We start from the raw sequence: 72,089 nt of genomic DNA on the forward strand, positions 1-72,089 counted from the left end.
GAAATGTAATATGTCTTTGGAAACACTAAGGTACATATGTTCATGGAAAATTCATATGTTTATACATGGCAATCCTGTTGAATGACAGTGTTATTTTGACAGCGACGGTGACTCAAAGGCGTTTGATAAACAGATGATAGAAGAACTATGATCAAATTCTGACATAATAACAAAGATTCTCATGTTTACAGTGCTGTTTGATCATATTCTGAAAATCTTCAGACATCTTCTTACTTTTCTAGCAGAGACCAACAACCAAAAGCCAATGATTACCTCTCATAAATCAGCCTTGCAAGTGCCTTATGATATTGAACATTTTAATAAAGATGTTTGATATGTGTATTTTAGAGCACAAAACCATCCAAAACATAATGTATCATGACACAGATGTGTAAATATGATGGATTGCTTTTAAAGATGTTATTTTATGTCAATGTTTATTTTTTGAGATGTTGTATGGGACAATTTCATAAAGCGAAAAAATGCACTTTTTTCAAGATTTTGATGTGAGCAGAAGCGTGACCCGCCACAATTTTTAGGTGTGCATTCTAATTTACTCTCTTCATATGTGGTGAAAAAATTGGGATGGGTCACGCTTTTGCTGACACTTTTCTATCACTCTGAAAATCAGAAAATGTAGGTTTCTAGAATATATTGTAAAATATGAGGTCTTCAAAGAGGAAAACCAACAACACTAAAAACATAAAAATGCAATTGGAGGCAACTTCAACAGTTACTACAGTCCTTTTTAGTAAAAAAATTAACGTGTTGTAAAATTTTGATAATCATGACATGCTGTGGGCCAATAAGGGCCTCTATCATACCTTGTCCTTTGGCCACATCTAGAATATTTTCATCCACCAGGTATTGTATCACTAGATTTTGAATATGGGATTTCCGAGACAATGGGTCAGTGTCAACCTGATAATATGATTACACGATGCCATTTGAAAAAGTGGTCAAAGCAACATATGCAATATTTGGGATTTCACTTTCTTAATAAATTACAAATTCTAGTACTTTTTTGGTTGAGTCCCATCCGGGATTCGAACCAACACCCTAAGAGTCAGGCACCTAATCGCCAACACACAAAGCCATCGCTCAGCCACCGCGACTTCTACAAAATGAAAGTCGGACAGCTGCTAGTCTAGACTTCGTACTTTGTGCACCCCTCTGATAAGTATTAGAATATAGTATTATATATAATTTCTATTAAAAGTGGATGTTTACAGGATGCGCCACTGCGCCACAGTCCTTGGATCCATCTGTAAAGAATGATTTGTAAGTGCTATACTTACATTTATATTGATTATATTCCTGTGTATACTGTAATTCAGTAGTTTCTGATTTTTAAAATGTGATCAAAGGTCACGTCGGGGCCTAACCAACTGCCAATGGGGAGGAGAAAGAGGTCGGGAAGGAGATATATCGCCAGCTCAATGAAAGCAGCGGAAATGAAAGGTTTAATTCTGAGCCCAAGAGACAGAACAAGAGAAGGTTTCTTATTGTAGAAATCCTCATACAGGGGATGAAAGACACAGTTATATGCAGGGTTCGATTGACTAGAATATGATTTAGTGATATACTGCAAAGATAATTTTATACGGCGTTGGTTAAGAGAAGGCTCATCATTTTCTACGTAAATACTGTTAATAGGAGAAGTTCTAGATGACCCAATACAAAGTCCTTTACCTTGATCATGGACAGAACCTAATAGTTTTAGGCTGCTTGTGCAGGTTCCACAATATACAATGGAGCTATAATCTATATGTGATCTATATAAGTGAAGGAGGGTAGTTTGATCCCCTCCCCATTTTGTATTAGAAACAACCATTTTTATTAATCAAGTGCCTTCAGGCATTTTGCTTGAAGAGATTTAATATGCGGCAAAAAGGTCAGATGTGAATCGAAAATAAGTCCCAAGAACTTAGCCTCCTTGACAGCTTTGTTTGAGGTGCCACTTTGGTTTTTGATTTTGAAAGTTTAAAGCCGTTTATCTAATTTGTTGAAACATAACTGTAGTTGCCGTTCAATAGTATGCATATTTTTTCCACGATAAAAAAAGTTAAAATCATCCACAAATATTGATCCGTCGACCGAATCAGTTACAACCTTTGATAAACTGTTAATCTTGATACTATATAGAGCGACAGACAAAATACTTCCTTGTGGAACATCCTGATGCTGATTGTAATAATCAGACAGGGTAGATCCCACACGGACTTGAAATTATCTGTCATTTGAAAAGTTGGCTATACATTGAGGCAAACGGCCTCGCAATCTGAGGCCATGTACATCTTTTGAAATGCCATATTTCCAAGTAGTGTCTTATGCTCTTTCAAGATAAAAAAAAAGATACACACAGGGTATTGTTTATTAATTAAAGAATTTTTAACAAATGATTCAAAACGCACTCGGTGATCAACAGTACTTCTGTTTTTACGGAAACCACATTGTACATCTGTTATGAGGTTATTTGTTTCCAAGTACCAACCAATTCCATTATTTATCATGCGTTCCATGGTTATGCAAATACAGCTAGTAAGAGAGATCGGTCGATAATTGGAAGGATCTGTATGATCACGTCCAGGTTTAGGAATAGGGACAATGATAGCATCACGCCACGAAGTATGAAATATTCCAGATGTCCAAATGTCATCATAAATATGTAAACGAATCTCTAGACATGATTCTGGTAAATGCTTCAGGAGTTGATGATGTATATTATCGGATCCTGTAGCAGTATCGTGAGCCTGGTCAAGAGCAGTATAGAGCTCATGAATAGAAAATATCTCATTTTAATCTTCCCCATTATCTGATCCAGAACCAGCAAGTGTAGTGTACAACATTGAATGTGACTGTGGTGACAACCATGTCGGTGAGACGTCCAGACCCCTCATCCTGACTCCAAACCTCAGTTAGAAAACAGGACTCCAAATCACCAATTTCCGACCACATCAAAATCCTAGAAAAGATCCAATCAGACTACAAAATCCGGAAGCTACTCGAGGCACTCCACATCATGAAGATTGAACCAGTAATCCACAGAGATGAGGGCTCCCAAATTCCACTCGCATATCATCACTTGTTAAAATAATTCTTTGCTTCTATCTACTTTGTTATAACAACAATCTACTGGCTTCCTGTCTCCTATACTATGCTCCTTAAAATAAAAGCATTAATTTCCCTTAATGAAGTCTCCTGTAAACATGTAGCCGATGGTGTAAAATCCTGCACTAATAGCTGTAAATCATTAAAATTGACCCTTACTATTTAGGTTGTATTTTAGTCATTTAATGGGCAGTAACTGGTAACAGCGCTCACCCTTTCTTCTTGGGCGAGTGACCACTGGCATTGTCATTACTTTTCACATGGTGGGATACCTCTGTATCCGTATCCTCGAGAAACCCATACTTGTTTTACTGCTGCACGGGGTTTTTGAGAGCCTTTGACACTCGATCAGTTTGATTTTTCTTTTAAGAAGTTTCATTATTTTATGTTTTTCGACAACTTTCGCAGAGGTTTCAGATGTTGAGGTAGATACTAATCTGGATTGTTTAACCGAAACTGTGCTTTCTGGATTAGAAACTGGTTTTGGTGCTTCACCATTTGTCCATGTGAGATCCGTTTGACAGTGTACAGATGTCGTGCTGACAGTTCGTACGGTTTTAGTGACTGACGCATACGATTTCCATGCTGTGTTGGCAGAAGTAACTGATTTTCCCGTTTCATGGCATCCAAGTAACTGATTTTCTGCTCACATTTATTTTTTTTGTACAGGGGATTGATAGTGGAATTCACTACAATCACTCGAAGAGGACCTACGGTTCATTTCACAGTTAGAGCATTTTAGAGGACGAGTACACGTATATACATCATGATCAATTTCACCACATCTGAAACAAGTGATTCTGCCTTTACATGAATTCTGACCATGTCCGAATTTCTGACACTTAAACCAACGAGAAGGTCGTGAGATCTAGAGTTCTACAGGATAAACGGCCAGCTTTGATAGAAGTGGGTAGAACCGTTCTATCAAAAGTCAAGAGATATGTATTGGGTGGATACACACGACCATTTTTGCGGTATGTAAATCGTGTGGCTTCAATCACACCTCCTGGCACAATTGGATTCATCAGCAAGACTGCGATCACGGTCTCTTATGATACCTCTACTGAAGTTAAGTGTCTTGTGTGCCGAACCGGTTACGGAGATATCTGCTAATTTTGTTGATGTCATCAAATTTATAGCCTGTGCTTTTCCAGCACATTCTATAACAAGAGCTCCATAACGCACTTTTTTAACATTCTTTTAACTCACCAGCTTTCCTTTTAAGTCCCTTTTCTAAAAGAAATGGTGAATAGGAAGCTAAAGAACGTTCGCCTTCAGCTTCCATGACGAGGTATGGAGGCCAAGTATCTCTTTCAGAATATAGAAGTTTCGTGACAATTTCATCTAATTCATTCTGATTCTGAAAGTTGCTGTTTTGTTTTTCTGTTTTTTGTTTCCCCATATTGAAATGTAATGTGGTTCAGCAAACCTCCAGCAGATCTAGATCAACCAAACTGAGCCACTGTTTCCGGTGTATACACTCTTGGTAAGTATCTCATATACTATTTGAAACTTTGTGAACAGAGATCATTCCACAAGTAAAGTAAAGAGTCGTGCATTATAAAAAATCAAACACAGGGCATGGCGGGACCAGCCAATTGATTGAATCGGGCCCATTCAACCACCCGTCTAGGTGAAGTAAGTGCCGAAGTCCTTTGTTGAGCAAAGTAACGCTGTTCCAAGCTCCAAGTGCCCTCAACCCCCAGACTCCCGTCCTCCACCAACACAGGGCCGCAACCCACGGCAAACAGGTTAGTGGACCAAATATGCCCCGGGTCCACAACGGCGAGCACTTGGCGTTACCCAGCACCCACCACGAGGAGGTGGCTCGCCCCGGGTGCCTGTGACATCTGTAAACAACGTCACTAGTTATCTGGAATATCTGCCGTTGTTGTCTTCTTCGTATTTTCACTTGCTGACTTTGTGAACACAACAGAATGATCTATTTCCTTTAACAGCAGAATTTATTCCGTTAAGCGTGGATTCAGGGAATAGAATGCATGGACCGTTGAAAACATGTATCCAGCCTCATGTGAGAATGTCGAGTTTTGTTTGGTTCATGCGACTCTGACGAAATACCATGTAAACCTTGCACGAGCAGGGAGTACACAAGTCATATTATCCCGTCACGCCTCGGTGACCATGCGAAGTGAAAAAACATGCCAAGCCTTTGTATAACGTGCGCTGTATTGAGGTCAATCGATCAGCTGGTGTCAGCATGACAGCAAGGACACATTTTGCCACCAAAAAATATTCGATACGTATTGTTTTCTTTTGATTTAATTAAAAAACATTCGGCTAGATAAATGCGTTATCACACTGTGTCTTGGGAAATACGGGATTTTATCAATGCAACCTTACGAGGGACTGATGAAACCCCGTTTTTCCCTCGACACGATGGTGATAACTTATAATGACAATACCACGGGAATCACAAGCTAGTGATAAGCTAGTTTGAATACTAATATGTTGAATTGTATCCATGGAATGTATTTTCAGGCAAGTGGAACCAAAGTCTTGATAAATAGTACCTTGAATGAAGATATGCATTACAGTTCTATATCTCCATTTTCCATTTGTTCATAATATCTGTATTAAAGCTAAACCTCTTCGACAATACAGTGGTTACGTTTGTTATCAAATCATTTATTATATCCATTTCCTGTTTAGAATAGAAGAAACGTATGGGTATCCCTGAGGGACGTCTATGAAACCTCCCTTCCGAGTTCCGTAAAGCACAGAGTGGTCTTCCTTCAACGCCCGCCGTCCTCAGAAAGGATGCTATCCTAGTGAGTTCCTGCTTTAAGTTGGCTTTCAGATTGTCGTAGAAAACTGGAAGTATATCTTGGTGATGAACCCAGTGACTGTGAACGTTTCTGTATTTCCTGATGAATCTTGGGAGAGTACTATTCCACTCTGAAAATGAATCGTATATCAATGTCAAGCACGCTCAGTCAGTTTGCGTCAAATGTAGGTTTGAAGCACTAGAATAAGGTATTCAGTGGCCTCGAGCTGAAACAGATGATACGTGTCTCTCGACTAGGCAGGTGATCTAGCTCTGTGACCTGACCTGACTCTTGCAGCTTAAAGCATGGAGATATAACGCTCCACCTTCGTTAGTTATTTGAGAGTAATGACCCAGTCTTGTTTATTCATGGATCATCATATAAGTTCACTCAAATTAATACCTAGATTTATTTTTCACCTTTGATAACACATTAGGGGGCATAAAACACTCACCTTTACGAATGAGTGAGTGAGTGAGTTAATATTTAACGTCACATCGGCAATATTGCAGCCATATCGTGACGAGAACATTCCTGGAAAAAGGAAATTTATGCATATGGTGAAAATCTGTCAACGAAGGACAGTAAAACAGCTAGAGTATCACAATAAGAATTAAAACTAGCATGAAAAGTTAAAACCAATATCACCATTCGGACAGTACAATGTAAAAACAGGCTATAGATCACCAACAACTGAAGGTAGGTCACAATACTAGAGGTCATGGGGACTTACAGTGCTTCTGCTACCTGCATGGTCCCTAGCTGGATTTACACCATCCCTTCAGCTGCTGCTGATTGTATGCAAGATTAGCCACAAATTGAAATGACAGAAATACTACGACTAAACAGATGGAGGACTAAATTTGACTTCAAATGTTTTGGGACTTACGTACCCTCTCAGGACAATAATTTTACGGTACTTCAACCCCCCTCGAGGATACAGCCACTAACAATCTCAGTTACTAATTTATCTTCCAATCATAAAATACTTATTTATTTACATGTCAGTCAATAAATTCAATTCTTTTAAAAATGCAATAATTAAATGAGAAGTTATGTCACTAAAAAGGTCCTTCATAGTTCCTGATTTAAAATAAGTGTCCCTTGTGATAGAATATTCAACACAGTCAAGCAAGACATGCTTGACCGTGATTATTTCATCACAAGGGATGCAAAACGGAGGATCCTCACCCTTCAAAAGATATTCATGCGTATACCTGGTGTGGCCAATACGACATCGTCGTATAATGACCTCTTCAAATCTGGACCGACATCCCAAGTAGGTGTAACCAACATACGGTTTTATCTCATGTAATTTATTGATACCTAATTGGGTGTCCCACTTCTTCTGCATCAGATCACGGATGTAAGATCTAATGGTAGCTTTATAATCAGTATAGGGAATATGAAGTGGGGTCACAAATTTGTTTAGCGCTGCCTTAGCAGCAAGGTCTGCCAAAGTGTTACCAGAGATACCAGCATGGCTGGGTAACCAGCAGAAGACAATGTCGTATTGGCCAGTCGCAAGATAGTTATAAAGTTCAATAATTTCTATTAAAAGTGGATGTTTACATGCTAGGTTTTTAATAGCCTGAAGGCATGAAAGAGATTCAGAAAAGATTATGTATTGGTTATGCTTAGGATGTCTTTGAATATATTTAGGAGCTGTTAAGATGGCGTTAGCTTCTGCTGTAAAAATAGAACACTTATCTGGTAATCTAGAAGATATTGTTCTGGATCCAATGACAGTGGCACAAGCCACTGCGCCACCGTCCTTGGACCCATCTGTAAATAAGGATTTATAATTGCTATATTTATGTTTACATTGATTATATTCTTGTTTATATTGTAATTCATTTGTTTCTGATTTTTTAAATGTAGTTAATGTTAGGTCGATTTGCGGCCTAACCAGCTGCCAAGGAGGAGAAGAAAGAAGACGGGAAGGAGCTATGGTTTCCAGCTCAATGCCGGCCGAAGAAAGAAAACTTGGCCTCCTTAACATCTTTAATAGGTGTGCCCTTTAGATACAGTTTAGGGTCCTTATGTGGTTTGTATTTACGGTAGAAATGTATACAGTTAGTTTTAGACTTAGAAAATTTAAAGCCGTTTTCCAAACACCATTTATTTATCTTGTTCAGGCACAACTGCATTTGCCGTTCAATAGTATGCATGTTTTTACCTCGACATGAAATGTCGATGATGTGAAATCATCCACAAAAAGTGATCCATCAATTGAATCGTTTAAACCTTTGATAAACTGTTTATCGTGATGCTAAAAAGTGTGACAGACAAAATACTGCCTTGTGGTACACACTGATCCTGACGAACTTGAAATTGTCTATCATTTAAAAAATTGGCTATAAATTGAGGCAATCGGCCTCGCAATCCGAAGTCATGTAAATCCTTTAAAATCCCATGTTTCCAAGTGGTGTCATATGCTTTTTCTAGATAAAAAAAGATCGACACTGCGTGCTGTTTATTAATTATGGCATTCTTAACAAAAGATTCTAAAGGCTCTAAATGATCGACTGTACTTCTGTTTTTGCGGAAACCACACTGTATATCTGTTATTAGGTTATTTGTTTCCAAGTACCAGAAACGTCGAGTATTTATCATGCGTTCCATGGTCTTGCAAACACAGCTAGTAAGTGAAATTGGCCTATAATAGGAAGGATCAGTCGGATCACGTCCAGGTTTAGGAAGTGGAACAACGATAGCATCACGCCACGACGAAGGAAATTGTCCAGATGTCCAAATATTATCAAAAATATGTAACAGCGTCTCTAAGCATGTATCTGGCAAGTGCTTCAGGAGTTGATAATGTGTGTTATCAACTCCTGAAGCAGTATCATGAGTCTGATCAAGAGCAGTATGAAGCTCATGTAGCGAAAAAGTTTCATTATAGTCTTCCCCATTATCTGAATTAAAGTTAATAGTTTTCTTTTCTTGCTGTTTTTGATATGTTTGGAACTTAGGTTCATAATTTGACGACGAAGAATGTTTTGCCAAAGTTTCACCAAGTTTATTAGCAATATCGGTTTCATTAGTTAATAACTGGTTTCCATCTTTAAGGTGGTGAATACTAGATTTGGAACCCTTACCTTTGATTTTTTGGATCATATTCCAAACTTTAGATATTGGTGTACGTGAATTAATGTTTGATACATATCGTTGCCAAGATTGGCGTTTGCTTTGTTTAAAAGTACGCCGTGCTTTAGCATTTACAATCTTAAATTTCTTCAAATTATGCACCATGGGGTGTCGACGGAAATAGTGTTCTGCCTTTTTCCGTTCCTTTCTAGCCTGTTTACATTGACCATTGAACCATGGTTTGTGAATATGTGGAACTGCAGAGGACTTTGGTATACACTCATGAGCAAAAACATTCATTTCATCACAAAAACGTTGAATAGCATCAGGAACATTATTAAAAAGTTCAGGTGTAAGCCTGTCAACGCACAGAGTTTCATATAAACGCCAGTTAGCCTTTTTGAAGTTCCATCTTGATGATGGAGGAATATCAGATGGATTCACAGGTTTTAGTAATGTTGGGAAATGGTCACTCCCACAGAGGTCATCATGAACTGACCATTCAAATTCATTTAGAAGGCTTGAATCACAAACCGATAAATCAAGGGCTGAATATGTTCCTGTGCCAGGATGTAGATATGTGTTCGACCCATCATTGAAAATACATAAATCATTTTCGGAACAGAACTCCTCTAGTATTTTACCTTTAGCATTTGTAGTTGTACAACCCCAGAGTGGGTTGTGGCCATTTACGTCTCCCATAATAACACAGGGTTTCGGGAGTTGGTTATACAAATTTTGAAGTTCGGTCTTCTGAAGTGTTGAAGACAGTGAGATATATAAAGAGCATAGTGTGAGTGCAACGTGTAAAGTAAGTCTCACGTCAACAGCCTGGAGACCAGTATTAAGAATAATAGGGCTCTGAATAATGTTCTGGTTTATAAAGATAGAAGCTCCTCCAGTGGCCCTCTCGCCCGGGGTTGAAAAAGAATGGTAAGCATTGAAATGACGGAGGTCAAAAGTATCCGTCTGCTTTAAATATGTCTCCTGCAGACAGACTGCTGATGGAATAAAGTCCTGGATCAGTAGCTGTAAATCATTGAAATTATTTTTTAACCCTCTGCAGTTCCACTGGATAATATTATAAGAAGAAACTATCGTTTGGGAGGATTTATTGGGGATCTACCCCGCACCTTTTTGGAGGGCGACAGGCTATGTGCCCTAGAATGGACGTTTTCACATACGTCCATGTCCTCCAGAGATCCATATCTGTTGTGTAGCTGTATTTTATTTCCGACCCTTTCGGGGCTCTTACACTTTGTTTTTTTTGAGGCCTCATGCTTCAGTTTACTTTTGCTTGATACAGCTGACGATTTAGATTGTGAAAGTGACTGAGAGGATCGCTTAAGATCAGATGAAGACTCTGACTGCTTTTGTGAATGAATAGGGAATGACTCCGTAGTTTGAGACGATGTGGTAGGATATAACATCTGGGGAGAATCACATTTGACCCAAGTCAAATTTGTTTGACAGCTTGTGGATAAAGTAGATAGTTTATGGCTGGATTCCGTTGATGTTTTGATTACAGAAGCATAACTGTCTGGAAGCTCAGATCTCTTGACAAGTTTTTTGGCATCCGGAAACTGATGTTTTGTGTAAATTTAATCTTGTTAATTTCCATGTGCTCTTTCCAAATCGGGCATTCTTTTGAAAAAGATGAATGGTTTCCTGAACAGTTGGTGCACTTTTTAAAGGTACTTGTACAATCTTCTGTTGTGTGTGACTTCTCACCACAGTGAGCACACACAACGGACAATGTACAAGTATTTGCGCCATGGCAGTACTTCTGGCATTTAAAACATCTGAGTGGATTGGGAATGTACACGTCAACCTTGATGTTGCAGTAACCAGCCTTCAATGATTTTGGAGCTGTCGGAGACAAAAATGAGAAGAGATACGTATTGGTGGGAACAGTTTCATTGTTTTTACGGGTCGAAAAGCGTTTGACATAGAGCACACCTTGATCTTTCATCTCGTATGCAATGTCAATTTCTGACATTTCAGCAAATAGTCGATCGCAGTCCCTGATGATGCCTTTGCTTGTATTTAAGGTCTTATGAGCAGAGACCGTAACTGGAACGCCAACGAATGATTCGGTACTCATAAGGTTGGCTGATTGCTGTCTTTTAGAGCACTCAACTAGCAGCGCACCTGAACGTAACTTTCGTATGTTTTTTACTTCTCCAGCAATACCCTGAATACCCTTAGATATTGCAAAAGGATTCAGCTTGAAAGGTGTCTTGTCAATAGTTTCAATCACTAGAAAACGTGGCCAGAAATCAATTGATTTGGACGGTCGGATGTCATCATCAATGGGATCAGTTTCAAGAGGACGTTTGGTTTTCTTAGTTGGGGTTTCATAAACCATGTTTAAAGTTTATATTTTCATCACCCCAGCTCCCCACCCACCACGGAGTATCACAAGGACAATGCTAAAAACAAGTGGATCTCCAACTTGCAGCACCAAGGATACTCGGATGATATACTCCAGCAGAAGAGTTATAAATAACACATCCACCAGATTGGCCCATGAGCCACCGCCTTCTGGGTATAAGGCTCTAGGCAAAGTTCAAAACATGATAATGAAGATCTTTAACACTTTATATAAACAAATGTGCCAAGTCCAAAAGTAACTCTTTTCCAAATTAAAACCGTGTGATGACATAAGTCCATACACAGGGCTTGGTGTGACCAGCCGATTGATAGAATCGGGCCGATTCTACGACCCGTCTAGGTGAAGTCAGGGCCAAAGTGGTGTGTTGAGCAACAGGAACACTGGTCCTGCTCCCATTGCCCTCAACCACCAGGATCCCCTCCTCCACCGACACAGGGACGCAACCCACGGCAAACGGGTTGGTGGACCAAATATACCCCCGGGTCCACTACGGGGGTGTCGGCGAGCTCAGGACCCACCACGAGGAGGTGACTCGCCACGGGTGCCCACACTTACCAAAGTCTGGTTAGTTATGGTACTTCCACCTTCAATAATTACTGGAAAGGTGTAACATTTCACTTCACTCGCCATTTCCTGCTACATATGATACAACACACATGCTTCAAAATTTAGCAACGCGAGATTGAAATTGGAACTAATGTGATAATTTGGATTTAGAACACACAATAATTTGAATATGGAACATACATGATAAACTGAATTTGGCACATACGCGGTAATTTGCATTTGGAACTAGATGCGATAATTTGAATTTGAAACATTTGAATAAATAATTTGATTTTGATACTGAAACTGTAACGTATGTCATATTTGGCATGTTTGTGGTTGAGTCCCATCCAGGATTCGAACCCGCACCCTCAGAGTGAGGCACCTAATCGCCAGCACGTAAAGTTGACCGCCTTACCCGCTCTGCCACTGCGACTTCCACAAAAACGAAGTCGGACAACTGGTAGTCCAGAATGGTGATAAGGTGCCTAGGTACCTCACTCTGACAGTCCAGACTACAAGTTGTCCGACTTCATTTTTGTGGAAGTCGGACAAATGGTAGTCAAGACTACTTTATAATTGTGTAATCATACTGAAAGTACTCCATAATGTGTAGCATAAGGTTCCAAATGTTACGTTTGGCATGTGGGGCGATATATCTTCTCTTGCCAACTTGATCTAGTTAAACATACATGAGTACAAACTGACATTGTAAGTTACTGTGTGTTTGATATGGAGATTTATCCTGTGTCCAGTTTAAATATCAAACGAGAAGGAAGTTCGAAACGAAACGAGAAATACGTTTGAGTTTTATATTTAACTCGGATACAGGATAAATCAACATATCAGACGCGTGGAAGCAAATTTATCTCGATGCCGAATGTGTTGGCAGAACGTTTTGGTGAATGTTTATGTTTGGATTCACACCACTGCAGCCAGCAGGAAAAGTTTGGTATAGGACCGTGAAACGGATCTAGGCTGAAATAAAAGGGCACACAAAAAATATGCACAACGGTAGCTGAAACGACGATTTCTTCTATTCGTTTGAATGGTCACGTCACTTCGTGCAGACATTCTGTCATGTATTTTCAATGTTATGGGATAGATGGCCCTGGATTCCAAAAGACAACAATACGCCCACCATTCTTCCGCCATGATCTTATTACATCATCATGCTGCTTGATGGCGTCACCTGACTACGTCATCATTTTTGGGATATACTTTTTACCTTACAAATATCACACTCATTCTCCCTATCAGACGCTACTATTATATGACATTGGGAAAGTTCATTTTTCATTAAAACAATTAAAAGTTGTAACCTCAATAGCTGAACTAAAATAATAAAGTTATTCTGCCATAACGGCTAGCACATATGCAGTCTCAGTATTTCTTTGATCGGCTTCAAAGGTAACACACCTGTGGAACAACAGTGCTTAGCAAATGGCGTTCATGAAATATTTGAGATTAACGGTCCAGTTTTTGATTTGGTTCTCTACAAGGAGCACTTTGGCTTTTCAGCCTGTCGTATTTTCCTTGCTACACTTAGTTTGGCGGAAGTATCTGCACATGTCGGTGATGGTGTCTCTCTCCCCGACATTAACAGTGTCAATTGTGGCGGCTCAGCAAGCGGACAGCGTTTAGTAAACACTGATGGTTAGTGATCTGCTCGTCCCTTGGTGATACATCCTCTACATGGCCTAGAGAATATATCATCTGATGGGGGATTTCGTCATACTGCTTCTGTGTCACTGTACGTACGAGTATGTCATCGAGTAGACAATCTACGTGAGAATTTAATCATGACTGACTGAAAAATGGATGGTGCTGTGGTATATACCGAAACATAGTCTCTGGAATTCGTAGAGTCCCTTATGAGTGAAACCTCTAGTTGACCAGTTTCTATATCTTTTTGTTATTTCTCATGGTGTTCCCATCAATACAAGGTTCGAGGATATTGATGCATGTAAGAATATGTGAACATGAAATGTTGAAACATTAAATATTGTTACGAGTGTGTATTTTCTGTATATTTTGTTATTAATTAAGTAATTATTATTGGGTCACAACATCTAGTGTTTTGAATAATAATTATGATGGATCACATTTCGTATAATAGATAGCATTTGTAAGATTTTGGTAGCGGATTTTTGTCCGGAAATTACCTGCCCTTGGTTTTCTATTTGTTACTTCCGAGAGGCTGCTAGAGATTTCTACAGTGTTGGCAATGGTCGTATGTGCCCAAACGTTCGGGAAATGACGGAATATGTGTGTGTGTGTGTGTGTGTGTGTGTGTGTGTGTGTGTGTGTGTGTGTGTGTGTGTGTGTGTGTGTGTGTGTGTGTGTGTGTGTGTGTGTGTGTGTGTGTGTGTGTGTGTGTGTGTGTGTGTGTGTGTGTGTGTATTGGTTGCCGTGTTGAGTGGGGGTATATATAGTATTCCCAGAAATTATTGAGAATCATGTTGCGTCATGTAACTCATTACGTTTATTAACTACTGGCGTTTTACTTACATAAACATGTTAAAACATCATCCTTTTACAGTCTCAGTCTTGTTGTAGTACTTTGTTAGACCTCCTCGCTCAGCAATGCATGCCTGAATACGCCTAGGCACACTACCCATGAAATTTTGTAGGTAATCGTGTGACAGGGTATCCCAATATTGGACCACCTCGGCCTTCATATCTGCAATATTTCTCAGTCCCTTTTGGTTTATTCTGTCCTTCATGACTCCCCACACATTCTCAAATGGGTTTAGGTCTGGGCTGTAACTGGGCCAGTCTAAAACTTGAACATTTTCGCCCGACAACCACTGTTTTGTGTAGCGCGCAGTGTGTTTTGGGTCATTATCATGCTGGAAAATCAAATCATCTTCATACAATGTTTGTGCTGTCGGTAGAAGGTGACCATTTAGAATGTCAACGTATCTTTCTTTTGTTAAGTTTCCCGTGAAAAAACACAATGGCGTCACTCCGTGAGCCGATATGCCACCCCACATGTGAAACTTCGGGCTATGTTTTGGTCGCTGGTAGATAGGTTTGACAGTATCTTTGGTCCAAATTTTCACACAGTTAGGGAAAAGCCAAACAGAACTTTCATCCGAAAAGAAAACATTATCCCAATCTTGATTTTCATGAGCCCGACACCAGTTTAAACGGTTTTGCTTTTGTGCATCTTTCATCAACGGCGAGGGAATTCCACGTTTTTTCACCCAATTAAGTCTCTGTAATTCCTGCCTAACTGTTTCCTTGTATACCTGAGGACTTCCTCTGCTAATCATTTCATTTCTGATGTTCTCAACACTTTTCAATTTGCCCCTACTCACAATCTGCCCAAGTCTTCGGCGATCCACAACACTGAATTTCGTAGGCCGACCTGCCCCTGCTTTGTGCTCTATCCCGGTTCCTGTTTGAATATTCTTCAAAGTTCTGTATACTGTAGACAGAGGAATACCATGTCTACAAGCTAACACTTTAGCATCAGCCTCACCCCTTTCAAAATCATCTAGAATGAGCTTTCTTTTCTCTCTTGCTGTAAATTCTGCTATGTCAACACAGGAAGCCGTCTGCTCAGACAAGGGAGATAACTCTTGACGTAATGAGCTGCCTTCTAAGCCTTCAAGAGTTGTCTCCCTTATTTAGTGTGCCTAGTGCATAGTGAAAGCCCTTTTTCCAATCTTAGCATCATTAGAAAAAAAACCAAAGATTTTCTCAATAATTTCTTGGAACACTGTATATATACATATATATATATATATATATACTTTATATATATAAAGGCTGGTTGCCGTGTTGAGTGGGGGTACATCACTGGAGTAGCATCATAAATCGCTGCCAACGTTGGATCTACATTAATCACTGTCAGTCCGATCGCTGTGTTACATTCTGCATGACTGTTTATCTCTCGCTAAGACTTTGGTGAGTTTGCTATATTATATTTTGTGACCCACTGGCTTAGATTTTGTCTCACTTGTATTGTATTTGAAATCAGTATTGTGAAATTGACTTGAGACCTTGTATCTCTTGCTCTCTTTCTTAGATCTAATAATACAGTATTTGAATGTTTTAGACTTCTCTTTGTTCTGTTTTGCTGGTCTCAATAGGGATTTCTTACATCGTTTGTCACGGCAAATTCCTAACCGTAACAGTATATGTAGGTATATTGCACATGAAAGTTCAGCAGTTTATCATTCCTTAATCTTGGAGAGGGCGTTCCTAAGATGGATAACTTGTGCCCAATCCAATTCATTTTCGAATAAAATATGTGTACAACAACATTCATAATCAAAAAGTAGGAATAGATGAGACCATTTTTGAGAATATATTGAAAACATTGATTCTCTTGGATACAATTATTTTCAACTTGAAGACGTCTTTTAGAAAGTTCATAATGTATTCTTAAGTTGGGTGTGTTTTTTTCAGGATGCAAACATAGATATGTGTTATAGCAGAAAGTATCGCGTGATAAGGTTTTGGGTTAACATTTAGAGTACCAAACCAAACGTGAAACTTTGTCAGTCGTAGGTCTTGTATGTTTTGATTAATCCAAATTGAAGTTCATTACAAATCTGTTTTGTTTCCTCACATTCCCAATATATACTCTCAAAAAATTAAGGTGAATTTCATTTTTATTTACGATTACAAATATTTAGGAGATTTAATCCGAGTCAACCAATGTTGCTATGATATTATTGAATGTTTTGAGAGTGCATCACCATTTGCACTTCCTTACAACCATAGCTATTTGGAATGTAGTCGCTTTTGAAAGATGATTGGTGTATGACATGTAATTTGCATGTGTAAGATTGTTTTTTGAACCAAACGACTAGAAACAAATACTAACAAACGGGTAATGCAAGATGAGTGTCAAAATTAATATTCTAAGTGATTTCTCGACCTTCTTGAAAACCGTCCAAAATCAAGAATGGGACCCCATGCACATGTATGTGGGCTACTGCGTCGCGCACGTGCATAGTATACGTTGTGTTTAGGGGTCGTAATAGAGGGAAACGGTGGTGCGTTCATAAGATGTCTGTCCTTGAAACCTTTGTCAATGTTTACACTTCCGATCCAAATTGAAAGATCAGGTTCCCCTACTTATTTTAAGAGTATATATCACATATGCTTTAATCCGTTTCTTTACAGAAGGTACATTTAAAGTTGTCACCCAATTTCAGCTAGACAAAAAGTTTCTTAGTGTGAATGATTCCCTGCAAAATTTTATATTGAAATTCTAAACGTTTTACATTTTCCTTGATAGATTAAAGATCATGGGCCATTCAAATTCAAAATCTTTGAATATATTTTCCCCTTTAATGTATTTTTCCATGATTCAGGTAAAAGATCCAAATATGTACTCCTTATCCCATATGTATTTCTTAAATCTTCCTAAGAGACCAGACCCTGTTCATCATACAAGTCCTTAATAGCTAAATTTCCTTTGTTGGCCCTGTGTCTGATGAAGTGGTGTGTTTTTTCACAGTTATGACTGAGCCATATTGGTTGGGATAAGATTTCATTTGTGTTTTTATCTTTAATGGTGTTGTTAGGAGAATAGCCATTCCATGCTTTCAATACATCTCTCCAAAATAGATTTTCGATTTCAACAATATTATGATAATTAGCGCCATACTTAAGTATATCTTTAAATGGAAATTTGTATGGGTTACTTAAATTTGCTTTTCTGATAGATAGTCTGAGTAAGGAGCGTTTCATGCCATTGGCAGATGTTTTGATATCAACCATGCGTAACATCTTTACCAAAACGCTCCGTTTGATAATGTCAGTTTTATCTACAGTATGGTTCAAAATTATTGAGAATAGCTAAAGCATTTCATATTATTAAACGAGAACAAATCAGATAAAATTGAATGTATTGTGAAAGTGAACTGACCTTTTCATGTTGTGTAGGTAACAATTTAATATTTTATCAAGTCTCCTTGAGCTTCACGGCACAGTCTAATACGGGTAGGCATACTTCCTATCAGGGAGGTTAGTGTCTCGTGAGTTATGCTGTCCCAGTATCGGACCATTTCTCTCTTCATGTCTTCAATTTTTGTCAACCCCTTTTGATTCACACATTCCTTCATCATCCCCCAAATGTTCTCAATGGGATTTAAGTCAGGACTATATGCAGGAAATGGTAATGCAGTCACATTTTTCTCCTGAAACCACTACTTGTCATGTTTTGCGGTGTGTTTAGGATCATTATCGTGCTGCAAAATCCAGTCATTTCCATAAAACACATGTGCACTTGGAAGGAGAAAATTATCTAATATGTTAGTGTAGCGTTGACTTGTCAGATTTCCCTCAAACACACACAGCGGGGTCGTTCCTAATAAGGATATCCCTCCCCATACATGAAACTTTGGGCTGTATTTAGGTCGTCGATACAACGGTGCTGACGCAGACTTTGTCCATGTTTTCACATTATTGGGATATACCCATATTGAGCTTTCATCAGTAAAAATCACATTTTCCCAGTCAAAGTTTTCATGTGCCAAACACCACTCAACACGCCTGTCTTTATGTTCTTGTTTCATGAGAGGAGAAGGAATTCCAGTCTTTTTCTCCCATCCAAGATCAATCAAATTTCTTCTAACTGTAGATTTTGATACAACTGTTGATCCCCTTTCTATCATTTCATACCTGATGTTGGAGATGCTTGCCCTTTGCTTTTTAAACGCTAAAATTCCCAGCCGGACGCGATCTGAGAAGTCCAATTTTCTGGGTCTCCCTGCTCCTTTCTGGTGCCCCAAATCCTTTCCCTCTTTAAAATTCTTCCTAATCCTATACACAGTAGAAAGAGGAGTTCCTGTTCTCTCTGCCAAAGTATTTATATCATCAATTCCTTGATTACACAACTCAAAAATCAACCTTCTTTTATCTTCAGCAGACATTGTTGACAGTGCTGAGGAAAATGACGTCTGCTACAAATTCAGGGGAGGTAACTCTAATTGTACTATACTCAGTAGGCCAAGATGAGTTACCTCCCTTATACCATTACTTAGTTTTAAGTATCAGTGAATCAGTTGAGGTGTTAGGATAGCTCAAAGTAAGAAGAAAAATTCTCAATAATTATGAACCAGACTATATATTATTATCCCAGATAAATCTGAAAAATGTTCTCTCAAGGGAAGTAATAAATTCATATGGAGGGTTAGGTAAGGTTAGGTAAGGTTCGTATTAAAGATATACACCAACTCTGAAAGAGCTAATGTTTATGTAACAGTAATTTTGCCAAGCAATGTCAGTTTTCGCTTTCGCCATGACGCTAGTAATCTATTAGTTTCTTCTAGTCTTTTTCGTGTGTTGATAACCCACAGATCATTTAAATCAGAAGTAAACTTTAATACCTAAACTTCAGATTCTTGTCTTTGCCATTCTATGTTCAAGTCTTGACAAAGTATGTCTCTGCTTCCAGCTTTAGAGCCAATCCAGATTGCCTATGTCTTATCTATATTTATTCTTGACCTTGGCATATTGTAGAAAGTATCAAATGTATTAATTGCAGCGTATGAACTATCCCCCGAATCATCCAAAAATAATTCTATATCATCAGCATATTGGCCTAGTTTATATTCTTGCTCATCAATTACAATACCCTTTGTTCTATTATTCTGTCGTACCATTTCAGCCACAACAAGAAGCAAATATGGTGATAATGGATCTCCTTGCCTGCAACCTCGTTCATTAGGAAAGAAATGAGAGAGGTGTCCATTCTGAATAACACATGAGGTTACCATAAGTTAGCAGATTAATACAATGTATTATCTCTGGACCAAACCCAAAATTTTAATATGACCGGGTTGATAAAATTCTTAGACGCTGTGTCGAAAGCTTTTTCAAAATCACTTAGAATCAATAAATTTGGTATATCTCGTTTCTTAGTTTCAAACATAATATCATAGTAATCCTGTACTTTCACTACGTGTTCTGCCTGGTATGAATCCAGCCTGGTTAACATGTACTAGAGAGTATAAGGTATTTTTCAATCGGTTAGAGATAAAGGCACTTAGTATTTTATACAGGGCATTTAATAAGGTAATTGGTCTCCAGTTCTTTAGTTGGTTTCTGTTTTCATTACCTTCAGGTGTGCGGGTGATAACTCCTCTCTTCATGGTAAGAGACATCTTATTTCTCTACAGACAGACAGACAGACAAACAAACAGACAGACAAACAGACAGACAGACAGACTCCAGCAGAGAGGCCTTCGCCATAATACAATCAGACTGACATATTCAGCGAGTGCGCAAAGCAATTTTGCAGCTCTATGTCCTGGAGTTAATCAATTTCGCCACATAGGATAAATATAGGCCAACATTGTATATAACAGCATACGTTGCAAAAAATTCACAACAGAGTAATATTGGTTCTTTAGTGAACACTGATATATATTTCGCTCTAAGTGTATCATAGACATTACAAGTGAATGCTAGCATTACATTACATTCATTTTCTACATAATTCAGGCGTTTGCTTTTATAAAAGGGACATAGCCTTTCGGTGCATTCAATGGGTGATCTTTTTGAATTTATCGCCCCGTTACTAATCCGCTAGGTGCGCTGATCCGGACGGTCCAAACCTAAACTGTCAGCGCATGTCGTATGCGCTATGTGAGCCGTACGTGTTACCATTACACTTAGAGATACTTAACCAGTATAGCCTTCACCATCACCGGGAACGTTCACGCCGGTGCATGGACAGAATATCTTTTCCTTTTACGACGACATACGAGTATCAGTTGCTATGTCCAGAAATATTTATTCCATGATTCTATGATACACCTGGAATAGGCATGACCGCTTACATTGCAAGTATGAATCGCGAAATATCATTTCGAAGCGAGGCGGTGGAATCAGCTCATCGTTTTCAGGTCATGTTTTGTTGACGTTTTGTAATCGGTTATTTAAGTCTCGCACGAGATGTCTCAGTATCACACATTTATAACTACAGTGTATTTTCAGTGTATATGTACTCAAAACATTTTAGTATTACGGCCGATATGGTTGCATTCATGGAATTTACAACGGCTGGGAGCTGATGCGGTGCGCGAAATGTGAAACAGTGAAAGTCTTTTCATGTACGTTTCATCGGGTCGTTCATGATGGGATTAAGATTTTGGACAACACAGATATTTAGCAGCTACTGAGGAAAGTGAGGCACACTGGTCAAGTAATTGTGAAATAACAGTAGCGGACGAATTATGCCAATCATCGTCTACAGGTAGCCAACTTTCAAATGCGATAAACATGGGTATAACTAAAATCTACTTTTTTATGTCTGTAACGGTTTGTAATGCATGAAATATAAATTCACTGTATAGGCAAATAATACTTAATGATATTGCGAATTTCTAGAATGACTGCATTTTAAGTATCATCAATTAAGGGTATAAATTAGCATGTTTTGTTTTCCTTAAGTTTTAATAAATGAAATAATATGAAAATATTAATTTATTAAATATGCCATTTCAGACACAGAAGAAGCAAAACTACCATTAGGTTAAGTACATATTCAAGGGCACATTCCAAATTCTATTTTCATTGCACAACTAAACAATACATCTATTCATATTGATAATACATTTCAATCTCTAATATAATAAATAGTACTATTAAGTGTTGTCAGCATCAAATGGTTTGCATTTTCCTGCAATGTTTACATACATCTTGTCTTCACAATGATCAGATTATCATAATAGTCATGAAAAAGCTCACATTTAATATTTAGAGCTCGCTCTTATGTTTTGTTGCATTAAATTTATTTTTCAAATTCTAACACAAATATATCAATAAAGTCAATATCCTTTCCCACTTTACTTTGTATCTGCACTGTGCAATGTTGTAATTCCATTTGATACTTTGTATGCTGGTGCGTGTGTACTTTCATATTACATTACACATGCATGACTTTATTCAGTCATTGTACATTGTACTGTTAAATTTGTAATAATATATATCAATGCATAATCTTCATATAATAATTGTGGGGTTAAATTCGAGTTAAATCATCTAAAACATATATTTGATAATAAACACATTTCTGTGTTAAGCCATAACAAACAGACATAAGCTAAAATTTTCTTTAAGAACTGTTGAATGAAAATCAGAAAGTTAGACAGTGAAAGTTAGATATAGTAAATTGTCTGTCATGGGAAATATTTTGTCAACTTAATGTTACCAAAACAAGAAACATATGAAATATATTTCTATGATACACATCCGCTTGTGAGGTGAGAATTATATGGTGTTCGTTGAGAGAAATCTCTGTAAATGACTATTTATATTAAGAGCTTTAAGTAAACATAAAAGTATACAGTAGTGTCAGAATGTAAATACAAAATGGATTCAGATGAGTGAAGAACTGCTGCTCAAAACGTAATATATATATGTTTCTAAGTAACTATTACATTCTATACAGAATTTCTTCAATTGTCAGGGATGTAATAATCTCAAATTCTCAATAAAGAACTTCCAAGGGATCCTCGTGGAGGTATAGCCTCTATTTTTTTACATGGAGTCGGTGGTTGTATAGGAACTATTTGCAAGATTTTAATGTAGCAATAGTTAAAGAATTATCGTTGGGAACAACATAACGGCTGATAAAATATATAAAAAAAATTTTCATTACTTCACCAATGCTACAACACCAGAGACTTGCTCGCATCGCCACTAACGTAGAGAGCTCCAGAAACAGTCAAAAGTTGTTTTTCAAAGGGAGGTAACTGCTTTAGAGGCGTGCCGCTTACATAATTCTCTGTAGGAAACGTGACCCATAACAACTAACACTAAAACCTTAAATACTGTGACCCAATTACAACTACAGCAATAATAATTAAATTTGATAACAACTCAAATCACGGAAAGTCCTTGATTAAGACCACCAGATAATGAGACATGCTTATTCGGGTGGTCAGAAGTACTGACGAAGAAATAATCTTCTAGTGATGACATGCCATCAGTGTAAGTCTGATTGTATATTGGCGAATTTTCAGGTGATAAATATGTAAACACACGTACAGTGTCTTGGTCCAAACCGAATACAGATGTTCTCAACAACAGGACAACACAGGGTTAAAATTATACATAGAGCTGTTTCATAATATTATCATACATTAGGTAATATTTTTGTGGAGACAGTAATGCCACCGCTATAGCGGCTTAAGCGATGCAGTATCTTCCTGACACAGTTTACAGTATAGTATCCTGGCAGAAAATGACAAAAGTCATCTACAATGATATCATAATTACCACAAAACTGTTTGACATCTCATCAGGGGTTATTATGTTTGCTCAAACATCTAATGTTCCACGATCACAATGTTGTTAACCTCCTCGATGACCATGCAGATCGTGTTGTTCATGAAAGCACGGACATTTTCTTTTAACTGTGGCCATGTCTCACCTGCCGTTTCATCCAAACCGTGAAATATTAAATTATTTCGGCGACTGCGTGATTCAAAATCCTCTAACACGTCCTCTACAGCGTTTAGATTTTTGTGTAGAAAGCCATTATCACGTCTGAAGGTGAGTAGCTGGTCGAGGACCGCGTGGATATTGGACGCCATGTTGTCATCTTTTGATGATGGTGCATAAAAGTTTTCCCCCAAGGCCCGGATATCACTTTTAATGCCATTTATTGCCTTCAATACCTTATTTGTGGGTCTAGGACCCGTCTCTAAACCGGGAACGCCGTTCTTATAGAAACATCTTTAATAAATCTATCAATCCAAACCTTAAGATCGTTCTAAAAAGAAATTTATCGGAAATTCATCTATAGCTCGGTTTTTGGTTATTCTTTATGCTTTTTACAGCCAGCGATGTTTCATTCATGCCACTGTCTTTTTCTGATCTGTCTAATAATTGGTCACTCAATGCTGGGGTTATCACCTTTTTAAAATGAGAGTCTGTTTCATAATTAGGGAAGTTTTCTATAATATTCCATAGGTTCGTTTAAGATTGAATCACTGGCAGTAATTTCATCACCATTATCAGTAATAATCATGTTTATTGATTTACTGACTTCTATTTTCTAAATGGCAGAAATATTTTGTTGGTCTTTCTCCTTTTTCATACCATAAGATTCTGTTTCTGAGTTGGATTCCTTTCATTTCTTTCATCTGCTACGGTTCTGATTTCAGTTTTGCAAGTTCCGAAAGTAAGGTTTCTTCTACATTTTCAAAATTATTTCTAATTGTATCTTCATAGTCTTTAATTTTAACTTCTAATCCTTTGCCCTTATCTTTTGAAAAGAAATTGTTTTTCCTCTAACTTTCATGAAAAATGTTTCCAGAAATAGACCATATTTCCACAAATTAATCATAAGTTTAAAATTCTGAGTCATTTATATTTTTCACTATATGTATAGTCATCTCTATTCTAGCGGCTTCTAGAATGGCACTCAAAGGAAACAATCCCTTGAGTGCGTCGTCAAACTAAATACATCACCCATGTTCCCTACACACCCATACCTTGTCTTTAACAATGTTACTCGGACACATGCTAGAGAACAAACTCAAACACAAACTTTGCAACCGAATGCAAAGTAAGCAAGCACTCCGCGGGTCAGTGCTATTCTGTACGCCATTATCATAACTATACACCTCTAATGCAAAGGACATGATCTCACAGGAGAATATATAGATAAAAGAATGACCCTGATGATGTCACACTCAGACGTTCGTTTAATTGAGTGAAACCTCTACTTGACTAGTTTCTATATCGAATAGTGATTAGATCTCAAAATATGTGATATTCATGTCGTTTAACTCTCTCAAGTTGCTGCAGAATGATCACTTTCAGTAATCACTAACTGATGCATGTTTGCAACATTATTCAAACCGCAGCACAATAATCACTTTTAGCATCACCTAACTGAAGGATGTTCATAACATTTAAGTCCTTCAAACTGCTTCACAATAATCAACCTCTGTATGCAAGGTATTTAAACCTTTTAATCGTATCAAACTGCTGCAGAATGGACACTTTTAGCAACCCTCAACTGAAGGATATTCAACATTCAACTGTCGCACACTGCAGCACAATGATCACTTGTCGAATCACTTATGGATATTCATAACATTCAACTGTCGCACAATGGTGCACAGTGAGCAGTTTCAGCATGCCCAAACAAATGGATATTCATAAGGTTTAACTTACATTGCTACGCAATGATCACTTTTGATCACAACTGACAGATATTCATAACATTCAACTCTAGCATAATGCAGCTCATTGGTGACGTTTATGAGTTAGTAAAACTGGATTTGGTAGTTTCTTTGTTTGAACCACCCAGACCAATGGACAATATCAAGAATAGCGACGGACAGGATAACACGCAATGAATGAGGACTTTTATGCTTGGTATCTTGACCAACGATGTAAGAACCTACATCAAAACGTAGCTCCATGCAATAAATAAGACGCTGCAACCCATGGTTCATTTTTATGAAAGCATCAGTACTTACTTGAGAACTGACTAATGCTGATTTGGCCTGTGTGGTTTTTGCAACTGTTTCGTATGAAGTCACTCAGAAAGGCTTCATATGGATTTCGGATGAGAAGGATAGCTCGCGTGTATCTTTGTAGGTTTTTATTGTGCGTCTTTATAGCAACAACGGAAACGTTTCTAATTCCTTCAGCCGGAAATTCAGATGTATTCAAGCTCTGATCACCGTAAATGGATCCCGTTAAGACACCTGCAACAAAGTATGTGGACCAATGATTAATGACGTAAGCAGAGGCTTGACGTCTGACGTACATGCACGTGTGGAGACACTGGTAAGGACTAATCCGGTTTTGTAGTTCCAACCCATTTAGATGGCATGCTGCAGTTTCCTGTAGATACCCTCAGACACAGCATGGCGCAATCGCCGCAAATCCGAGGCTCAGTCAGGGACATTACGCTGCCAAGGTCCTCTTAACACGTTTCCACTCTATGGATTTACCTCCAACGATTCTCTGCTAAGTCTACCTACATACATGTGTACACTATGCACTATATATCAAGCTGATTGTATATTTATCTAATATCCAGTTACACAAACTGTTTCGTGGTACGAGAATGGTTTAGTTTGGGATTAAAATAAACATTTCAGCCATACCATATGTTGATATGGAGTGAGTGAGTGAGTGAGTTTAGTTTTACGTCGCACTTAGCAATATTCCAGCTATTTGGCGACGGTCTGTAAATAATCGAGTCTGGACCAGACAATCCAGTGATCAACAACATGAGCATCGATCTGCGCAATGGGGAACCGATGACAAGTGTCAACCAAGGCAGCTAGTCTGACCACCCGTTCCCGTTAGTCGCCTCTTACGACAAGCATAATCACCTTTTATGGTAAGCATGGGTTGCTGAAGGCCTATTCTACCCCGGGACCTTCACGGGTATATGTTGATATGGAAGGGAAGCCAGTTAAGCTAGGCTTCACCATTTACCGTTTTCTAAAAGTGACCAACCCCAAACGATCAGGCCGAACATGACAGCACAGCATCGTTGCTGCACTGTTTCCTTCAAGGGTAAATACTTTAGTACATGGTTCGTATTGTATATATTATTGACACGTTACGGTTATGCACTACGGTCATGACTAGTTAACAGTTTGGATTCGGCAAATACCACTACCTGTGAGTTGCTGTAGAAGATGTCGCATCCACGTGTTGCCAGATCCGGGGAAACTAGCCAAAGCTGTCACGGGAAGGGTTCTGTTGGACAGAGAAGGAATCGGGCAAACCAGACCCGCAGATCGGTTGGGAGGAAGACTGACTTTCTTTACACTCACAACTCCCATGTGCAAGGTCACATTTACGCTGATGGCATACAGAAGTACAAGACACGCTGACACATGATAACTATGCTCTTCTTCATCCTATACGTGAACGTATAGCTCTTCAGCAATCCAACCTGTGAGTTTGTGTCCCAACCAAGAAATACAAATGCAGATGTTGCTTACCCCAGATGGATATAAAGATTGCTTATTTCATTGACCGACGTAAAAGCGTTATTTACCTTCTTTATTATGACAGTTTTCATTTTTACCAAGCTTGTCTACATAACCGAGAAAGGGGTGAGTGAGTTCTCTGAGGAGTTCTGCACACACATATTGGTGGATATAAAAAATGTACTGTACGAGTACGTGAAATATGAACTTTGCAATATTCCTTTTATTTTGGGTGATGTACAGAACAGTAAATTGTCAAAATACTTTTAGAGCATAAAGAGCTTTTAGACCCATGGAATGCTGCTGCCGATCGAATCTTACCCATAGTTGTTGTCAACGTGGCTGAAATTAATAAACAGTGTGGTTTCACTGTCTTGGGTGATCCATGATTTTGGCATGGAATTGCGGAGATTTTGATGAGCTGTGGCGCTTCTTTGGCGTTTCAAAACCCGATTGTGACCATTTCATTTCTTATGTTGTAGGGAAATCATCTGGCTTTCTATTTGTAGGCCTCGGCGGGGCTTTAAAATATATTACTTGGTTACCTTTGAATACCCTAATTACCTGATATGTTAGTGATGTTCTCATTGTTCTCTTTGATATTCTGGCATACAAAAGACATCTTTCACTGCGAATAGCGGCACAATTGCTGGTGCAGAGTAAAGCAAGTTTTAGTCACTCCCCTCCAAAGTGTGAATGCGTCACCGTGACTATTGCAGTGCAAAGCACACCCCATGCTTCACTTCGAGGCCCATGCCAAGAACGATGCTGTGCGACACAACAATCCTGAGTGTTCAGATGTGGCATGGGAGAGAGTGAATAAATTTCGGTGTAAACACAGTGACAATCAAACGATAAAGCTTCCAGGCCAGATACTACAGAACCTTTTGTGGAAGCTGTTGCCATGTCAGTGACATTTAACACTTCCAGTGTTGTCTCATCTCCATTTATATGAAAATGCTTGTTGATATTCAAGGTAACATAGTTGTATACATATCGTGGTGAATTACTATATTTAATCTATTCAATGTTTTTCCCCAGTAATGCTAAATTGCTATAGGCAACAACGGTTCCCATTTTGCTTCCATTGTGGATCGGCACCCATGAAGAGCCACCTCCTCGTGATGGGTGCTGGGTAACTCTAAGTGCTTTCCTCCATGTGGACCCGGGACAGAATGTGTAAACACCATACCATGGTTAGTCGTAAGAGGCGACCAGATTGGGCAACCTTATTGCCGTGGGTTGCGCCCCTGTGTCGGGATTCTGATGGATGAGGGCATAGGAGCTATGAACGGCGTTCCTGTGCCCAACACACCACGTTGGCCCTGACTTCACCCAGGTGGGTGGTAGAATCGGCCCAAATGTATCAATCGGCTGGTCATGCCAATCCCTGTTCATTGAATGTATATGATTGCACAAAATTTGATTTGGAATTATTTCATTTGTGGTCTTGGCACCTTTTATCCTGTAACATCTTTCGATTTTTATCATGAACTTTGTCTAGAGTCTTATTCCCAAAAGGGAGTGGTTCATGGACCAATCTGTTGGAAGAATGAATATTTTAGGTTTTCTTCTGGTGTATATCATCCGAGTATCCTTGGTGGTGCAAGTCGGATACCTGCTTGTTTTTAGCATTGTCCTTGTGGGTAGAGACCTTGGATGATGAAACATATACACCACCTATGGAATACCAAACGCTCAAAAACAGAACAAACGTCAACTTGACAACGATGATGACGACCAACGACCTTCAAACTCAATCGACAAGACAAGACTCCACTGAAGCTGAACCCTTTTGCCATTCCCAAGGGTATACATGGCATTGCGTTCAGGCTCTCTGTTGGTTGAAGGCTGCAGAAAGCAGCAAACAACTAACCTGATGTCCGCAGCTGTATCTGAATACTAGTAAAGGTATAATAAGAAACAAAGATGGATTGTTTGCTGATATGGCACAGCTAGGTATTGTTTCTGAGTTGAAAGATCAAGGAGTGATTTATGTTAAATGGTTCACGACCCACAGAAACAATGAAACGATCAAAACAAATACCTGTCTGTTCTCTTTGTCATCTCTGAATCCCCGAAGTCTGTTAAAACAGGTTACTGTAGTATTTCAGTTGACGTGTACATCCTAAATCCTTTGAGATGTTTTAGATGTCAGAAATATGGGCACGGTATACCAATACCTGTTCCAAGTCCATAACATGTGCACACTGTAGTGAAAATACTCATGTTACCGAAGACTGTAACAGAGACCATAAAAAGTGTACACATCGTTCGGGATATCATTCGCGTTTCTCCAAAGAGTGTCCAATCGGGAAAAAAGACCAAATGGAAATCAACAAAATTAAATTCACCAAGAACATCAGCTTTTCTGATACCAAAGCTCTTGTGGAATCTGCATTGTTTGCATCAGTTGTCAGAACTCCTGAATACATCTCAAAAGTAGCTACCTTGTCGATACATTGCCAGACAGGCTTGACGTGGGTTAAAACAAATAATGTTCTGTACCTGGAGAACAATCTTTGTCTTAGTCAACTCACAAATCACGATCTAAAACAAACTCGATGAATATTGTTCAAAGTAAATGGTGGTGGTGAGTTAATATTTAACGTCACGTCGGCAATATTGTGACGAGAACATACGTGACATAAAAAAGAATAGATATGCATATTATGAAGAACCTGTCGACGAAGGACAGTAAAACCACTAGACTATCACAGTTAGGATTTAAAACTAGCGTGGAAACTTAAAAACTAATATATCACTATTTGGACAGTACAATATAAAAACAGGCCATAGATTGCCAACAACAGAGGGTAGATCACCATACTAGGCACCATGGGGACTTACAGTACGTTTGCTACCTGCATGGTCCCTAGCTGGGTTTACACCATCCCCTCAGCTGCTGACGACTGTATGCAAGATTAGCCAAAATTTAAAATGACACATATTCTACGATTAAAAAAAGTGGAAGATTAAATCTGACTTAAACTGTTTTGGGACTTACGTCAGGAGGACAATAATTTTACGGTACTTCAACCCCCTTCGAGGATACAGCCACTAACAATCTTAGTTACTAATTTAAAATTGCAATAATTAAATGACCACTGTTATTGTTAAAAAGATCCTTCATAGTTCTTGATTTAAAATAGTTATCCCTTGTGATGGAATATTCCACACAGTCACGCAAGACATGCTTGACCGTGATTCTTTCATCACAAGGCATACAAAACGGAGGATCTTCACCTTTAAGCAAATATTCATGTGTATATCGTGTGTGGCCAATACGACATCGTCGCATGATGACCTCTTCAAATCTGGACTGACAACCCAAGTAGGTGTAACCAATGTAGGGTTTATTTCATGTAATTTGTTGATACCTACTTGAGTGTCCATCTTCTTCTGCATCAGATCACGGATGTAAGACCTAATGGTAGCTTTGTAACCAGTGTATGGAATAAGAAGTGGTGTCACAGATTTGTTGAGTGCTGCCTTAGCAGTAAGGTCAGTCAATGTGTTCCCAGAAATGCCCACGTGGCTGGGTAACCAACAGAAGACGATGTCGTATTGGCCAGTAGCAAGATCATTATACAATTCAGTTATTTCAGTTAAAAGTGGATGTTTACATGAAAACATTTTAATGACTTGAAGGCAAGAAAGAGAGTCGGAATAGATTATATAGTGTTTATGTTAAGGGTGTCTTTGAATATATTTAAGTGCCGTTAGTATGGCATTAGCTTCAGCTGTAAAAATAGAATTGTTGTCTGGTAATCTAGAAGATATTGTTCTGGATCCAATGACAGTGGCACAAGCCACTGCGCCACCGTCCTTGGACCCATCTGTAAATAAGGATTTATAATTGCTATATTGATGTTTTAATTGATTTTATTCTTGTTTATACTGTAATTCATTAGTTTCTGACTTTATAAACGAAGTTAATGTTAGGTCGACTTGTGGCCTAACTATCTGCCAAGGAGGAGAAGAAATAAGACGGGAGGGAGCTATATTTTCCAGCTCACTGCCGGCCGAAGAAAGAAAGGGTTTAATTCTATGTCCTAGAGGAGGGACAAGCGAAGATATCTTGGTGTATAAATCCCCATAAAGGGGATTGAAAACACAGTTATAGGCAGGATTAGATTCATTATAACTTAGTAATGTACTGTAAAGCTAACTTTATACGGCGCTGCTCAAGAGATGGCTCATCAGCCTCAACGTAGAGACTGTCAATAGCTGAAGTTCTGAAGGACCCAAGACAAAGTCTCAGGCCTTTTTGGTGGACAGAATCAAGAAGTTTAAGGTTGCTTTTGCAGGCTCCACCATATACGATGGAGCCATAATCAAGTTTTGAACGGACGAGTGATCGATATAGGTGTAAGAGGGTTGCTTGATCCCCTCCCCACTTGGAGTTGGAAACAACTTTCAACAAGTCAAGAGCCTTCAGGCATTTAGTTTTAAGGAACTTAACAACTCTGATGGGAGTGCCATCTAAAGATAATTCTGGGTCCTTATGTGGCTTATATTTTCTACAAAAATGTATACAATTAGTTTTGGATTTAGAAAACTTAAAGCCGTTTTCAAGACACCATTGGCACCCATGAAGAGCCACCTCCTCGTGGTGGGTGCTGGATAACGCTAAGTGCTCTTCTCCCGTGTGGACCCGGGACAGAATGTATCCACAGCACCCCATTGCTTGTCGTAAGAGGCGACTAAATTGGGCAACCTGTTTGCCGTGGGTTGCGTCCCGTGTCGGTGGAGGACGGGAACCTGGTGGTTGAGGGCAGTTGGGCTTTTTAACTGCTTTCCATTTGCCCAACACACCACTTTGGCCCTTACTTCACCTAGACGGGTGGTTGAATTGGCCCGATTCAACCAATCGGCTGGTCATGCCAAGCCCTGTGCATGAACTGTGTATGTGTCTTTGGCACAGATTTGATTTGAAATTGTTTTGAATTTCGGCTTTGGCACTACTGGTGATCTGTAAGTTTTGATTGTGAATTCTAATATGAACTTTGCCTAGAGTCTTATGCCAGAAGGCGATGGCTCATGGGCCAATCTGGTAGTTTAATTATTTATAATTCTTCTACTGGAGTATATCATCCGGGTATCCTTGGTGCTGCAAGCTGGAGGCCCGCTTGCTTTAGCATTGTCCTTGTGATACTCCGTGGTGGGTGGGGAGCTCGGATGATGAACAATATAACACCAACCATGGCTTATGAAGTACCCCACAAAAAAACAAAGCGTCCACTTGAAATTGATCCTGTTGATACTGACCATAGACCGTCTTTATCGATTGAGTATTGGCCACGTTTCCTTGTTATTGAGACTCCGGACAAGACCCCATTAAAGCTGAACCCTTTTGCAGTATCTAAAGGCATTCAAGGTATTGCTGGGGATGTTAAGAACATTCGGCGCTTACGTTCGGGTGCGCTACTAGTTGAGTGCAGCAAGAAACAGCAAGCATCCAATCTGATGAGTATTGAATCTTTTGTGGGCATTCCGGTCACGGTCTCTGCTCACAAGACCTTGAACACTAGTAAAGGTATCATCAGAGATCGTGATCGATTGTTTGCTGACATGTCCGAACTTGATATAGCATGTGAAATGAAAGATCAAGGTGTGCTATATGTGAAGCGCTTTTCAACCCGAAAAAACTATGAAACATTTCAAACTAATACCTATCTGTTTACTTTTTCATGTCCAAATGCTCCAAAATCAGTGAAGGCAGGCTATTGTAACATAGAAGTTGATACCTACATCCCCAACCCGCTCAGGTGTTTTAAATGCCAGAAGTATGGACATGGCGTGAATACTTGCACATTGTCTGTTGTGTGTGCTCACTGTGGTGAGAAAACACACACAACAGAAGATTGTGACAGTGATTTTAAAAAATGCACCAACTGTTCAGGCAACCATTTATCTTCTTCGAAACAGTGTCCTATTTGGAAAGAACAAATGGAGATAAACAGAATAAAGTTTACTCAAAATATCTCCTTTTCCGAGGCAAAAAAACTGGTTAAAAGGTCTGATCTTTCAGAAAGTTACGCTACAGTAGCAAAAACATCATCGGAGTCTACCTCAAAAATAACAAAATCATCCACAGGATGCCAAACTACCTTGACTTGGATAAATTGCGATTCTCCACAGCTTTTATACCCTGCTATGTCATCTCAGACTGAGGAATCACTTCCTAGTACATCAAAGTCGTCTTCTGATCACAAATCATCATCATCTCAGTCACACTCGAAATCTCAATCGACAGCTGATAATCAACAAACTGTGAAAGGTAAACCGAAGTCTAAGCCTGATGCTTCAAAACAACAAAGTGGCAGAGCTCCTAAAGGGTCACAAAATAAAATTCAGTTGTTTAATAGATATGGGTCTCTTGAAGACATGGGCGTTTCTGAAAACGTCCATTCTAGGGCACATAGCTTGTCGCCCTCCAAAAGAGTGCGGGGTAGATCCCCAATAAATCCCCCCAAAAGATAGTTTATTCCAATAATGTTGTACAGTGGAACTGCAGAGGACTGAGGACTAATTTACATGAATTACAGCTATTAGTCCAGGAGTTTACACCTTCAGCGATATGTCTCCAAGAGACATATTTAAAACAAACAGATACATTTAACCTTCGTCATTTTAATGCATATCATTGTTTTTCACCCCCGGGTGATAGGGCCACTGGCGGATCATCCATTCTAGTCAAGCATAACGTTATTCAAAGCCCTGTTTCACTTAATACTAATATGCAGGCTGTTGCAGTGAGAATTACTTTACATGTAGCGTTTACGCTATGCTCTCTCTATATTTCACCATCTTCAGCTTTTGCCAAAACTGATCTGCAAGCTCTATATGATCAGCTCCCGAAGCCCTGTATTATAATGGGAGATTTAAATGGACACAACCCACTCTGGGGTAGTGTAAATACAAACACTAGAGGTAAATTGTTGGAGGACTTTTGTTCTGACAATGACTTATGTATTTATAATGATGGTTCCAACACATACTTACACCCTGGTACAGGGACTTATTCTGCTCTCGACTTGTCATTGACAAATTCCGAACTATTAAATGAATTTGAATGGTCAGTCCACAATGACCTGTGTGGAAGTGACCATTTTCCTACTATATTAAAAGCTGTAACTCCATCCGATGTTCCTCCATCATCAAGACGAAATTTTAAAAAGGGTAACTGGGCTTTATATGAAACACTGTGTGCTGAAAAACTTAAACCTGAACGTTTTATTGACGTTCCTGATGCTATTAAATGCGTTTCTGATGAACTGAACTCCATAGCTGATGAGTGTATACCAAAGTCCTCTGTAGCTCCACATATAAGAAAACCATGGTTCAACGATGACTGCAAACAAGCTAGGAAGGCGAGGAAAAAAGCAGAACATTATTTCCGTCGTCATCCTATGGTCCATAATTTCAATAAATTTAAGATTTTAAATGATAAAGCAAGGCGTACTTTTAAACAGAACAAACGCCAATCTTGGCAACATTATGTATCCAAAATAAATTCTCGGACACCCATGTCCAAGGTATGGAACATGGTCCAGAAAATCAAAGGTAAAGGTACTAAATCTACGGTCCATCATCTTAAACACGGAGATCAATTACTTACTGATAAATCAGATATTGCGAATAAACTGGGCGAAACTCTTGCTAAACATTCTTCCTCTTCTAATTATATACCTAAATTTCAGCAATATCAAAAACAACAAGAAAAGAAAACTATTAATTTCAATTCTGATAATGGGGAAGATTATAATGAAACGTTTTCTATTCATGAACTCCATACTGCTCTTGATCAAGCTCATGACACTGCTACTGGAGCTGATAACATACATTATCAACTCCTGAAGCACTTACCAGAATCCTGTTTAGAGACGCTCTTATCAATATTTGATGATATTTGGACTTCCGGGAAATTTCCTTCTTCATGGCGTGATGCCATAGTAGTACCAATACCTAAACCTGGACGTGATCATACGGATCCGTCCAATTATCGACCTGTTTCACTAACTAGCTGTGTTTGCAAGACCATGGAACGCATGATAGATAATCGACTTGTTTGGTACTTGGAAACTAATAATCTTATCACAGATATACAATGTGGTTTCCGTAAAAACAGAAGTACTGTCGATCACTTAGTGCGACTGGAATCATTTGTGAAAAACGCACTGATTAATAAACAACATGCTGTGTCTATCTTTTTTGATCTTGAGAAGGCATATGACACAACCTGGAAATATGGCATACTGAGAGATTTACATGATTTCGGTTTGCGAGGTCGTTTGCCTGAATTCATTGCTAAATTTTTAAATAACAGGCAATTTCAAGTCCGTGTGGGTTCTACCCTGTCTGATCATTATAATCAGGATCAGGGTGTTCCACAAGGCAGTATTTTGTCTGTCACTCTTTTTAGCGTCAAGATCAACAGTTTATCTAAAGTTTTAAACGATTTAATCGATGGATATTTATTTGTGGATGATTTTAATATTTCTTGCCGCGGTAAGAATATGCATACTATTGAACGGCAACTGCAGCTGTGTTTAAACAAAATTGATAAATGGTGTCTTGAAAACAGTTTTAAATTTTCTAAATCAAAAACCAATTGTATACACTTCTGTCGTAAATACAAACCCCATAAAGAACCAGAGTTATTTCTCAGTGGCACCCCCATCAAAGTCGTCAAGGAGGCCAAGTTCTTGGGACTTATTTTCGACTCACATTTGACCTTTTTGCCACATATTAAGTCCCTTAAAGCCAAATGCCTGAAGGCACTCGATTTATTAAAGGTTGTTTCAAATTCAAAATGGGGAGGGGATCAATCTACCCTTCTTCACTTATATAGATCACTGATCCGATCTAAACTTGATTACGGCTCCATCGTATATGGTGGCGCTTGTCAAAGCAACCTAAAACTACTTGATCCTGTTCACCACCAAGGCCTAAGACTTTGTATTGGTTCTTTTAGAACCTCTCCTATCGACAGTCTATACGTCGAAGCTGATGAGCCTTCTCTCAACTTACGTCGTATTAAACTATCTTTACAATACATTACAAAATTAGCTTCTAATGAGTCTAACCCCGCATTTAATTGTGTTTTTAATCCTCTCTATGAGGATTTGTACAACAAAAAGTCTTCCCTTGTTCCGCCTCTTGGGCTCAGGATTAAGCCATTTCTTGCTGCTTCCAGCATTGAGCTGAACCATATAGCTCCTTCCCGTCTTCTTTCTTCTCCTCCTTGGCAGTTGGTTAGGCCACATGTTGACCTAACATTAACATCACTTAAAAAATCAGAAACGAATGAATTACAGTATAAACAAGAACATAATCAACTGAAACATAAATATAGCAATTATAAATCCTTATTTACAGATGGGTCCAAGGACGGTGGCGCAGTCGCTTGTGCCACTGTCACTGGATCCAGAACAATATCTTCTAGGTTACCAGATAATAGTTCTATTTTTACAGCTGAAGCTAACGCCATATTAACAGCTCTAAAATATATTCAAAGACAACCCAAACGTAAACAATATATAATCTATTCCGATTCTCTTTCTTGCCTTCAAGCTATTAGAAATGTATCATATAAACATCCACTTTTAATTGAAATAATTGAATTGTATAATAACCTTGCTACTGGCCAGTACGACATCGTCTTCTGTTGGTTACCAAGTCACGTAGGCATTTCTGGTAACGCAATGGCTGATCTTGCTGCCAAGGCAGCACTCAACAAATCTGTGACACCACTTCTTATTCCTTACAGTGATTACAAAGCCACCATTAGATCTCATATCCGTGGTCTGATGCAGAAGAAGTGGGACACCCAAGTAGGTATCAATAAATTACATGAAATAAAACCGTATATTGGTTACACCTACTTGGGTTGTCAGTCCAGATTTGAAGAGGTTATTTTAAGACGATGTCGTATTGGCCATACTAGATATACCCATTCATACCTGTTGAAAGGTGAGGATCCTCCGTTTTGCATCCCTTGTGATGAGAGAACCACAGTCAAGCATATCCTGCTTGACTGTGTTGAATTCTCCATCACAAGGGATAAGTATTTTACAGTTAAAACAATAAGGGATCTTTTTACCAGCGTTAGGTCTCATTTAATTATTGATTTTTTAAAAGAAATTGATTTTTTGGTTGAATTTTGAAATTATGTTGTGTAAATAGATGTATTTTAATTATTGGAAGTTTGGATTTGTAACTTGAATTGTTGGTGGCTGTACCCTCAAAGGGGGTTGAAGTATTGTAAAATTATAGTCCTCCTGAGAGGGTACGTAAGTCCAAAAACATTCACAGTAAATTTAAACTTTCCACTGTTCTTAGTCGTTGTATATCTGTATTTTTACTTTTTGGCTAGATATGTCTAAATTGCTAACAGCTGAGGGGGTGATGTAAATCCGACTAGGCTCCATGCAGGTAGCAAAGGCACTGTAAGTCCCCATGGTCCCTAGTATGGTGATCTACCTTCAGTTGCTGGCAACCTATAGCCTGATTTTATACTGTATTGTCCGAATAGTAATATTAGTTTTAGACTTTCCACACTAGTTTTAATCTCATTTGTGATATTCTAGTTGTTTTACTGTCCTTCGCTGACAGGTTTTTATACAATACATGTATTTCATTTCAGTATTAAATGTTCTCGTCACGATATGGCTGAGACATTGCCGATGTGACGTTAAATACTAACTCACTCACTCACTCACTCAAGACACCATTTATTTATTTTGTTTAAAGACAGCTGCAGTTGTCGTTCAATAGTATGCATATTTTTCCCACGGCAAGAAATATTAAAATCATCCACAAATAACGATCCATCAATTGAATCGTTTAAAACTTTCGATAAACTGTTTATCTTTATACTAAAAAGTGTGACAGACAAAATACTGCCTTGTGGAACACCCTGATCCTGAATGTAATGATCAGACAGGGTAGAACCCACAAATTGTCTGTTATTTAAAAAGTTGGCTATGAATTCAGGCAAACGACCTCGCAAACCGAAATCATGTAAATATCTAAGAATGCCCTATTTCCAGGTAGTGTCATATGCTTTTTCAAGGTCAAAAAAGATAGACAGCGTGTTGTTTATTAATCAGGGCGTTTTTTACAAATGATTCCAAACGCACTAAGTGATCGACAGTACTTCTGTTTTTACGGAAACCACACTGTATATCTGTTATAAGGTTATTGGTTTCCAAGTACCAAACTAGTCGATTATTTATCATGCGTTCCATGGTCTTGCAAACACAGCTAGTTAGTGAAATAGGTCGATAATTGGACGGATCCGTATGAACACGTCCAGGTTTAGGTATTGGTACTGCTAAGGCGTCACGCCATGAGGGAGGAAAGTTACCCGATGTCCAAATATCATCAAAAATATTTAGAAGAGTTTCGAGGCAGGATTCTGGTAAGTGCTTCAGGAGCTGATAATGTATGTTATCAGCTCCTGTAGCAGTATCATGAGCTTGATCAAGAGCAGTATGGAGTTCATGAATAGAAAATAGTTCATTATAATCTTCCCCATTATCTGAATTAAAATTAATAGTTTTCTTTTCCTGTTGTTTTTGATACTGTTGGAATTTAGGCACGTAATTAGAAGAGGAGGAGTGTTTAGCCAAAGTTTCACCAAGTTTATTTGCAATATCAGATTCCTTGGTAAGTATTTGATCTCCATGTTTAAGATGTTGGATACTAGATTTAGTACCTTTACCTTTAATTTTCCGGACCATGTTCCATACCTTGGACATGGGTGTCCGAGAATTTATTTTGGATACATAATTTTGCCAAGATTGACGTTTATTCTGTTTAAAAGTACGTCGCGCTTTAGCATGTAAAAGTTTGAATTTATTTAAATTATGCACCATAGGATGGCGACGGAAATAGTGTTCTGCTTTTTTCCTCGCCTTCCTAGCTTGTTTGCATTCATCATTGAACCATGGTTTTCTTGTGTGTGGAACTGCAGAAGACTTTGGTATACACTCGTCAGCAATGTCACTGAGTACATCTGAAAAACATTTAATATCATCAGGAACAGTAATAAAACGTTCAAGTTTAAGTTTGCCAGTACAGAGAGATTCGTATAAAGTCCAGTTGGCCCTTTTAAAATTCCATCGTGATGATGGAGGTACATCAGAGGGGTTCACAGACTTTAGTATTGTAGGGAAATGGTCGCTCCCACACAGGTCATCGTGAACCAACCATTCAAATTCATTTAAAAGATGAGAGTCAGTAACTGAAAAATCAAGAGCTGAATATGTTCCTGTGCCAGGATGTAAATATGTATGTGACCCGTCATTGAAAATGCAGAGATCATTATTTGAAAGAAAATCCTCAAGTAATTTACCTTTGGTGTTCGTAGTAGTACCACCCCAGAGTGGGTTGTGGGCATTTAAATCGCCCATGATTATACAGGGTTTGGGAAGTTCATTGTAAAGAGCTTGTAGATCAGTTGACTGGACAGTAGATGAAGGTGGAATATACAATGAACAAAGTGTAAATGCAACTTGCAATGTGAGTCGCACAACTACGGCTTGGAGATTTGTTTTAAGCGCTATTGAACTATGTATAACATTATGCCGTACCAAGATTGACGATCCTCCACTTGCCCTATCACCTGGAGGTGAAAAATAATGATATGCATTGAAATGACGGAGGTCAAGAGTATCTGTGTGTTTTAAATATGTTTCCTGTAGACAGACTGCTGACGGTGTAAAATCCTGGATTAAAAGCTGCAATTCATTAAAATTAGTCCTTAGTCCTCTGCAATTCCACTGAATAATATTATTCTGATAACTTATCTTTTGGGGGGATTTATTGGGGATCTACCCCGCACTTTTTTGGTGGGCGACAAGCTGTGTGCCCTAGAGCGGACGTTTTCAGACACGTCCATGTCTTCAAGTGATCCATATTTGTTGAACAACTGAATTTTGTTTTCTGATCCTTTAGGGGTTCTGCCACTGAGCCTTTTCGAGGAATCTGGCGTTTTACTTTTGTTGGTAGTAATTTGTTGAGACTTAACTGTTGACTGAGAAGATGGTTCGTGATCAGAGGATGCCTGTAATTGGATTTGGGATGTACTGGGAAGTGGCTCTGCTGTCTGAGTGGATATGGCAGGTGAAATAAGTTGAGGAGTATCTGTTGTCATCCATGTTAAGTTGGTCTGACAACTTACAGACAATTTGGTAACTGTAGGGGTGGCTGCTGACGTTCCGGCAATGGAAGCATAGCTTTGTGTTTGTTCTGAGCTGTGAACCAGTTTCTTTGCGTCTGCAAAGCTAACATTCTGTGTAAATTTTATTTGATTGATTGCCATGTGCTCTTTCCAAACAGGACAGTCTTTTGAGAATGATGGGTGTTCCCTTTGCAGTTAGCACATTTTTTGAAGTTACTGTCACAATCTTCTGTTGTGTGTGTCTTTTCACTGCTGTGAGCACACACAACAGACAATGTGCAAGTATTTACACTGTGCCCACACTTTTGACATTTGAAACACCTAAGAGGGTTAGGAATGTATGTCTCAAGATTGAGGTTACAATAACCTGCCTTCAGAGATTTTGGTGCATTAGGTAGAGAAAAGGAAAACAGATAAGTATTAGTTTGGATGGTTGTGCCATTTTTACGGGTAGAGAAACGTTTTACATAAAGTACACCCTGATCCTACATCTCGGAAACGATATCTAGCTCCGACATGTCAGCCTGCAATCGCTCACGATCTCTAACAATTCCCTTGCTCGTATTGAGGGTCTTGTGAGCTGAGACATTAACAGAAATGCCAACAAAAGTTTTTGTGTTCAAAAGATTAATTGACTGTTGTCTCTTGGCACACTCAATCAACAGGGCATCAATCAACAGGGCACCTGAACGCAATCTTCTAATATTCTTCACATAGCCGGCAATGCCTTGGATACCCTTAGACACAGCAAACGGGTTCAGTTTTAATGGTGTCAAATCCTTTGTCTCCATGACAACAAATCGTGGCCAGTAATCAATTGGTTTGGACATTCTCAGATCGTTGTCAGCAAGGTCAGTTTCGAGAGGTTGTTTAGATTTTTTGTTTGGGGTTTCATAAGTCATGGTGGTTTATAGTTTAGATTTCATCATCCGAGCTCCCCACCCACCACGGAGTATCACAAGGACAATGCTAAAAGCAAGTGGGTCTCCAACTTGCAGCACCAAGGATACGCGGATGATATACTCCAGCAGAAGAGTTACAAATAACAAATCCACCAGATTGGCCCATGAGCCACCGCCTTCTGGCATAGGGCCCTAGGCAAAGTGCAAAATATCATAGTTCAAAATTATAAACAACGAATATGAACAATTTTGCCAAGACCAAAAGGTTAACATTTACAAATCCAATTCGTGTAATGACAATTAAATATAGGCCATACTCACAGGGCTTGGCGTGACCAGCCGATTGATAGAATCGGGCCGATTCTACCACCCGTCTAGGTGAAGTAAGGGCCGAAGTGGTGTGTTGGGCAAAGGGAACACGAATCAGACTCCCAGTGCCCTCAACCACCAGACTACCGTCCTCCACCGACACGGGACGCAACCCACGGCAAACAGGTTGCCCAATTTGGTCGCCTCTTACGACCAGCAATGGGGTGCTGTGGACACATTCTGTCCCGGATCCACACGGGAGAAGAGCACTTAGCGTTACCCAGCACCCACCACGAGGAGGTGGCTCTTCACGGGTGCCTGTTCAAAGTAAACCTGACTCAAAACTGACAGAATCTTCAAGAAAGGGTGGCAGATCCCCGAATGGATCAGATAATCCAGGAAAAACTATTCGATAAATACGGATCGCTTGAGGCCATAGAAGTGTCAGAAAATTTCCATTCCAAGGCGCATAGCTTGTCGCCCTCGAAAAAGGTGACAAGTAGATCCTCTGTTAACCCACCAAAACATTGTGCAGTGGAACTGTAGAGGTCTACGGACTAGCTTCATCAAGGTACAGCTGTTAGTCCAGGATTCAACACCATCAGCATTCTGTTTGCAGGAAACGTATCTGCAAGAGACATACAGTTTTGTCAATTTCTTCACTGGCTGAGCGGGCTACGGGAGGATCTTCTATCCTTGTGTGACAGGATATAATACATGTAGTAATAATAATGCACATTTATAATGCGCCTTTTCCACACGCTTAGATATGCTCAAAGCGCTACAGAAAATGAATAACAATGTGAATAAAGAATAAAGATATGTACAAAGAAGAACATGAGTGAAGTTATGTGAAGTATCCTGAGAAATGGTGGGTTTTCAGTTTTGCTTTAAAATTATCAAAACTGTCAGAGTCTTTGATGTCACATGGAAGAGCATTCCAGAGGACTGGTGCTGTATAGAACCTGCGGTGTCCGAAAGATTTCAGTTTGTAGGAGGGTATCACAAGAAGATTCTGAGAGGTGGAATGGAGACTGCGAGCTGGTACATATGGGTGAAGCAGGTCTGAGAGGTAGGATGGGGCCAAGTCACGAAGACATTTGTACGTCAGACAGTGTATTTTGAAATCGAATCTTGCCTTGACTGGAAGCCCATGGAGTTCTTTAAGGGCAGGAGTGATATGGGCACGTTTGGAAGTTCTACTGATACTGCGAGCAGAGGTGTTTTGAATCCTCTGCAGTTTTTCAGTCAGATTGTAGTCAGTCATTGTACAGTCAGCGATGCGTTAAAGAGACTCATTCAACTCAGATGGGTGAAACGATTCCAGAATCTGAGTGTCGTCAGCATAAACGTGGTGAGACATAGCGTGGTCACTGACAATGTTTCCGATATGCCCTGTGTACAGCACAAACAGAGCTGGACCAAGAACCGATCCTTGGGGCACTTCACAGGAGACAGCCACACCTGGATAGCGCTCTCTGCCTACATGTGCCATCTGATGGCGATCTGTCAGGTACGAGGAAGCCCACTGAAGGAGAAGGTCACTCAGTCCATAACGATATAGTTTAGGTTGGTCAACGGTGTCGAAAGCCGCGGACAAGTCCAACATGACCAGAACTGAAATTTTACCCTCGTCAGTGGCACGTTGAAGTTTGTCAGTTACCTGGAGCAATGCTGTCTGTGTACTGCAGTACTGCCGGTAGGCAGACTGGAAAGAATCAAGAAGATCATGACTTAAGAGATGTTGAGACAGGAGTGAACTGCTTTCTCAATGATTTTGTATATGAAAGGCAAGTTTGAGACAGGCCGAACATATTTCAGGTCTTGAGGATCTAGGCCAGACGTTTTCAATAGTGGTCTGATCACCACCCCTTTGAAACTGTTTCAGTCTCTGTTGATTGAGGGCATGTTCTGCTTGATTGCCATGGCTTCTAGGAGCTTTCATCTTGTGAAGTCATTAGCGTTCCTAACTAATGTCCTGGTGCTGTCCCAAACAATCTTATGATTGGGATTGTGCATGATGTATTCACATACACCAGACTTCTGATCCAAATTTTGAACTGATGTTTTTTGTTCTTCTAACCTGACAGCCAGTGGTCGACCAGTTTCTCCAATATATATCTCTTTACAACTACATTGGATCTGGTAGAAGCATCCTGCTAGATTGTTGCATTTAGGTCTCATTAAGAAGAGACTAGGAACTCGAAACGTTTTGACCTTGTATAATAAAGAAGTTGAAGCATAAAGCATTTTTAGTTTGATTCCACCTACTTCCAAATTTGCCTTTGAAACAACTCTTGTGGACGTAGCTTGTCAGAGGGGTACACAAGGCACCAACTGGCCATCAGTTGTTGAACTCTTGTAGACGTAACTGCTCAGAGGGGTACACCAAACACTAACTGGTCATCAGTTGTTGAACTCTTTTGGCTGAATGGGTCATGTCGCAGGCGAGTGGTCACTTTGGGAGTGTGGTTTCAATAGATGAGACTCAATCAGGAAATTTTCTACAATTTATTATGTTAATATATGTGACAGTTAAAGCTTTGCAACGGGATTGTGCATTTATAGATGGAATGTTTGATCAGTGCAAAATCAAACAAAACCAACATCACCTTCCAACCAATTCTATATATAATCCCCTGTGTTCACGCCCGTCACAACCAGTTCCAGTATATATTATAGGAGGGTAGTTGTATACATGTTATGCTAATGATGTCGAGCAATATATTTCTCAATTGACATCTGTAAACAACTTCAGTAGTTATCAGGAATATTTGACGTTGTTGCCGTTGACTCCTCCATAGTTTCAACTGTTGACTTTGTGAACAAAACAGAATGGTCCATTTCATTTAACTGAAGAATTTATTCCGTTAAGCGTGATTTCAGGGAATACCATGCATGGACCATTAACAACATATGACAATACCAGGGGTATAACAATGCAATGCTAGTTTAAATGATATTATGGTCTGTATCTCCAGGAAATGCAGGCAAGTGGATTAATCCAAAGTTTTGATTGACAAATACACACAGTTGCTAACTTGCAGCCTTTACAAATAGTATCTTGAATGAAGACACGCGTTACCTTTTTAGATCTGCAGTTTCCATTTGTCCATCATATATGTATTAAAGATAAACCTCTTCGATAATACAGTAGTTACATTTGATATCAAGTTGCTAGTTTGTATCTGCACAAACAGCCCATTGAATAAAGACATCCATTACAGTTCTATATCTCCATTTTCCATTTGTTCATAATATCTGTATTAAAGATAAACCTCTTCGACAATACAGTGGTTACGTTTGATATCAAATCATTTATTATTTCTATTTCCTGTGTAGAATAGAAGAAACGTATGGGCATCCCTGAGGGACGTCTATGAAACCTCCCTTCCGAGTTCCGTAAAGCACAGAGTGGTCTTCCTTCAACGCCCGCCGTCCTCAGAAAGGATGCTATCCTAGTGAGTTCCCACTTTAAGTTGGCTTTCAGATTGTCGTAGAAAACTGGAAGTATATCTTGGTGATAAACCCAGTAACTGTGAATGTTTCTGTATCTCGTGATGAATCTTGGGAGAGTACTATTCCACTCTGAAAACGAATCGTATATCAATGTCAGGCACACTCAGTTTGCATCAAATGTAGGTTTCCAGCACTAGAATAAGGTATTCAGTGGCCTCGAGCTGAAACAGATGATACGTGTCTCTCGACTGGATTGGTGACCAGTCAGGTGATCCAGCTCTATGACCTGACAAATGACTGACCTTGGAGATATAGCGACCAACTTCGTTAGTGCTTAGAGAGTAAAATGCTCCTGTCTTGCTTGTTCCTAGATCATCACAGAACTGCAGCCAAATTTATACCTAAACTTATAATTCACCCTTGCTAATTCACCCATCTAATGTGCCAGAGTTTGGCATCATTAAGTCACGGAGACACGTAACACTCACCTTCACGCAAGTCTGGTTAGTTATGGTACTTCCACCTTCAATAATTACTGGAAAGGTGTAACATTTCACTTCACGTTCTATTTCCTTCTATTTATCACACTGCACACTTAGAAATTGCGCGAGTTTGAAATTAGAACTAATGCGACTGAATTTGGAACTTCAATCTCGTTTGATATTTAACTCGGACACAGGATAATCTCCATATCAAACTTCGAGGATACATGGTGACGATTTTATCCCGATGAACACCCTAGTAAATCCTATTCATATGGACTGAAACAATTGAGACAATCAAACTGGCTGCCTATAGTGTTGGCAGAACTTCTTTGTGAATTTTGTCGGTTCACAACATTGCATTCAGAAAGAAATGTTTAGTCTAGGACCATGAAACGGGTTTTGGAGGAAATAAAGAAGCACAACAAATTAAGCACAGCGGTATCTGAAACGGCGATTTCATCGGTTCGTTTCAAGAGCGATGATCACGTTACAGATCAGTGATGACGTTCATGAGTTACTGTAACTGGATTTGTTTGTTTTTTTTCCTTTAACTATTCATTTGTTTGAGCTATCCAGAACAATGGACAATATTATGAATACCGACGAATAGGTTAACACACAATCCATGAAGTCTTTTATGCTTAATAGCTTGGTAGCTTGACAGCGTTGTATGAACCTACATCAAAACGTCGCTCAATGTAATACATAAGAAGTTCTCATCCATATAGTTGTATATTGCATTTCTGAAGAAGGCATTCCTACTTACTTGAGAACTGATTTACGTTCATTTGTCCTGTGTGGTTTTTGCAACTGTTTCGTGAGAATTCGCAGAGGAAGGCTTCATATGGATTTCGGATGAGAAGGATAGCTCGCTTATATAAGTGTATGCCTTTCTTGTGTGTCTTTATAGCAACAACGGAGCCGTTTCTAATTCCTTCAGCCGGAAATCCAGATGCCTTCAAGCTCTGATCATGATAAACAGATCCCGTTAAGACTCCTGCAACAAAACATGTAGACTAATGATTAATCGAGTATCAGAAGTTACACGTCAATCGCTCAATCGCCATTCGTAGTTTCTCACGTAAGTAGTAATAAGAAGCAATAAGTAATTTAAGTGGAACTGGAATGATAGACCCTAGTGGGTATTTTAAGATGTTTGATGCGCAGACACAGCCGATATTATTGTATGGAGAAAATCTGGGGAGTGCATTTATTTTATGAAATAGGAAAGGTTCATTTAACAACCTGTAAATGTTTCTTGAATGTCAGCCCTCACACACCTACTGTTATCGTATGTGGAAGATACCTTCTCTATAAAACCGCACTGTGTAAAACTTTGAAATGTTGCTTAAAGGTTATTCATATGCTTGAAGATAGAACTCCTTTGAAAGTGTACAAAATGCAAATGTGCTACGATAACTGTGGATACAAGACGTATGTTTCATATATTAGAGAAACACGTTTCTCTCATGGATTTGGCTACCTCTGGATGTCTCAGACAATCAATGAAGCAACTTTATTCTTAAATAGATTTAAGACCGTTGCAGTCGATATGTTTTTCAGTCATGGAAAAGTACATTGAATAAAAGTTCTCGATACCGTATTTACAGAGAGTTTTAAAGTCTGTTAGCTCCAGAAAATGTTTGTCCTGTATCTTGGACAAAACGTTTTGAAATATTTTTATCACATTTCGATGTGGATTATTAAGTTTGAAGTATAATGAGGGTAGATGAAAGCAGCTGTCCACTGTGTAATTTATGTGTAGAAGACGAGTACCATTTTATTGTATGTGCACCGAAAATAATTCACTAAGATTAAAACATTTGCCATGGGAATATCAGACACAACCGAACTACTACATATTCAAGTCACTGTTATCAACAAATAATGAAACACCTTTAAGACATTTGTGTAAATATATCTTTCATGCATATAAAAGTAGACCAACCAAACTGCAATATTTTGTAAACCACAGATTTGTCCATTTTAAACATTTACAAAGGTGCGTACATGCTTATATTATTTATACTGACAAAAATCTATATGTAAAAATAAGGTGTATCATTAATATGTGTGCCCTGTAAATTGTTCTCTTATTTGTAAACAAATGCATGTATATTGCATAACAGGCCTGTGGCCTACATACGGAATAAATTACTTGACTTGACTCAATAGTATTTAATGGTCTTCAGTAATGTTCTTGTCCATGTATGGCATTGTTTGACTTGACGTTTAGAGAATATAGATGTAGACTTTCATTTGGCACACTATTTGAACGTACACAATAGTGAAATACAGGAAACATTCAAATTGTGAAGTAACTACAGGAATTACACATTTTTATGCTATCACTGAACTGGAATTGACTTAACCAAATTAATGACATCAACCAATTAAAATATGATATTGTGGGGGGCAAATAAGGCATTGTGACAGATCACTGCAACATCTCACATTAAGTGAGTGAGATTCGATTTATGTCGCTCTTGGCAATAATCCAACAGACTGGAACCATTTATGTTTTTCATGGTTATCAAAAATACAGTTGTACTTTGATAAAATTTATGACCTGACGATCTTCACCTTTATGAACCCAAATCGCTCCCACCCAAGGAACGAAGAGAAGCGCTTGACAGTAAAACACCTTAAATTGGTATCTAAATGTAGAAACAGAACCATTCCACAGTTAGTGGTCTAACTTAGGCAAATGAAAGGGTGCAGTCCAACGTTCGTCCAGTCAAAGCTGAAAATAGTACGCAGTTAACTAACCATAGTGAACTTGGAGGCATTTAGGAGTTGGTGCTGAACAATGGGGAAAGTTCTATAGATATGCAGCTTCTTGATCATAATGTAAGCAACGTTTTGGTGTAGATACTGTTATCAAGCACGTGATGTACAATACTGCGGGAAACGATTACACATTCATGAGAAAAGTTTGTTCAGAAAGTTGACTGATGTTTACTCATCAACGTTGATGCATGATGAAGCCACGCGGCCATGTAAATAACAACCCATGTAAACAACAACCCATGTAAACAACAACTCTTTGCTCTGTATCACGTTTATCTCATATCATACATATCACGTACGCTGTGAATATATTATTGAAACAGTTTAAGTAGCATTTAAGCAGCCGTTGTAACTTATAAATACCCTGATTTACCTATCTCTGTAGACATGTCTTACATGTATATATCACAAAGGGTACAGCTGCTCGTGGTCGCGTAGAATTTGATAAGCTGATTGGTGAATATATGTAACGATCTACCTGTATTATCTTATTTATAAGTTGATCAACGTATGTCAAAATATTCGAATCTAATAAGGGCAACAGGTGACATTCACTGGGTTGGCGGCAGTCTGTAAATAATCGAGTCTCGACAAGACAATCCAGTGATCAACAGTGAGCATCGATCTACGCGATTGGGTTACGATGACATGTGTCAGCGAGCCTGACTACCTGATCTCGTTTGTCACCTCTTACAACAAGCATAAGTTGCTGAAGACTAAAGTAGTCCCGATCATGTTCCCCAGTAATATGGGGAGTAGGTAAGAAAATCAAAGCCGGGGATCGCTGATCCAGGTATGAGTGCTGAGATAACAATGGTGGCATTTAACAAGGGAAATGACAATAGCGAAATGTAAGCCAGGAATTAGTACAGGCCTAATTTGTTTTAACAAAAATGATTGTTATCCTTTTCACAGGCATTTAAGACACTTACATATTTTAACAAAAACACTCTCGGTTTCTCGAGTAATTGTTAGAATACTGGCTAGACGTGTTAAAAGATTAATTACAAAACTGCCATAGAATTTGAAAGCATGTGCATTTTTTTCTATGCGACTAAAACAAATGGATTCAGCTTCCTGCTGGATTAAGTCAAGACGACATGTGCAGACATGGCAGAATTAACGTAAATATTTCTTTCTTGCTTTATCGCTCTATCACTTTATTGCTATATAGCGTTATAGCTCTATCGCTTTCTCGACTGGTTGTATCGCTTATTCGCTCTATTGCTTTTTTGCTTTATCGCTTGTTATATCGCTTTCTTGCTTTCTCACTCTATCGCTTTCTCGCTCTATCGCTTTCTCGCCTCGTGTTATCGCTTTCTCGTTTCGTGCTGTCTCTTTCTCGTCTCTCGTTATTGTTTTCTTGTCTTCTGTGATTGCTCTCTTGTCTTGCGTTGTCACTTTCTCGTCTAGTGCTATCGCTTTCTTGTCTCACATTATCGCTTTCTTGTCTTGTGATATCGCTTTCTCGCCTCCAGATTTCCAAAATCAAGAAAGAGATGGCCCTAATCAGCCACCATAGTAAAGCGGCATCAACGTAACATGTTTCCTGTTTATGGTTTTGACTTCAACGATCCTCTGCTTAGTATACCTACACACTATGCACTATGTATCAAGTTGATACTATATTTACCTACTCCAGTGACACGAAATGTTTCGTGGTACGAGAAAGGTTTAGTTTGGCATTGAATAATAGTTCAGTTATACCATGGGCTGACGTGGAAGGGAAGCCAGTGAAGCTAGGCTTGACCGTTTACCATTTTCTAAAAATGACCAACCCTAAAAGATCAGGCTGCACCGTATAGCACATTGTCCTTGGTACACTGTTTCCCGCAGAAGTAAATACTTTCTTACATGGTTTGCATTGTATATATTACCTTACCATTATGCACTTAAAGAAGATTCTTTTATCTTCTTTTATGCTTTAGTACAACTTTCCGGGACCACCATTGGGAAAATTCTGTGCTTCCATCTTCACAAAACGCCAGTCAAGCACGTGACAGTCACGACTAGTTAACAGAATGAATTTGTCATCGAGGTAAGTACCAGTACCTGTGAGTTGCTGTAGAAGATGTCGCATCCACGTGTTGCCAGACCCGGGGAAACTTACTAAAGCTGTCACGGGAAGGGTTCTGTTGGACAAAGAAGGAATCCGGCAAACCAGACCCGCAGATCGGATGGGAGGAAGACTGACTTTCTTTACACTCACAACTCCCATGTGCAAGGTCACATTTACGCTGATGACATACAGAAGTACAAGACACGCTGCTATAATAACTATGCTCTTCGCCATCCTATACGTTAACGTATACCTCTGCAGCAATCCAACCTGTGTGTCTGGGTCCTTGTGAGGCAGTACAAGTGCAGACGTTGCCCACCACAGACGGGTACACAGATTGATTATTTCATTGACCGACGCGTTAATCACCTTCTTTGCTTACGTGTAAAAGCAATCTATGGCCGAGAAGTGAATATAATGGGAAGGCATTGCTTTTGGAAATAATACCTGCTTACTGTCGCGGAAATGATGTGCAGATGTGGCAGTGAATTTTTAGACACGTGTAATGCTGCTATCTATCGAACCTAACCTTACATAGGTGTTGTCAACTTGGCTGAAATTATGAAAGAATTTAAAAGGTGAATTTTCGCTGTCTTAGGTGAAACATGATTTTGGGGAGATAGCTGTTGTTGATAAGTCGTGGTAGATAACTTTTAGAATACCGATCCGATTGTAAGTAATTATAGCTCATCTTGTAGGCACTTCATTTGGCTTTCCATCCGCAGGCCGCTGAATGTGAAAAGTATTTTAGGGTTGTTGTTTTCTTTCACAAAAATCCAACTGAAACAAATGTCAATTCCTCAAATTTATTCTTTATAATTTGAAGTCTGAAGATTGACTAAAATAACCAAAAAAACCAAACAAACAAAACAAAACAAAAACAACAAAAAAACCAAACAAACAAGGTATCTTAAGTTTCAGTCTACAGTGGCCAGTCCAACTACAGAAAGTGGCCACTCTAACGCTCTCTTGATATCGGCTGAAGCAATCAAGTCTGTGTACTCTTCCAATTCTCTTGGTATTGCATTGTAGCCATCCATGTAGCTATGGCCACGTAAAATCTCGTTTGCTTCTCCAGTGGTAAACTGGCCTGGATAGTTTACAATCTCATCCATACCACCAGTGTTTAAAATCACTTTATTCTTAAACTGCCTCATGAATCCCTTGTAATCAAGAGCATCTCCACTAAATTTCATCATTTCTGTAGCTGGTGTGCTGAGATGGCGAGCGACAGTAGTGTAGTCAATCATTTGGTGATCAGTCTGATGTTTACTAATGGGCGCAAACTCTTTGGGTTTAAAGCTCTTTTAGAAGTAGCATGTTGATCAGCCAAATGTTCGGTCTCTCGTTGATAGGAGATAGGACTTTTAACACTGGTTGTTCTCTCTATGTTCTGGAGAACCTTCACACAAACCTTTTTCAAAATGTTCTATGACCTTACTTTTCGCCTTTGTGATAACTGCGTTTCAAGCTCCAGTTCCATATCTTGCATTTGCATTTTAATTTTTCCAGTTCAATCTGCTCCTTTTTCTTCAGAGACCTGGATTTTGCTGGCAATTCAGCCCCTTTCTGTTCCTCTTCTAACCTGGCTAAGGAGAGGGAACTAGCCCGACTATAACGTGACCCTGCCTGTGATGTCACTGACTTGTCTGTGTTGGAAATGCTGTCCTTCGATGTCAGAACATTCTCCTCAAACCTACTTTCAATCTTTGTTTTGAATTCTCGAATAACTGGAGTTTCCTCATATTCAACAAAGTCCATATATTCTTTGATTTCATCTCCATTCAAAAGTACTGAATATTCATCTCGCTATGCAAAATGGCTTTCTAACAGGGCTAGGTAGTCTTAATGCTCTCTTCTGAAGACAGAGATGTTGGGTTCTCGTGATGTGACGTTAAGAAAAGTATATTGTCTGTCTTTCAACTTCTTGAACGACTGACGTAACACCTTTTGTTTTATTTCTTTTCTGTAAGCCTGTCCTTTATCTGTTATTATACGCTTTCTATTAGACAAACTGCTGAAGAGTGAATCTTTGTCTATCTCTTTGTCAAAACGGGAGGTAATGTTGTTGACAAGCAGGCTTTGACAGGCAGAAGCACACAACCCCAGTAAGTCCATTCGAGAAGCAGCGTTCGTATATATATATACAACATTGAATAATATCATATCAACATTGATTTAATCCGATAAATCTCATAAATATTTTTAATTGTAAATATTAAAAAATGAAGATCTACTTTATTTGAAGGGTATATATAGATCTTCATTTTTTAATATTTACAATTAAAATATTTATGAGATTTATCGGATTAAATCAATGTTGATATGATATTATTCAATGTTGTCAAAGTGCATCTCCATTTGCACTTCTTACTACCATAGTTGGAATGTAGTCGCTTTTGAAAGATGATTGGTGCATGGCATGTAATTTGCATGTATACGATTTTCATTTTAAAACAAACGACTGGAAACAAACACTCACAAATGTGTGATGCAAGATGGGTGTCAAACGTAATGTTCTAAATGATTTCTCGACTTTGAAAGAAACGTCAACATCAAGAATGGGACCCCATGGACGTGTATGGGGCTACGACGGTGTGCACGTGCATATCATACGTTGTGTTTAGGGCTGGTAATAGAGGGAAATAGCGGTGCGTTCATAAGATGTCTGTCATTGAAACGTTTCTTAACGTTCACATTTCCGATGCAAAGTGAAAGTTCATAATTATACCCTACTTTTATTTAGAGTATACAAAACGCAGTCGAGAACATTCCAGCAAAGCACGGCCATATTGTCCTTTTCTCAGAACACTCATGAACAGGCTCCGCGAGAGGAAGTAAACAATAAGATCTGTCGCTAAAATACCCTTGCCATTATATATGATGTGAAAAGTGACCCACAATACACACTCAAAACTCTATACATTGTGACCCATTAATAACTATCAGTTAATCAATGCTTATACTAAGTACAGAAAACACACTCTCGTAACACTTAAAACTGTTTATACACCTATCGTTTTGAGTAGAATATATAGAACTGGTCATACCTGTAAATCATCTGTTGGTAGTATTTAGTTTAACGTTTAAGTATACTGCAAACAAAAGTATGGTGACACCATAACATATGACAGTCACACAAAAGCTTAAATATGGTGAGGTCTTTTTGACTCTAAGGTAAATGAAACGTTTTGTGTGCTGAAGGGGATTTTCACATGCTCTAGGCTGTTGTGTTTGGGCGTTTGAATCAAAGATAGTTGTTGCGTGCTTCAGCACCCTTGTTTTTCGCTGTATTTGACAATGTTTCGTTGCTGTCTAGCTCAACGAATATTGAATCAGTTGCTCCACTGCCTATTCCAACAAGTCGTTTAAGGTCATAAACGTTGCATTTAGCCTTTTGTATAAATAACCTCATCACATTTACTGCCATATATAGCTCTCAAATTGTGATTTTCTCATCCCATTTACTTGTAGGATACGTTTAGTTGAATTTAGTGTATCTTGTCTTAATCTTATTGTCTTTTAAAGGACAATATTTACCATGGTGAAATGTTGTGATCGCTCTTGATTGGTTCCTATTCGTCATTGTTTTCATCACGTGAGTTTGTATGTGTCTGTCACTACACGTGCATTTATAACGGCTGCACTCGCGTGATACTTCTCTGCGTTCGCCTTACATTTGATATACCTTCGTTTCCATAAAGCAACAACAGATCATTTAATATTTGCCACGTGATATACATATTGAAAATCGATGACAGTTTACACATTTCTCATTGCAAGCACATTTTTTGGAAAGCACAGCAACAGCATGGACTAGATCTGGATTATCAGGGTTTAAAAGATTTTTCATCAGCTGGCGGTATTCACAAAAGTATCCTGCTCCATAGTGAGAAATCCATACCTTACATGAGAATATTTTGCACAAATACATAAGACGTCACATTCCTCCTCTACTTCTCTTAAAGCTCAGTTTGTACAAATGGCGTCAAATGATATCTCTGATTTTAGATCAGTGACATATATTTACATTAAAATTGTGTAGTGAAATTCTGAATTTCCAATTTGCTCGAGCTAAACCCTCACCGATCAAATCACCGATCAAATATCCTTTTTTTGAAACAATGGTTTACGCTGCTATAATTACTGAGATACTGTGATGAAAAAATATTTTGACAAAATATATCATTCAATTTTGTGTTAAAGTACAAATAGAACAAACATGTCACACTGTAATTCCGGACTCAAACAAGTCTACAAACTGAGTACTGTGGCCTCTCTGAGACAGGAGATTTCATTAAATCAAGCATGCAGTTGTTATGGATATGTGCACAGAATTAAAAAAAATCAAAGAAAAAAACTCAAAAAGGTAACATGCAACCACCCCCACCCCCAAAAGCAAACACGATTTAGACACAATCATCACTTGTTCAAGACATATAACTATCATTGCTGGTTGTGAAAGAACATAAATAAACAAATTATAAGTGTACAACCATGAATCAGAAGTCAAATGTTTTATTCGTAGGTTTATTTCCCTTGAAACGAAGTTCCCGGGAGTCCGAACCCGGCAGGGCGATGGGTGTGCATTGAAGTAGTGGAACGAAGATTTTCATTGCCTTGTTCATTTCATAGGCGTAGGATGTTACAAATATGTTCAAATCCCTGTTAAATGAATTCAAGGAAGTATAAGCATGTGTTGCGAGAGTGTGTTTTCTGTCATTTGTGTCATCACTGATTAAGTGATAGTTATCACTGGGTCACAATGTTTCGAGCTTTAAGCGTGGATTGTTGGTCACTTTACAAATCATCATGTATGTTCAATGGCAGTTGTAGCAATTTTAGCTTCTCGATAGCACTCCAAGTACCTGCACCTGGCAGCCTATTGTTTACTTCCTGTTCGCGAACGTTCGGACTAAATGGTGATACAGTCACGTTTTGCTTGAATGTTCTGTCAGTATATGAGTAAAGGCTGGTTGCTGACTTACACTCAGAATTATAATGGAGTTATCCTATCATCGTCGGCTTGTCAACAACATCAAGATGATAACGTCGTGTCTGACTGCTCTCTCATTAGAAATAAGCTTCATTTAGTAGAGCGGTGTCGGGTATTACCGAACAAGCGGCTATTAACGAACAAAATTCCATTTCCGTACTGTTTACTCAATTTACCGATCGCTACGGTATTTTTCATGCGCATGCATAGAAAAGGAAACATCCTCTACCGGAAAAACGTCTCTCTGCTCCTTAAACATATTTCAAAAGACGCTGAGATGAAAACTGACGAAAAGACAAGCGATGTGCATCATATCCTTAAACCTTGTGTGTATATCGTTGATTAGGTGGCTAATCCAAAACGTCTTGGTCAGTACTGGGATCCCCCATTCTAAATATAGCAGCATGTCTATGTAAGTGCATTACGCAATTCCAAACCATAGTAAAAAGCTTTGTTAGCCATATATGGACTGTACCATCCGATCACCACTAACCCATCCTTGTGCAGCCCTGTCGTCCTTTACCGAACAAGCGCCATTGACCTCAGCAATTTTCCCTACTCTACTTTATGCCTATGGACTTCTTGTCGCTTATTTGTTGATGCTAAACCAAACGGCATAAATTACTTCATCTGGTTTATAAAGTGTCAAGACAAACACAAAGCACGATAATTATGCGAGTTCCAGTCTCTGGTAGGTGTTAGAATTTAACTCGTCCTGTGTATATAAACCGTTAACTTGGGAAACGTACCCTGCTGAAGAAACACAATGATTGTTTGATAGAGGAGTCGGTTTTACTGTACAAGCTATTGTGTTTCCCAAGCCAAATCAGACATTAACTCCAAACATTAGTTTTTGGAACAACTTACTTTCACATTAGGAACATGTTTGTTAAGGCATGTCGATAAACGTTTGAGATATTCGACCGTGACCTTATAAGAACATAAAGGGCAGTTAATTTCACGACTTTGTTGAGAGTGGTTTCGCTTAGACTGTGAGTGACGGGCACCTTGCACGTCATTCAATTACTTTCACCCTTGTCCCTATTGAAATACGTGAATTGTGTCTCCCAGAAAATACGTCCTCATATCACAAAGTGCATACACGTTAATCATCTATACATATGGAAATTAATTAAGCAACACCAAATTCAAAGACACATAAAAACTTAACAAAGTTTAACGAAGTAATTTTGATGATTGATTATTCAATTTTGATGTATTGACATACAGCATGAGCTTTTCATGGGTTGATATGACGCGCGTGAAGCTTGCACAGCGCACGTGCATTGCTTTAACCTCAACTTTCGAAAAATGCACTTTTTCCCTGGGGTGTTTACAAGCGCAGGTTGTCGATTGCATTCGGTTTTTCATTCATTTCAATGTCATGGCACGTAGGAAATTATCAGAGGCCACTCGTTGGCAAATAATCGGCATGAGGAATGCTGGTATGTCTCTAAGACAAATCGGGACTCAAATCGGACGACATCATTCCATAATTTCAAAACTTTTGAAAAAATACCGGGCCACTAATGAAGTTAAAGACCTGCCTAGACCAGGAAGACCCAGGAAGACCACAGTCCGGGAGGACAGAGCTTTACTGAGACTTGTACGGCGCAGGTCCTTCGACTCGAGCTCTCGGTTGAGACAGGAGTGGCTTCCAGGGAGACCCATCTCGAACAGGACTGTTTGGAATCGTCTGAAAGCTGCAGGATACCGGGCAATGAGGCCAATCAAGCGACCCAGACTGTCTCCAGCCCATAAGGCAGCCCGACTGGCCTGGTGTAATGACCGTTTGCACTGGAACATTGCCTCTTGGAGGAAGGTCCATTTCTCAGATGAGAGCCGGTTCTTGCTGCACATGGTGGACGGTCGTACTCGGGTCTGGAGGCAGAGGAACACAGCAATGGCTCCACGGAACATCCAGGAGACTGTGGCCTTTGGGGGAGGTTCCGTTATGGTATGGGGGTGCATTTCCATGAACTGCAAGTTGGATATCATTACCATCCGTGGCAACCTTAACGGTGTTCGTTACCAACAGGAGGTTCTTGACAGGGCTGTGGTACCTCATTTTGAGAACCATCCTCTGGCAACGAGACCCATATTTATGGACGACAATGCTAGACCTCACAGGGCGCATGCTGTAAATGATTTTTTGCGGCAAAATGCAATTGACAGAATTCCATGGCCTGCCATGAGCCCTGACCTCAACCCCATTGAACATTTGTGGGACTTTATTGGCCGTCGTGTGAGGCAGAGAGACCCACCAGTCCATAATCTCAACGAATTGACGGCTGCCCTGCATGAGGAGTGGAACAGGATCCCCCAGAATCAGATCCGGAGACTCATCCAAGGAATGAGGAGGCGTCTGGAATCGGTGGTGCGTGCGCAGGGAGGACACACTAGATATTGATGAAAGTCGGTGTGCAGACTCTCAGATGACTGTTCTTTCTTTCCATGTGACATTTGTGTTAATACACCTGACAACAACGTCTGTGGATGAATAGTAAATTGTGTCCATTTTTTCATGAATTTAAGACAGTTTTAAGAATTTGGATTTCGTTGCAATAAAGCAAAGTCTTGATACTTTTTCCCTTTAAGTTGTTTGTCAGAGATCGTCTGTTGAATAAAAAAGTGTCAAACTATATCAACCCGGCATATTTTGATTGTCAGAACACTTCAAAGTTGCTCGAATAGAAAAAATTGGGGTGTTGCTTGATTAATTTCCAGGTGTATATTTATTTCGTGTAAATTATTTTTTCTACTTTTTTATTTTTTTATTTTTTTTATTTTTATTTTGTATCTATACCTGAAATAATATCACTGACGCTGTATGAATTAATGCCCATATGCTAAAAATGCCCAGTGCTAAAAGTTAATTCAACACTCTTTTTTATGAACTTTCCGTTTGAAGTTTTTTTCTGCTGATGTCTCGAATAGTGACTGCTTGCTGCATTTTGAACAAAAATGAAGGAATATTTCTGCTGTGTTTGGGCCTACTGTTTATCAAATCATTTAACTGACATTGTTAAATTATACGTAAGTTGAATCAGATGTGCCTTTTTGGTAACATGCTACCTGTTTACCAATCTTATCTGACCATATTTTATCAGCAGACTCGATATAGTCTGATTTATAGTTTGTAGTTCATTCACATTGCTCTTTCACATACCTGTATTTTTCACGTTTGACTATAGAGTAGTGATCAATGTCAATCAAGAAATTTTCACTCAGGTGGTTAAGATCAATACTGAAAGGATTTTTGTATTGGTAATAACTGATGACCGCAAGTCCTCATAATCTCCAATCTTTGGTTGGGGTGGCTATATCCAGTGCCTTTCAAAGTTGTACATGGCACTGCCATGTGAAGAATCGTTCATGACAACTTTGTTCCAGAGAGAACAAGAAACCCCCTCAGTAGTATAGGAAATGACAGTTCTGGACCACTTTCAAGAAATGTCTCTACAAAGCCTTATTTACTAAATAAGGCTTTGGTTGGGCCCTTAGATCTTGCTACTATTACCCCTACTACAAAAAAGTTGGAGGTAATTACTGTGCCTATTACCGTGTATTGGTTGGAGGTAACACTGTGCCGTATGGTACGATCAATAATTCTTCTCTTACAAACCCCCTACCCGGCCCATCCCTCAAGTAGTACAAGTTAGGTTCGTCGGCTTTCATATCCACTTTATCTATGTTGTAAGTTTTGACTGACCATATAGGATCGGTGGCCCGCTTACGGCTATCGCCCTCGTGTTCCCCCGGCTGGTATAGATACCTCACTAGGGCCCTATCTGGTATCTGTTTCTCCTTCCCACGCAATGGAGCGGCCGACTCTGCAACTATTGATTTTAGTTTGATAGCGTCTGCCGGTTTCTTACCAGTGAGACGGGTGACTTCATGGTTGATTGCCGACACCACCTTGGGTAACCTCGTGACCCATTCAGTCGATCGTTTTCCAGGGGTGGCCATCTCCCTAGCATACTGATATCCGAACAAGCGCTCAGCCAAAGTCCTATTAAATCTCTCAACTATGGCTTGGCTGCGATGGGCTCCGGCCGTGCCACGCCTGACCTTTGTATCGTGTTTGGTTAGCAGTTGTGACACGGCACCCATGAACTCCCGTCCGGGGTCAACTTGCAGCTCTGTTGGCCACGTCAGCGGGCTGCGTTTGTATATGCGTTCGAATCCTCTGGCGACCTGGGCCGAATCTTTCGTGGTCAAGGGTTCGGCTTCCTTGTAACGACTGGCTACGTCCACTACGGTTAAGGCATACTTGTACCTCTTGTCGTGGGGTAGGAACAGTAGGTCTGCCTGGTGAACGCTATTAGGTATGTTAATACCGAACCTCCTTCTAGGCACGTAGCGTGGTGCCGGCAAATAGATCTGCCACAGGGCTTGTTTTTCAAGCCACGCTTTGGCTTCCTCCGGGGGTACTCGCGCTATTTTAGCTAGTTTATCTACTGCGCTAGCTCCTTTCCAGTACCCACGCGCGCTGTAGTAAATAGCCTCAAATTTTTTCATGTCCATACGCGTATGTGTTTATCCCATCAATAGCTATCCAACGTTTCGTGTCCATAGGCGACAGGGACGTCTTGTTTATAGTCAGTCCGTATATCTTATGTCCATCACTTCTAAGTGTGTTCATTTTATGTCTAAAGGTACGGGTCTTGAACAGGGCTTCCTTGAATCTGGCGTGTTTGATGTGTTGTTTCACCACATACTTCTTAACCCCCTTAGCCTTCCGGATCTCACTATTGTCGGCTTTCAGTATGGAGTACATCTTAGGTCTCAAACCTATGTACTCGGCTATGGGCGTGCCAGCACACTCGTCCTTCATTTTACCTAGGACCTTTTTATTTACCGTACTGTGTATGGCATGGGTCTTAGGGTAGTCGCTGGTGTCATATAAATCGAGGTGTTTTTTCATGTCCTCGTACACGTCCTCGGTTCGAATCTCCATCAGCAGGGAATCCGTGTCAGTGTACAGCACTTCACACCTGTCGCCGTACTGTTTCTTGAGCTCATTGTAGTAAAAGTCGTACATCAGGTGTTTGGATAAATCGAGGATGCTCATCCCCACGTAAACAGGCCGGTTGAATTTTATGTGGCTTTTCTTCATGTGTAGGTCAACCAGGTTGTCTGTGAATATCGTACTACGGTTGAAGGCCGGACTGGCTATCAATCTCCTGAGCTTGTCTTCCTCACTCGACCGAACCAACTTCACGGTCACGCGTTTCCTCAGGTTCTCCATAGTCTTACCAAACACCGAGTTGTTCATGAGCTTGTAGAGATTTTTCTCAAAATCACTGGTGGCTTTTTTTCGTAGGTCTGTGTTCATTCTGATGTAGGGCTCCATCCATGGGCTCTGGTCGAACATGAGCACCCTATGTATTTTGGTCAGCCTCATACCCAATGACAGGTACAGCTGTAGGTTGCGATAGTGAACGATGTACTTGGTCTTATTCATTAAGTTAGGCACGAGTTTTTCAACGTCTGTCACACACCCACCTGACAAGTTATGTTGGTACTCAGACATCCAGTCTGGGTTAACCCTCATACGTTCGGGGGCCAGGGGGTAGCTGTTGTGTGATGTGTGTAATTCCTTGGTATACTCTAAGTCAACCTCGAGGATATACCCTTTGTTTGAATCTGGTGCAACCCCCATAACATCAACGTGGGGTACCCATTCGAATCCCCCTGTAGGTAGATACTGACTCATGGCCCAGCCGTACAGGTTGTTTGCGTCGAGGTAGAGAATGTGATTGGTTGGTTTGTTAGGATCGTAACCTTTCACGTATTGATTATTTGCTTTCGCGTATCGTTTGGATGCCATGGAAATCCCACCTCGCAAACCTTTCTCAATGAATAGGTGCATGTCGTAATCTGTGAGCAATTCCAAATTAACTCCGGTCTTTTTAAGCAAGGCGTCCCACGACAGACCTGGGCTGGTGTAATACCATGCGGGGTCGAGTTTATACTGCTTGAAACATGTCCGCCTAAACGTCTCAAACACGTCGGCTAACAGCAGTACATCTGTCCTCAAGTACAGGTCGTGATAATCACCCAGGTTCTTACAACCCAGTTTATTCCATACGTTAGTCGCGTGCGAGTAATCATCTCGTGAGACGGACGCCTCATTCAGCTTGCTATAAAAGCAGTCAATAGGGGGTAGTCTGGTCTCGGTGAACTTGACCCAACTATCCATGTACTCATAGGGGTACACACCCTTCCTCATAAGCAGGGGTCTAGTCTCGGCGTCTGTGTATCGATTGGTGATAGGGAAGGTATTGTTGGCCTTGACCAGACTGTCGAGTGACGACAGGAGGAACTGAAACGAGTCAATGAACCTAAGTCCGTTTAAGCTGAAGGAGATGTATCTCTCCATGTTGTTGGGGATGCACGTTATATTACCATCGATTTTCGCGATGGCCTGCATGATCAAGTGTGAGTCGTACCCTCTCAAGTTGTGAAAGACAACGGGGATGTTTATTGTCTTAGGGTTGATTTTAAGCTTGAGGTTGCACACGTTGTGAGCGGCGCCTCTATACTTACCAGTTATGTGACAGTGATCTCTCACCGAATCACCGTTAAGTGGTGATTCACACACGTGACAGTTAGTGCTACTAGCGTGGGCTAGCCTGTCGACTCGGGTCAGACGCATGGGAATGATTTTATACAATGCATTCCTAATAATTTTTTCTTCCTCCTGCAAACACTTTAGAAACCTTTCAGCCGCGTCAGGCCCCCTATACACTACCGGAGCTTTCGTTTCCCCGTCACAACGGACGACAATGTATCCAAACGAACAGGCTTTATGCTCTTGTGTTTTGTGGGTAAAGGTACCGGCGGCACCACTGGGGGTATCCCCACCCACAACTAAGGCTTCGAAGTCGGCGTATATGATATAAGGCACAGATATTTGGTTCTTGTGGTTATTGAATTTTAGGATATTGTCACCTTCCTTAGGCATGTCGACTCATATGGCCGTCTGCCCCACACCTTGACAATCATCCCGGTGGGATTCTAATAAATCAGCTCGGGTGAAGCCATGTAGGCATCGTACACAAAAGTGTTTTTCCCCAACGTGTTTCGACTGGTCGTGCAACAACCGGCTGAGATGTTTTATCCACGTGTAGTGATACTTTTCACCTCGTTGGATCATGAATATATTGATAACTTGGCGATCCTTCACCGGGCTGACCCTGTGTACTATTGTTGTGTTACCTTCGTGCCCAAAGACATTTATAGCCAGATTATTCTGTTTTTCTACTTTAGTGATCTGGGATATGGGGGTGGGTTCATCTATACCATCCCAGTTGAGCCCATCGTCTTGGGGTTAGCTAGAAAGCCTATCTGAATTCTTGCCAGCTGGAAATAAGGCTGACCTGATAGCTAACCTCAGGCAATCGTTTCCTCTATTCTTAACGTTTACTATGGCATGTTTGTTCCTATAGTAGGGAGGCAAGGCTAGGTATGACCCGCCTCTGAACGGCACGTAGTTAGCTATGTCTAGATAGACATTATCGATTTTATCTACAACCCACCCGGACCCCAAGTGTGTGTAGCGTTCTAGGTATTCTCGTATCTGCTGAAAACTGGTATCGATTGATGTGTCAATGGTCTCTGTATGTGTGGCGACCTCTTGTTGGCCTCGGAAGTAAGGCTGAACATACTCAGTGGTACTCCCAACCTGCTTATCGAGCGACATTTTCACTGTGATCTGAAACTTGATACTTCCTAGATTATTTAGTTCCTGGTTGACCTTATCAGCTATCAGAGGCTTGATATCTGTAATGTCTATGTTTCTATCAACGTGCATGCGCCAACCTCTCAAATAGTTGCCTACAGCGCGCTCAGTGCGCACGAACTGTAGGTCAATAGCTCTATTCTGTCGTAATAATTCTACAAGCTGTGGTTTTCTCATACGGGAATACCCGCCTAAACCCAAATCGTGTGCCTCGGCTTTCAGTTGTTTTACAGTGGGACGTGCTACGGGGGCATGTGATAACAATGCGGTTAACCCGGCTCTCCCCAGGTTTGAATAACCCGTGTATCCAAGCTGTTTTGCTTGAGCTTTTAATTGTTTTACTGTAGGAGGGGCTTCTAAACCTAGTAATCTCAACAATGCTGACTTCCGCATTCTAGAATACCCGATCACACCTCTCTGTTTTGCGACCCGCTTGAGCTCGCTTACAGTAGACATCGTGTTTACACCTAAGAGAACCAATGTCTAATTGGTTCACAGTAAGGGGAGGTAACCCTTTCACACACTGGAGTCTATCTTGAGCAGTCGCCTACGTTCTTTTATGTAGCCTTTTTTATTCTCGTAGATGAGTTGATGTCTGACTACGTTCGCTCCGTGAGCTTTACATAGACAGTAGTGTCCTTTAACCCCGATACCACACACAGAACACGTGTAGTTAGGACTTCCCATATGGAAACAACAGAACCCCTGATTCCTGCATTTCCTACCACAGGCCTCGGTCTTCCCCATAAGTATGTATTCGCATCGGTATGGAGCGGGTCTCATGTTTACTTATATAGGTATTTTAATTTAATTGCTTCGCAACCAACGCAGTAGCTGCTATACCCAACACTATGAAGCCCAGTTCACGATTCATTTGTCCCTTGGATGGTGTGTAGTACTGAGCGAGTGTGGGTTTATTGAGCGGTTCCAATTGTTTACCAGTTAGTAGATAGTATTCTTTCATTGCTTCATCGACATCGTTGAATGTTTTAATGGCATGGTTTTCACGCTTGAGTTGTTCGTTAATAAAATCGATCCTCTGGAGGCGTTTTTTAACGTACTCGTCCTGTGCTCTTTGTAATTTCTCAGTATCGAGATCGTGTCGCTTCCTTTCTTCCTGTATTTCAGCCGCGTGATCATCTCGTAGTTTCGAGAAGAGGAAATTACTCCCGGAAAATGCCAGGGCATTCACTAACGCCCCACCGACCATCATAGCTATCGTGGCCATCCCTATATTTATTTCATTATATTATCAGGTATTATTCCTTGTTTTACTAGGATGTCTTTTGTGGCCATCGCCATACCAAGGTTCATTATGAGCATACCCATATCCTGCAGGTTGAAATCTAGCTTGATAGTTGGTTGTTTAAGCACCATTTTAGTCAACCTAGCGTACCCTACGGCTAGACTGGCGACCACTGTGGCGTGGTATGCGTCGTTGACGAACGTTTTCCCCTCAGACATTATGTATATGATATAAAATATTAAAATTATAACATGATATGCGGGTCGACGGTGGGGGTACCCCCCACACCCCCAACAGTGGGGGTTACCACCTCAGGTACCACCTCACGTCCCTCACGTGTATATAACCACGAGATAGCCAAGGCAGCAGTTACACCTACAGCCAACAACAGTCGGGGGTCGGTCACTTTATGTTGGTTACACCACCGTTTTTTACCGGCAGCTACTCTCTTAGGATTCTTCTGCCTGGTTACTGTTGGGGGTACCCCCACTGAAGGGGTCACTTCCCTCACTGTGGGGGGTATCACCTCGGGACTCACTGTTGGGGGTGGGGTCTCCTCCATCACAGTTGGGGGTACCTCCACTGGGGTTTCCTGTGCAGCATCCATCTATACTATTATTATTATTCTTTCTCTCAAATTGACAATGTTTTGCCGTGATAATCGCCGCCGTCACTGGAGCCAACAACATACCATATTTGTGGTACAGCCCGCAGCTGATAGAGCTCACGGCGTGTTAGATAAAAGGGTCTTTCTCGAGGTCCTCCCACAGGTAAAGTCGGCGCTCTGGTGGAATGGGAAGGAAGTGTGATACAATACCGGTGTATATCTGGGTCATAGCCGATCCTATTGTCTTTGTCATTTCTGCTCCGAGCCGGGACTCGTATCTAGCGTATAGCTTATCGATTTCTTCGGCTGACATTTTGTGAATTTTATCCGGGGTGTAGTCTCCAAAGTAATGTTTGGCTTTGCCGCCAACAGCCAACGCCACCAGTTTCTCTCGCTTGGGGGAATCCCCCACAGTGGGGCCTGCCGGCGGCGTTGGGGAGACCCCCAACTGTTCGAGCAATTCCTCACACTCCATCTTATAATATAACAAGTAAGATTTAGTTTTAACTATATAATACCCGATGCAGACAAAACACAGAGAAATGAAGGTTAAGTTGCACACGACAAATACTTCAAATATCATAGCTATGCTTAGCATTTGCTTAGCTTTGCTTAGCTTTGCTTAGCTTTGCTTAGCATACTATATATGCTACTGGTTGGTCGGTTTTTAGAACGAGCTTAGCGTGTTTAGTTTCAGCGAGTTGTTTCTTCACCCGTTCCCGTTCTAATTTACTCATCACATCGTTCTCTCTCAAACACTCCTCAAACGAATCCCTGTCCTTGCAGTGAAATAAGGCCACCCATCGCGTCTGCTCCCTGAGGTCTTTCAACACCGAGTTGAACTTCTGCGTTAGCACCCAGACGCTGTGATTTGCATGCCGGCCGGAGAAGGCCAGGTACGATAGCATGTCTCTCTTTTTTGTTATCTCGCGATTAGCACTGCAGTCGTCCAGTATGAACAGCGTCGGTTCCCCTTTAAATTTCTCGTGAAGAGCTTTCAACCAGTCCTGCAGGCGTGTTCCAGGGTCGATTTTGTGTACGTCGGGGTCCGTCATCACCCAAGGTCGCGTGTACGTTTTATTCATGCTCAGAGTAGGGCACATGATAACGATGTTATCGAACACATCCTTGTAGTAACCCTCCAACATATCCAACACGAAAACGGTCTTCCCACAGCCAGTCTGCCCGCACACTATGGCGCAGTGTGGGTCAGTGGGTAGTTGTGGGTACCCCTGGGGGGTGTGGGGGTCTTGTTTATTGTTGGGGTGTGTGGGGGGGTACCCCCCATCAGTAGATGGCTTGCACGAATCTCCCATTGTCTATATTAAGTTGCGCGTCCATAATAACGTACAGATATAATTTCAACTTACCAGCGGGTTGAGCTTTCTTAGTAATCTGGATGGTTATCCCTTCGCTGCCGTTATCTATACGGCGCCCGCTACCGTGCAGTTTATCATCATCCGTGGATCGCATGTCCAACCATAGGGCGTACTTGGTGGTCAGGTATTCACCAATCTGCACGGAGCCGAGGTCCAGGTCCTTTGTTATATAATCCCCCACTGGTAGCTTTTTTATCTCATCCCACTGCTGGTGTGGCCTCATACCATGACTGAACAGCTGGTTGGGCACGCCCTCGATGGTAACTTCCACCTTTTCAATCTCGGGGTTGAAAAACTTCTCGCTGTCCCTCCGGAATGGATCGTAATACTCCACGGGGACGACCAGGATACCTTTCATCGATCGCGCCGGCACGTTCAGGTTGATATTCCACACAGTGTCGCTCTTATCTCGCACGACTGATCTATGCCTCAGTACGCGATCGTACAGGATAGCCATCTTCCCAGAGTACTGGCTTCGAACCTGCCTGGCCAGCTCCGGGCTAGTGACCATGTCGAACTCCAGAGAGATGTTGTCTATGGCATAACTGGCCTCATCACCGTTCGGCGTACGCACTACTTTGCTATAGTCGTTAAACGTGAGCTCGTATTCGAGCCTATCACCCAGCGCGGCCTGGTAAAACGGCGCGTGTCCCGTGAGCAACTCGAAGTCGAGCGGCACGCAGAATCGATTCCCGTATGCTCGAGCGATGGCCTTTTCACCGTCCGATAGCTTGTCTTGCTGGTCTTGCGTTAAGACATACCCTATGCGCGACCGGGTTGATTTGCTGATACCCTGGTACACATCATTGACTCGTTCTCCCTCGCTTTTCCAGAGATCCTTGTAGCAGTGAAACACGTCGCTGTCGTCGATGCTCAGCACCTCGTTACCGCTGATCTTGACGGTCGTTTTCTTGATGATAGCTCGACCCACGTTACGCACTAGCTCACGTTTGTCGTTGTCGGAGGTCAACGTGATATTGAACGCCAGTCGAACAGTGCCTGGTACAATGAGGTCATTCTCACCAAGGTTTGGAAATCTAACCAGCAGAGTTTGATTCTGGTCTATCTTGCTGGGATTGTTGGTGATGGTCACCGACTGTCGCACGGCTCTGGCTCCTAATGGTTCTCTCAATCTTCTGAAAGGATCTAATTTTCTGCCGTACATTGTTATATAAAAGAAATATATTTTTAATACTAATGGATGAAGACATAGATATGACGGAGATGCCGGGCGCTAGTGCCCAGGCATTCGATGATGAGCAGGAGACCTCATTTACTAGTTCACCATTGAACCAAGAACTCTTGGAAACAACGGTAAATGATTATTACGAAAGTTTAAGAAGAGATAAAAACTATGTTGAACCACAGGGTCGATACCATAAGAATTTTTTTATTGATACAAAGGGTGTTCTACGCCTTAAGTCTGACCCAGGGGTTGACCTCTTTAACAAGAGCAATAAAAAACCACTGGCCTTGTCAACTCTAGCCAGCCGCCATGGTGTCGAATTTATCCGTAAAAATCTATACATGAATGATTACGGTGGTGCAATACCTAAGGCCGTTAAAGAAGATCTGCAAGCTACCAGATCCCACCTCACCACTAGAGATGAAATAACACCACAGTGTGGTACAGAAGCCTCGGACAGCATAGAAAAACTGTTGAGCACCTACTGGGACAAACCGTTACCGGGGTTTGACTTTCCGGTAAGGGAACTGCGCGGCTTAGACGAAGCCGTGAAACGCATGCGTGGAGAACTCGTGAACAACATGGGGAAACTGAATGAAATCGACGAGCACATCGCTAGGGAAAAAACCAAACTCAACGAAACTGAAAACGATGATATGAAGCACCGTATCAATGAACGACTACGCGATTTAGAAGACGAGAGACGTACACGATTGGAATCCGCTTCCTCGAATCGTGAACAGCTTCGATCCCAGATCAGTCGCATTCGGGAAACAATCGATAGAATACTGAATGAGGATACAACTTTAGCCAACAGGATTCGAATATTGTTCCGGGAGCAAGGGATCACCATCGCCAGCATTCTGACTGCATTGGGTTTCATCATATCAACCCTGGTGGTGTCACTGGTGGGAGGAACCCCTGTGGGGCCTGCCGGCGGCGGGGGAACTCCAAGTGGTGGTGATGTTAAAGACTGGATAAAAAAACTCGGGGAAGGCCTAGCTAAACTGGCTGGTAAAGCCGCCGAAGCCCTTCCCGGCATCCTGGGTAGCATCGTCTCGTGGTTGTTGAACGCTCTGTCTAAAACTGCCATGTGGCTCAGTCAAAACCTGTGGGCAGCCATCGTCGCCGTGGCGGGTCTGGTGTACGTAGCGGCTAAGAAATCTTTAACCAAATAAGTCCCAAAGTTACCCCACCAACCACCAGGGCCGTTTTATTATCAATATGCTGCTGATAGGGGGGTACCCCCACATGTATATGGGGGTGTGTGGGGGGCACATGAACTTTAGACTCCGGGGGTGGCGCCAGTATACCCTTTTCACGTGGTGGGATGTGTGGGATATAGGGGGTGTTAATATCGGGGTTGATACCCAACTTTTGGTCCGCCGTGGCTATGACTATTTTGTTGTTATAACCCACCACTTTTTTTATTCTCAGTTGCATATCACTCGGAGCCATGTACAACCCCACGCCGAACACGTAATTGACTTTCGATCTGGCGTATTCTAACACGTTTTGGTAACGGTCGATGGCCCTCGGCAGATCAACTGAAGAATTGATAGCATCCTCAACGTTGGAAACGAATTGTGTCTGAGCGTCGTAAGCAGTTCCCTTACCGAGGATGTTGGAACGCGTCATCGACTGCGCACCCAACAGCGCCCACACGTACGTTCGAATCGAGTCGTTCAAGCGTATTGTACCAGCACGAGTGAATCCTTTCGATGTTTTTGAGATCATTTTAGTCCAGGCTGTGGCTGCATCAGGATTGGTTTGCTTTATACAGCTGACATGGATCTTTTCATTCGTTGTGGGGCCTGTAAATGTATGCCGGTTTGGGTTGTATGAACCATCTTTAGAACCGGCATAATATGTTCCGGACCTGTAGAAGTACACGAGAACTATACCGAGACCATGGTTCACACCAGGAAGGCGAAAGTCTTTATTCGTTGGAATCTCAAACTCCCCACAAATACGTTCATAAGCGCGTTTATCATAGGGGTTATTCGTCATACTCCACGCTTTATCTTGGGGAAGAGGAGCCTTTATTTCCTTTAATATTCGTCTCGTTTGATAATAAATATGAAACAAAATAACCGCCTTACTCAGTTCGTCTATACCGTAGTCTGGTGTCACACCCGACCCTGTCGTCGCACACCACACAGCAAAGTTTAGTTGGTTCTGCCAAAACTGCATTGGGTTTTGATTCCAGTTTACCACCGCCTGCGCGTTATTAACGGACACGACATAGTTTTCAAAGATATCAATAAAGGTTGTTTTAAACCCCGTACCATCTGCATTCACCACGATTTTCAAGTGTGCTAAATCCATATTATAATATATAATTCATATATTATAATATGTACATTGCGGTGAGGCCGTTCAGCTGACGCACGCGATCGATAACACGTCAGGTCAACTCGAAGTCGCACTCTGCGATATCACCTACCTACCGCAATGGACTAACATCAACGCCAGCAACAATAAGCTGTTCGTCAGTGGAACTCGCAGCCAGATAACTGACGGCTACTACAGCGTGTGCTCTCTCAACGACAAGGTCTTCAAACCCCTGGGAGCCGAACTCAAGATGAACGACTCAAACGGCACAGTGGTGTTAATCAACAACGGAAGAACCTCCTTGAGGCTCGGCCGACCATTAGCGAGGATACTCGGTATGTCTCCTGACGAGATAAAACCAACAACAACCGTCACAGGCACGAAGTTACCCGACCTAGTACCGTACCGAGAGCTGTACATTCATCTCGGTCAGGTGAGCACAACGTATAACATTCAAGGAGGTCACCCTTCCACTATACTGAGAGCAGTGCCGGTGAAAACTGAGAAATTCAACGACGGTAGAACCGAGTCGTTTTCACCACGGCAGTATAAGAGATTAACCCAGGGCAACATACCTGAGCTGACAATATCGGTGTTAGATATAAATCATAATCCTGTAAATATAGGATACCTCAGCTTAACGCTTCATGTAAAATGACCAGCGCACAAGGGCCCGGAGTGAAAAAATGCGTCAATGTCGGGATCTCCGACCTCGGAGACACGCGCGGTTTCGACGCTCCCGGAGTAGATGGTAAATCGTACGCCTTTCAACTGAAAAACAACATTTACAAACGCGTTGAAATCCCCTCCGGTGGAACCCTAAGTGATATAGTAGATACCACAAGAGCAACAGTCAACACTAAGTACGCCCTTGTCAACACCGGTGATAATAATTGGATAATATACCCATCGTTCGGGGGTAAACTGTTCGACTTAGACGATGTTGAGAGCACTACCGTCGCCCGAAACAAGCCATATATGCTCGTCTTCACCGAAGATGACAAGTGGGTGTTGTTACCCGATAACGACGACTGGTTTCTCAATATTAGACTCGTCTCCCCTTACGTGTTTACTGATAACAAAGACAACCACCTAAAAAAAGTCGTGAACAATGGAACCCTGCTCGTGGCTTACGTCCCAACTCAGAGACGTAGCGTAGTCGTCAGCCCACTCTACACTATGGCAGCCCACATGCTATCGAGTAAACCAGCCATACAAAACGTGAAATTGCAGTTGGTGTCTGAATTCGAAGGCGTGGTCACTATACTAGAGAGTCTACCGGCAAACTCAACACTGATCATCAAAGTCTACCTAGGGGAACCATCGGGGAATGATGTCGAGATCGTGAAGGGGATCAAACTCGGGTGGGTGAAACGACACCAGTATCAAGTTTGCAACGTTTACGTGCGGGTGGGTGTCGGCTCCAACACCAGTCTGCAGGGGGTCAACGTGATCGTGGAAAACAAGATATCACTAATCAATATCTTCCTGCCTGACAACATACACTTCATGGGTATGAAGTTCACCCCTGAATTATTATCAGAAAACCAGTTGGAAATTATATCGTAATAGTACAATAATGACCAGTCATCGTCCCAACACTACGCTTAACGACCTGGGAGATACGGAGGGATTCGATCAGCCTGGTGAGGAAGGTGAATTATACATCCTGCACTTCAAAGACAACGTGTACAGACGGGTGCCATTACCAGATTTAAAAGAGCCCAAATGGCTGATCAACTTAACATTCACCTCACCTTATATCACATTAAATAATGGGTTGGTCTCTAAGATTAAGAACAACGGTATCTGGGCCGGGGATTTCATTCCGGAGAGGACATTAATACACCTACCATCTACTGGTTACGAAAAAAAGGGGTTAAGTGCTTATCCACACAATAAATTAACATTTAGCAGTAATCTTGATAGAATATCCTCCCCTTTCACCCTCATCATAGAAGTCTTCTTTACGGCTTTATTCGATGGAGCCCCCCCCAATAGTACACCAAATTTTACCCGGGGTGTCAATACGCTGGTATTACATAGACCAATATTGTCGTATTGTTATACAACAGGATACCACTGGTCCTATAAACCACTTAATAAGCCTCCGTGGGGTTTCTATTACAACAGGAAATTCTATTAGCCTCTCACCTATTGCCCTGACTAGTAGTCTAGAACTTGTAGACTTCAAATTCATTGATAGATTTTTAACTGAAACCCAATTAAAATATCTTTCAAAATATACATTATAGGATGGGTCTGTACCCAGTCGTAGAGGAAGTAGCGAAGACGCTGGAAACCGTAGATGGGTTCCGCTTGAGGCAGTTATGTGATGTGAAACGCCAACTAGAACAAGACCGTGACACGCGGAAAGCACTATGTAAAAAGTACAATAGAGCTTTCAATATCGTGGACGGGGCTGACACTACCCTTATGGCAACCAGCATGGGACTAGGGGCGGCAGGTGTTGGGTTGTTAGCTACCATCGTGGCCGCACCTATAGTGCTAGGTATTGAAATAACAGC

The sequence above is a fragment of the Haliotis asinina genome, chromosome 1 (assembly GCF_037392515.1).
Source record: "Haliotis asinina isolate JCU_RB_2024 chromosome 1, JCU_Hal_asi_v2, whole genome shotgun sequence".
Classification (NCBI taxonomy): domain Eukaryota; kingdom Metazoa; phylum Mollusca; class Gastropoda; order Lepetellida; family Haliotidae; genus Haliotis; species Haliotis asinina.